The 59,530-nt window shown below is 41.9% G+C and overlaps 7 protein-coding genes across 7 annotated transcripts; all 7 read left to right on the forward strand.

Moving 5' to 3' along the window:
- Positions 1–2,481: 2,481 nt before the first annotated feature.
- On the forward strand, positions 2,482–3,423 carry LOC134496867 (olfactory receptor 4Q2-like). Its single transcript, XM_063302582.1, has one exon. The coding sequence runs from the start codon at positions 2,482–2,484 to the stop codon at positions 3,421–3,423; it is 942 nt and encodes a 313-aa protein (XP_063158652.1).
- An 11,943-nt stretch (positions 3,424–15,366) lies between these two features.
- LOC134496868 (olfactory receptor 4N2-like) lies at positions 15,367–16,296 on the forward strand. The gene has a single exon (XM_063302583.1). It carries the CDS (start codon positions 15,367–15,369, stop codon positions 16,294–16,296), a length of 930 nt encoding a protein of 309 aa, XP_063158653.1.
- A 6,968-nt stretch (positions 16,297–23,264) lies between these two features.
- Positions 23,265–24,194, forward strand: LOC134496869 (olfactory receptor 4N5-like). Its single transcript, XM_063302584.1, has one exon. It carries the CDS (start codon positions 23,265–23,267, stop codon positions 24,192–24,194), a length of 930 nt encoding a protein of 309 aa, XP_063158654.1.
- A 7,136-nt stretch (positions 24,195–31,330) lies between these two features.
- LOC134496870 (olfactory receptor 4N5-like) lies at positions 31,331–32,260 on the forward strand. The gene has a single exon (XM_063302585.1). It carries the CDS (start codon positions 31,331–31,333, stop codon positions 32,258–32,260), a length of 930 nt encoding a protein of 309 aa, XP_063158655.1.
- Positions 32,261–38,927: 6,667 nt separating this feature from the next.
- On the forward strand, positions 38,928–39,842 carry LOC134497435 (olfactory receptor 4N5-like). The gene has a single exon (XM_063303094.1). It carries the CDS (start codon positions 38,928–38,930, stop codon positions 39,840–39,842), a length of 915 nt encoding a protein of 304 aa, XP_063159164.1.
- Positions 39,843–43,920: 4,078 nt separating this feature from the next.
- On the forward strand, positions 43,921–44,847 carry LOC134497436 (olfactory receptor 4N5-like). The gene has a single exon (XM_063303095.1). It carries the CDS (start codon positions 43,921–43,923, stop codon positions 44,845–44,847), a length of 927 nt encoding a protein of 308 aa, XP_063159165.1.
- An 11,198-nt stretch (positions 44,848–56,045) lies between these two features.
- On the forward strand, positions 56,046–57,092 carry LOC134496871 (olfactory receptor 4K1-like). The gene has a single exon (XM_063302586.1). The coding sequence runs from the start codon at positions 56,046–56,048 to the stop codon at positions 57,090–57,092; it is 1,047 nt and encodes a 348-aa protein (XP_063158656.1).
- The last annotated feature ends 2,438 nt before the right edge of the window (positions 57,093–59,530 follow it).

A 59,530-nucleotide genomic window follows, 5' to 3' on the forward strand; every position in this document is an offset into this window, starting at 1 on the left:
GGTGAGTGTCATGCTTCCATTTGTTAAATTATCACACATGTATAGGATGTATTTTATTTTAGAAATTAAAAATGCTTTTTAAGGGTGACTTAACAGAGGGAGCTTTAGCACAGAATAAGGAAGAGTAAGACCTTTCCAAATCGCTCCTATGGACCTCCACCCACCCAGCTCAACAGTGGTTAGGCATTTGTAAAAGCTTCCATTGAGATCCTTGGGAACTTTTAATTTCTTTTTTGCTCTACAGATGTGATTTTTAGAGAGTCACAGCACATGGACAAAGATTTGCTCTTCCTTGCCCCACAATGACCTGAGAAAATTGTTTATTGCTTCATAGAATCATAATTGGTCTATATTACAGGGTGGGGAAAGGAAAGAGGTGGGACTGTCCGTATCTGCCTTTGGACCAGAAATTCCTCATGAAATTCCTTGTGTTCACCTTAGTATATTCCACTCCTGGAGAAGCCCACATTAATAGCTCTGTTGATGAAATAGGAAACATTGAACCATGTATAGGTGGAACAGAGACTGTCTATGTTTTTGCAATGAAGGTATATCAAAGGTGTTATCTACCTCGGCCCTCAAAGTCAGCAGGTCCAGGGAATTGTTACCCATGTCTTAAAAACATACAGCAGTGATATTTAAACTAATTGAGATGTGAGCCTTGATTAAGTGGGAAATCAAATAAAAAAGGAGAATGTGTGGATTTTCAGTTATTTATAACATTCTTCTTGAAGTTCAAGTATTTTTATTTATTTGCTTGCTTGTTTATTTTTTATTTACAGTCCATGACCAATATTTAAAAGAAAACAATAGAAGACAGGCACTCAGGGGTGTGAGTATCTTAATCTCTACTACACTGTATGCATGCACTTTACCTGTCTGTTTTGCATGTGTGACCCAAATTGGGCCATCTACGTCCTTCTTGTAAGTGTTTACTTCCCATTTCATAATATTATTTCCCAAAGTAACAGTGGTTGGGGTTGTTCTGAATGCTGGTTCTTAGGTTTAACATCTATGTTTTCAAACTCTACAACCATACTTGCCATTGAGTTTAATGCTACGATGGGACAACATGACAAGGTCCTATTTCAGCATTATAACATTATGTTCTTCTCATGAATCAATTTGTCTTCATGAAAATCTAAAGATGCCGGTTTTAATACAGGGGAATGCAGATTGGGGCAACTGACATTAAAACCTGACCTGCAGATCCTTCATATTTTAATTTATTTCTTTGTTTGTTAAAAGCAAGGTAACATAAAATGACTGCACAGAGTACAGAGTACAGAAATATTCTTGCACTATTGTTTTGTACAATACAAAGTCTGACATTATTATAGATATTTACAATCCAGACCACTGCTTACCAACTCTTAAACATTTATAAGTAATACATTTGTGAAGGTTTGTCACACAGAAGAAGGAATTGACTTATTCTCAATTGTCCTAGAGGGCAGAACCAGAACTGGTGGGTTAAAATTACAATGAAGTATTTTCAGGCCATACAAGCTATCAGCCAACTGCCAGATGAAATGAGTTCCCCTTCCCCTGTCTTCAAACAGAGGTTGGATAATCATTCAGCTCTGATTCTATGACTTTCCATTTCACAGTTTACCAACCAGGCAGTTCTTTGCCATTGTTTCTTTGGTTCAGCTTATTTAATTTTTAATATGTTGAATGACCAGCACATAATTCAATGTATTTAACTTCTAAAATTTGTTGAAAAATTTAACCCCCCAAACAGGTAATTACTTTTGATGTTTTAAGTATCCCAATCATAGAGATTATTTTCTCTCTATCTTTCAAACCCATTTTAAACTATAATAACATTTTGAAGAACTGATTGATGGATCTGATACCCTCTTAAAAATTAGTAGAGCTTCCTGAATTATTGCCATTATTTGTGGAGGTTCAGGGAAGATTGTGGCAATATTATACACCAAAAAACTGATTAGACTCCTTCCTACTTATATTCAAAGCTTTGATATGCTGATTATTTTTTTATAAAGTTTCCATTAATAATAGTGAACAATAATAGTGAAAGTGGGTAATCCTACTTAGTACCTCTAGTTATTAGAAAGAATTTTGAATTCCAAGAATTCAACTGAGAAGGAGCTGGAGGTTTACTCCATAACTGTTATATATTAACATGTTTTAACTCCCATTTGAGACTTTTCTATTGGTTTAAACAGACCTTGGATTTCAAATATGAATGCGAGTTTGATGTTCACAGAATTGAAGATAGCATAATTTGGTACATCAACGCTGATAGACATGCACATTTACAAGCCATGTTTTGTTCTTTACTGGTAGGGAGGGGCAGGGAGGGCAGGCAGAAGCTGTGGGGATGAGAAATATTATCATTATTATTATTATTGGCTTTCCTTTCTCTTGGAAGCAAATTATATCTGAAGAAAGAATGCTGCCTCATGGAATGAATCTGTTCTCTTCCCCCTCCCCACACCTCCATTTGCAGATAAAATGGATTTCCAGAAAAATAATGATTCAAGAGTCAATGAATTCCTGTTGGCAGCCATTTCTCCCACATGGCAATCCCAAATCGCTCTCTTTGTGATTTTTTTCCTTGTCTACGCAGCCACCCTCATAGGAAACACCCTCATTATGCTAACAGTGGGGACTGCTCCCCAACTACGCACTCCCATGTACTTCCTGCTAGGGAATCTCTCCTTCCTGGATCTTTGCTACTCCACTGTCACAGCTCCCAAGATGCTGATGGACTTTTTGGCTGAGAAGAGGAGCATCTCCTTTGATGCCTGCATGGTCCAGCTTTTTTTTCTCCACTTTGTGGGTGCTGCAGAGATGTTTCTCCTCACAGTCATGGCCTATGACAGGTATGTGGCCATTTGCAAGCCTTTGCATTATCCTAGTATCATGAATAGGCAGCTCTGTAGTTGGCTTGTGGCAGCTTCTTGGATGGGTGGTTTAATCCACTCTACAGTCCAGACCATCCTCACTGTGAGGCTGCCCTTCTGTGGGCCCAACTGGGTAGACAACTTCTTCTGTGATGTGCCACCGGTCATTAAACTGGCCTGTACCAACACTTATGTCATCGAGCTCCTCATGGTCTCCAATAGTGGCCTTATCTCCACTGGCTGTTTTGTCATCTTGGTGACCTCCTACACCACCATCCTGGTGAAGATACGTTCTCCTGATGGGCGCCGCAAAGCCCTCAGTGTCTGTGCCTCACACCTAACCGTGGTGACCTTGTTCTTTGGACCTTGCATCTTCATCTATGCTCGGCCTTTCTCCACTTTCTCAGTGGACAAACTGGTCTCACTCCTTTACAATATTATCACTCCCATGTTGAATCCCTTGATTTATACCTTGAGAAACAAAGATGTGAAGATGGCCATGAGGAAACTGAAAAGCAAGGAAATAACTGCCGACCATGATGGGAAATAGATGGAAATCCAAATAGCCATTCAGGGGAACAGTTGTCCGTCTAAGCTGTAACCCACTTCTCATTCATAACCACGACAATTTATTGTTTAGCTTCTGTTTCTTCTCAAACATTTGCTTTTTCTATATAGTTGACCATAGAGTCCCTCTTCTCGGGGGAGATGGGTGGTGGAACATTTTGAACAATTTGAAAAATAAATAAATAATAAAAAAGGAAAAAAAAACTGAACTTTATTTCAGTCTACAGCTGAGTTTAAATCTTTTTTCCCCACCTCTTTTCTTTGTTCCTCCATTTTTTCTATTAATAACAATAACAACATTTTTATTGAAATATAGGGGAAATGTTGGAGTATGCTCTTCAATAACCTTGATTATAGCAGATTGGAAATCTAAATTTCATTTTTTATTTTTTTTCTGGAAAGTTTATTTTGGGGTATTTATAGTCGTAAATGGATGTGGCAAAACCCTTTTTCCTTTCTTCATTTCTATGACTTCATGTTAATGGTAGTTTCTTTCACAATCTGGAATGTTAAGACATTAGCACCTCCTTCTGAGCATAGGGAAACCTTATCTAGATTTAGAAAAAGAGAACTGAAATTGCTTTCTTACAGGATAAGCAGTTTTTACAGAGCATTTGAGTGAAGGAGTTGTATGTAAGTGGTAATGTTTAATGAACAAAAGGTGATGAAATTTTGATTAGTACATTTTTCAAACTGATGACTAAAGAAGAAATAGGTGGAGAAGGTTGGGGTTTTTAAAAATTCTCCTTGTTAGACTAGAAATCAGGCTTTAAAAATGATTAGTGTACAAGGACCAGCTACAGTTCTTCAGAAATCCTTCAAGTCTTCTGATTATATCATACACACATTGTCATGCGCTGCCTACCTCCGAGTAACACACAGACACTGATTCCGTTGAAGCAGGCTCTGGTTTATTCGTAGTGTAGATACTGTGGTAGAAAAAAGCTGAGAGTGACAGGAGCGCGCCGGTGCGGGGTTTAAATACCCCGCGCCGGTCAGCGCCCCCTCACTCGCGGTTACGTCACCCCCCTTTGTCCAACATGCTGTCTTGCCGGTAGGTGAGGGGTTGCGAGGCCCCGCTGGCGCTCCGGGATCGCCCATCATCGGTTTCCCTATTCCTCCGGTGATTGCTGTCAGCTGGGCGATCTCCGTTGCGCTAGCGCTAACAGCTTGGGTGTGCCTCGCGATCCGCTTAGCCATTGTATCTTGTTCTTTAGTCTTTGTAAGTTGATGGCTACTTATCTTGAGCCCCTTCCCCTGTTTCCTTGTTATTGTCATGTGTGCCATTGCGCTGATGTCTTCAGCTCAACGGCACTCATGACACACATCCATGCAGCTTTCAGGGTGGTGGTACTTTTCATACATAACTATTTTGAGCATTTGAACATTGAGTCAGTGGGTCATATAATAGGAAATCTGAACCAAATTATAGATCTATTTTTAGACTGCAGTATCTCCCACCCAAATTATATTTTCAGATTTGCAATATTTTGCAGGATTATATGTGCAAATTTAGCATAGTAAACATTTGACATTCTTCTACCTCTTCAGAATATGAACAGATTTTCTTGAATTCTGTGCATAAAATCATTTTCATTTTAAATTTTCCTTTGGCATGTCAAGTTAAGGCATGAGAAATAATGTAACTATTTCAAGCCATGGTCTTCAAAATTAATTTACATAGATTATCAAAATAACCTTTAATTGTACCCTTGTTGAACAATTATTTTATTAATCAGATGAAAGTAACTGGAGATAGGTTTTTTCAATATGAACAAGGGCTCAATTTCATCATTGTCATTACTATAGCAAAAATATTTATTAGTTATACTACTGTGCACATTTTTCATAAAAATAAACAACCCCCCAATTAAAATTAATTTAAATTCTTAGAGGAGAAAGTTTGAAAATGCTTTATATTATATGCATTTCATATATCTCCTGAGTGATGTAATTCTTTCATCTCTGCTCAATATAAATCTAACAAGTTGTAATCTTATCATGCTAAACATAATAACATATTTTTACTGCATTGTACAATTTATGCTAAGAAAAAAAGGAAGTCTATTAAACTATTGACTTGTTATCATTAAAGGAATTAAGCAAACACTAGGGAAACAAAGACAAACTTCTGCTGTATGTAGATGATACATGACTTTTTATCAATCAGCCAGAAACTTCCATTCCTAATTTCATTTCATTAATAAATGAGTTCCATTCACTTTCTGGCTGCTAGGGGTTTCCATGGGGGGAGGTAAAAAAGTCAAGATGGTAGGGGCAGCCATGTGATCAAAGCCCCACCCCTTTCTTATATTTATTCCATATACATTTTTAAAAGGGCAGGGCTTTGATTGTGCAGTCACACCTACAGTCTTCACTTTTTTGATCCCTCGGTGGACAGCCCTGTTGGTTGCTTTACAGATTGGAGCAAATCAGAAAACCTGATTGGATCTTAGCAATAATTCTGACATGAATAGAGACTGGGAGTTTTAGTTGCAGTTTCTGATTCCTTTAGTTCAAGGGCTAAAATGATAATAAGTTACTAAACTTATTATGTGGCAGCAGTGGACCGGGTGGCGAGGTACGGTGAGCTCAGTTGGGCCCGGATGGGGCTGGCGGTGCAACGGCAGACCGGGTCGGTGACGAGGCAGTAGACTGGACCAGCGGCGCGACAGCGGACCGGAGTGGCGTCGCAGCAGGAGACCAAGTCGGCACCGCGGTGGGCAGCGCAGCAGCGCGGCAGACCGGGCCGGCAGCGCGGCAGCAGACCGGGCCGGCATCACGGCAGCAGACCGGGCCGGCAGTGCGGCGGCGGACTGGGCGGGCGGCGTGGAAGAAGACCAAGTTGGCACCGCGGTGGGCAGCGCAGCAGCACGGCAGACTGGGCTGGCCACGCGGCAGTGGACTGGGCCAGCGGCGTGGTAGGAGACCAGGCTGGCACCGCGGTGGACAGTGCAGCAGCAGACTGGGCCAGCAGCGCAGCAGCGGACCGGGCCAGCGGCGCAGTGGCAGACTGGGTCTGCGACGCAGCGGCAGACTGGGCTGGCAGCAAACTGGGCCGACGGTGCAGCAGTGGACTGGACTGGCAGTGTGGTGGACTCTGGAGGGCCTCACCTGTGCGGGGAGCCTTGGTGGAGCGACCTGGGGTGGTGTTGGTTGGTGGGCCTGGGGCTTTCTGGGACTATCTTTTGACCCCTTTCTGGCCGACAATGCAAACCCTGGTGGCGCGGGCCTTGGCTAGCCGTGGCAAGATGGAGGGGCTTCAGGCTGTACCAGAGAAGTGGACCAGTTGTTGGCCTTGGTATGGCAGACCGTGCTGGTGAGGAGTGGGGAGTTTAGTAATAAAAACTTACTCATCCCCCCCAACCACCCCTGAGGCAGCTGGAAGCTGTGAGGGCCCTCCAGAGTGAACGAGAGACTCTTCCCCAGGGTGAGAGACAAGAGGGGGAGTCTGGGAGTGTCTTTGTGTGAAAGGGCACTCAGCCCCTGAGTGAGAGACAGGGGGTGGGTGAAGAATGAATGAGTGCCCCCTGTTGAGCAGTGAGAGAGTTCAAGGGGGAGCATAGCGAATGGGGGGATGATGGTTGGGCTCTGACAGCACCGAAAGTGGAAGCTGGTGTGCTGGAGGGCCTACCATCGCCCAATGGGAGATTGACTGTAAGGATGTATGAATGGAAGGAGGGAGCCCTACTTAGAGCCAGAGACTAAGGTCCAGGAGTGGGGGCTACTGGATCAGGAGTCACTGGGGGCTGTAGGGTGGGGCATATTATTGAGGTGGTGACGGGTAGGGGAAGGCAGGCCATCTTCGGGGAAGATGCCTGTGGTGTTTGCTACCGGTGACGTGTTCTGGCCCTCTGCGCTCAGACCCAGGCCCTGGTCAGCAGATCCATAGGGGCCCTGGTTTCTTGCTGCTGCTTTTTAATGCCAGGTCAGTTAATAACAGCCCCCCCCCCTCATATGTGACTTGATCACTGAGGAGGGGGCAGACCTGGCATGTATTACCCAGACCTGGCTGGGCCCTGAAGGGGGGGTGCCCCTTTTGGAAATGTGCCCAGCTGGGTTTATGGTATGGCACCAGCCGAGATCCCAGGGCAGGGGAGGAGCGGTGGCTGTTGCCATCAGAGAGTCATTTGTGGCCTTCAGGGGCCCTGGTCCACAAGTGGCCAGCTGTGAGACCCTGTTCTTCAAGTTGGGCTCCCGAGAACAGCTGGGAGTATTGCTGCTGTACCAGCCTCCCTGCTGCATGGCAACCTCCCTGCCTGAGCTGCTCGAGGCCGTCTCGGGGCTGGCGGTGGAGTTCCCCAGGCTCATGGTTCTGGGGGACTTCAACCTGCCATCCCTGGGGTGTGCCTCGGAGGTGGCTTGGGAGTTCATGGCTACCATGGCAGCCATGGGCCTGTCTCAGATAATTCGGGACCTGACTCGAGACAGTGGCCTCACCCCGGACTTGGTTTTTTTGTCGGAGCAGTGGCAATGTGATCTGAGGGGAGAGTTACAGTTGTCCCCTTTGTCATGGTCAGACCACGCCCTGGTGGCCCTGAGATTCTCTTATGCCACCCCCCTCCACAGGGAGGCAGGACCCATTCGATTGGTCCGCCCCCAGCGACTGATGGACCCGGCAGGGTTTCAGAGGGAGCTGGGGGTTATATCTGGTGATCTGCTGCATGGTCCAGCAGAGGCCCTAGCTGCAACCTGGAATAGGGAGGCGGCTGGGGCCTTGGACAGGATCATGCCTGTGCGGCCTCTCTTGTCCCATCAAATCCGGCACTCCCCATGGTTTACGGAGGAGTTGAGGGTTCTGAAGAGGGTTAAGAGATGCCTAGAGCACCACTAGAGGAAGACAAAGACTGAATTCAACTGAACACAGGTAAGAGCTGTTATTAAGGCCAACCTTGTGGCGATAAAAGGGGCAAAACATCAATACTTCTCCGCTCTTATTGCGTCTGCAGAATACCACCCAACAGCCCTGTTTAAGATCACTCAATCCCTTTTGGGGAAGGTGGGCACAGTGACCCTCCTACAGGGCCATGCAGAGGAATTTGCTGAGCATCTGCAGGACAAAATCGCTCGGAACTGCTCCAAGTTGGACTCCAGGCGTGAGGCTTGGTCTGGAGAGATACCAGGGGAACAGGCTAACCCAGTTATCTGGGAGCAGTTTGATCCTGTTGGACCCGAGGAAGTGGACAGGATCCTACAGACAGTAAATGCCACCACATGCCATCTAGACTCGTGCCCCTCCTGGCTAGTAAAAGCAGCCCGGGAGGTAACATGTGGTTGGGTCCATGCGATGGTTAATACATCCTTGGGAGAGGGGGTGTTTCTGGCTACCTTTAAAGAGGCTTTGATGCACCCCTTCCTCAAGAAGCCATCGCTGGGCCCTACTGTTCTGGACAATTTTTGTCCAGTCTCCCACCTTCCTTTTTTGGGGAAGGTGGTTGAGAAAGTGGTGGCTTTGCAGCTCCAGAGGGTCCTGGAGGAAACAGATTATCTAGACCCCTTTCAGTCAGGTTTCAGGCCCGGTTATGGGATGGAAACGGCATTGGTTGCACTTATGGATGATCTCTGGCAGGAGCAGGATGGAGGCAGTGCATCCATCCTCGCTCTCCTTGATCTCTCAGCAGCTTTCGATACCATTGACCATGGTATCCTTTTGGGGCAGCTCAGAGAGTTGGGGGTGGGTGGCATAGTTTTCCGCTGGTTCAACTCCTTCCTCCAGGGCTGATCCCAGTCGGTGTTGATAGGGGAGGAGAGATCGGCCCCACAGCCCCTTCTCTGTGGGGTGCCACAGGGATCAGTACTCTCCCCTCTCCTTTTTAACATCTACATGAAACTGCTGGGCAAGATCATCTGTCACCATGGGATGAGGTATCATCAGTATGCTGATGATACTCAATTGTATATCTCCATCCGGGGTGAAGTAAGTGATGCCGTGACTACCCTCTCCGAGTCTCTCGGGGCTGTGGGGGCCTGGATAGGGAACAACAGGCTTCAACTGAACCCTGGTAAGACTGAGTGGCTGTGGGTTAATGGTTCTTCCGTATCCGGGACATTAACATCTCTGGTTCTGGATGGGGTTGCACTGCCCCAGACAGACCTGGTTCATAACTTGGGGGTCCTCCTGGACTCACGGCTACTGCTCGAAGAGTAGGTGGCAGCCATGGCCAGGAGAGCCTTTGTGCAGCTACGTGCTGTGCACCAGTTATGCCCCTTCCTGGATCAGGAGGCCCTTCGAACAGTCATTCATACCCTTGTTATCTCTCATATAGACTATTGCAATGCGCTCTACATGGGGCTACCCTTGAAAAGTATCTGGAAGCTCCAGCTGGTTCAGAATGCAGCTGCGCAAGCTGTTTTTGGTGCCCCCAGAAGGGCACATGTAACACCGCTGCTGCGCGAGCTGCATTGGGTACCAGTTTGCTTCCAGGTCCAATTCAAGGTGTTGGTTATTACCTTTAAAGCCCTACATGGCATGGGGCCAGGTTACCTGAGGGACTGCCTGTTCCCCATTACATCAACCTGTCCCACCTGATCATGCAGAGAGGGCATGCTGCGGACCCCGTCTGTAAGAGAATTCCATCTTGCGGGGTCCAGGAAGTAGGCCTTCTCCGCAGTAGCTCCCGCCCTGTGGAACATGCTGCCCCTGGAGGTGAGATTGGCCCTATCGCTCCTGGCCTTTCGGAGGAGTCTGAAGACCTTGTTCTGCCGCCTCGCTTGGGGTGGAGAGAGGAATAGATCTAGATGGGGATGGTTGCTATAGACCACTCCTCCCACACTTGGACTGTTTTAGATACTTTCGCCACCTGGATTCTTTGTTTTTACCTTTATTTATATTATTTATTATTGTATTTTTATACTGTGTTTTTTATGGTTGTTGTTTTTAATCGATTGTTGTAAACCGCCCAGAGTCCCCTGATGGGCAGAGATGGGCGGGGACAAATTAGATAGATAGATAGATAGATAGATAGATAGATAGATAGATAGATAGATAGATAGATAGATAGATAGATAGATAGATGTGCAAATTAGACCAATAATTTCTTTGGGACAGGGTTGGATAAGTACTAGATACTCCATTTACATTTAGTAATTACATTTCATCTATATATCACAAGGCTTCTCTAATTTTGTGGTATAGTAACCTCCTGCTGCAGCCTTCCATGGTTTGATAACACTCCCACATGGCCTGTGCAAATCTGATCAATTTTAAAAGCATTTTGTGACACTTCTGTAAGTTGACTGTGATTCCGAAGGGATCATGAATCAGAGTCCAAAAACTTGTGTTGTACTTGGTGTAAAGATTCCTAGGAACCCTTTCTTAGCTGGTAAATTTGAACTTATGTCTGATTTAGACACAAAAGAAAGAAGAAATAGAAAATGGACCATGTTCCTTTGAGTATTTGAGGATGATAAATATGATCAAGATGAATTTACCTTTGAGGTTGATTTATATTTTAAGAATTTTTCCTATTGTTATTCCTTTATACTCTTTCAAGTGACTTGATACGACACTAACCAATTTTGTCTGCTAGGAGTAGCCCTCAAGATTTTCCTTGTGTGACTGCAAATGACCTGTTAGAAAAGTTTTAACTGTCCACACTTTCAGATTCAAAGATTTCAACCATAGATTTCAGTGATTCTACTCTTCACTCATCATGTTAAACCATAATGTACTTCGTTTGGTTTGGACTTAGCATACTTGTGAATCCAGCCACCCTGGCTTGTAATCATGGTGAAAATTTAGTAGGTTACAAAAACCCAGCCAATTTTGGCTTATTCTATAAAATATGGCCAAAAAAAGGTCTAAGGATGGTTGACCCATGATCCAACCCTAGATAGTGCTATAAATCTAGCTTCATGTTCTACAGACATGTACAGCTTCCATGGGCTCAAAGGCAGATGGATAGATAGTGGGTCAGACAAATGGATCGATGGATGGGTAGATAGATATATACTCACACATGGAATAAAGCAATTTTGACCTAGCAGTTTCCTTAAGGAAATACTCAGCAAGGCAATCCTGCCATCCCCCATCTGAAGTGGCCCAGTTTATTTCCTAATCTATTGCAACACACAGTGCAAGTACTGATTCAACTACATCTATATTTACAACCTTATCATCTAACTCCTGGACCAACACATCCATACAAAATTGAAGCCGTTTTTCATGTATTATCTCAAGATTGTGATTCCCCCTCCCCCATCCAGAACTTCGATTAAGAATGATTAAGGCCTGAAGACAGTGAGCTGAAGCTCTTGAATATCTATGGACAACCAGATGCCTCCAGAGGCAGCTCAGCACTAGTGTGCTACTCCCAGCAATCCATATGTCATTGTCTCCAGCATCAGAGACAGGACCATAAGGAACTCTTACATTAATCAGTGAGGAAAGAAATCGTTCTGTTATAATGAGCCTATGTCTTGTGGGTCTGGTGTCTCAGGCAGTTGTGGGCTGCATGCAGACAAACAAGCTGTTGCTATGTCCCCATAAATTGGACACATCATGTGTGACAGTTTTCTGGGCAGGAAATTACAAAAGTGGCCAGTTTTAGGTAAGGTAGTTTTCCTCCCGAGCTGAGCCACTGGGGCTTATGGACTGATGCAGTAATTGACTACATGAGAAATTGCATATTGGACTAATTCAGAAGATACAACTGGAGCAGAACATAGCAACCATAGAAGTGACTCACATGCCTTAGTCTGCAATTCTTAGTCCTGTGCTCAACTTCTGGCTGCCAGAACCAAGAAGCTTATATCAGTCAAAATGTACAGTATTTTTCAATGCTTATAGATAAAATCAGTGAAAAGATAAAGAAAGTATCCTAGTGGCTTTATAGATACATTTGTATCTTTTATTGGTAAAAAGAGTTTTCCCCTCCACATTCAACTGATGTGTTTTTATTTAGGAAAACTGATTTTGTTTATGTGTTTGGACTTGTTTTAGCGAGTCACTCACATCAGTTGCTAACACTGTACCAGATGGTGTTATTATTTGATAGTACAATATTGTCACAAAGAATGTCACAGCTGCAATAGGAGAAAGAGCATCTAGATGAACAAGTGTAAACTGGAATCCATCTTAGTGGAACAGGATGTGAGAAACAAGATTTGTGCTGGCTTTTCATTTTTTTCAATAAAGACCTGGGCAACAAAAGCAACACTCTACATCCTGCTGCAGTGTTGGTCTTGCACAAACCCCACTGAGAAGTTGTATAATCAATGGATTAAGAACACTTAGATCAACCAGAAGAGTTATGAGCAATTCTGGAGCAGGAGAACAAATGGTAAGTTCTTAATTTATTTCTGGTCATCAACTCCCCATAGCTTTTGTTTTTCTTTGGTAGGATTCTTCCTCTTGGCTCCTCCATGCAATCCCCCTTCTCCACTTGCTATTCAGAGGAGAAAGGAAGGACATCATTTGAGAAGGGCAAAACAGGTCCTCTTTTCCAGGCAAAGGGTTTTTTTCTTCACCCTCATTCCCTTTCTTTGGGTTGCCATCAAATCATTCATACATATCTTCTGAATCATTTCAGTAAGTTAGACCGTTTCTCTCCAAAGCTAGGTTTGCTACACAGATTTGATGGCCAGAATAAGAAACTGCAAGATTTAAAAAAAAAATCATTACATTTTTGCATATAGCAGCCACATTCATCATTGCTAAACGATGGAAACGTGGATAATATTTCATTGGATAGATCGAATGATAAGATCTGGTCTATGGCTTTTCTTGAAAAAGTATCTGATCAAATCCCTTGCATCCCAGCCAAAGTAGTGAATTGTTGTTTTACAAAGAATGATGGAATTTCAGTGTTTATATAAAAGATAAGGATCCTGGAAACGGCTTGTAGTGAACATTATGGGCATGTTAAAATGGACGAGTACTTTGTCAATTTTTAAAATTCAAATTAAAAATAAATAAATAAACTCTTCCATGGTGCACTGTTAGAGTTCAGAACTAGGACTGTAAAGATCCAGCTTTGAGTCCACCCTTTGTCATGAAGGCTCACTGACTTCGGATCAGCCACTTCCTTTCTCTCTCTTCCTCATCTCTCTTTCTCTCTCTTTCTCTCAATCACTCACTCTCTTGCAATGTACCTATCTGAGAAGCTTGGGGAGTGGAAGGAGGAAATATTATGTATGCCCCTTCCAGCTCCTGGAAGAAAGTCGGGGTATAAATCATCATCATCATCAAATATATTTCACAACCAAATTAAGAGGAAAAATAAGCCCACAGTATTGCAAATGATTAAGGAAAATCCTAAAGTTTTACCTAAATGGTGAAAATACAGTCAGAGCCACCAACTATGACCAATACCAATAATTTGATATACTGCAGGAATATCAGATTGGATTCAGATGAACCTTGACCAGGAAACCAGAAAATTGATGACTATCAATAATGTTCTACATCTTGTACTGATGTTGATAGATTATACCATCCAAAGAAGACTGAGGGGGAGGACTTTTACAGGTAAAACAAACTGTAGAGGAGGAGAATCAAGGGTTTAATGATTACAGGAAGGGAATTAAAGACACTTTACTGAAAGCATCTCACAAAGCCGGGCTGTTTACAGAAAAGGAATCTAAAAATGACTCTAGAATGCAACAGCTTGCAATGAGATTATAAAAATGGAAAACAACACTTGTAGTAATTCCCACTCGCTATACTGTAATAATGTTCCTAATTTAGGAAGGGAGGAGTGGGTACAGGTTGTGACAGTACTACAAGTGGAACAGAGGATTAGCATATCAACAGTCAAAAAGGGCAAGGCATAGCAGATAGCTAAACACTCATGTGAAGAAGCAAGAGAAAAAGAGTGTAATGGAAGAAGGAATGACCTTGAGGGGCAGGAAGAAGAGCCACTGCCAAGAACATGGTCACATGAAAGAAACCTGAGTCTGGGGCAGAACAGTAACTTGAGAAAATGCATCAGACAAGACCTTCCCTAGTTCTCACAAAGATAAAAGGGGGGGAGGGGGAAGTGCATTCAGACTTGCAAGATTCTGTTACTATAACTTTGTAATAAAAGTAGGATTGGCCTGCATGATTTTGGTTTCCTAGTCTGGTCTACCTTGATGGGTTGATACAAAGAGACAAAGAAACCTCAAGCAGTCCCTCCTGCAGAACAGTATGATCACATTTGTATATTAAGCCAGGGATGCAAATCTTCGGCAGATATTAAAGAGCCCTTAATAGAATCTTCACAGGAAACAAAGACTTTAAGATACTGTTTAATTATTTCTTTCATCAAGTTTGTGTTCTGCATCAAGAATTTCTAATGAAGCTGTCTCCAGCCCTCTAAAGATAGTGGATTTCAGAGCCAATAATATCCCCAAATTTGTCCAAAGTCCATACTGGTTGAGAATTATGGGTTCAGGTTCATCAGACCTGAGGGGCACCTGGTTGAAGAAAGCTGAACTAGTTTAAGGGAGCCATGGAAGGAGATGGTAGGGGAAAATGTTAAATTATCTGGCCCTCTTAAAATTGGTAATGGGGTGTCTACCCATCTCAAGATGGTAGAGGCCAGTGTAGCTACCTGAAACAAAGAATTGAAATAATTAGTATTAGTTATTAATAATAAGGGCAAACTGTAGAAGTCTAGCTATCTTGTAAAGTAGCTTTAGTTGTGCTAGTGGGGAATCCTAGGGGTTGAAGTCCATTATAACTCAAGGGATGCAGACTGGGAAATGCTATTTTAAGGGATCATCTAAAATTAGACTTCCTCCCAAAGAAATATTTAGTCATCAGTTTCCTAGAACACAGGTGGTCCAGATAGACTCTAACCTTGATACCCAACTGGAATTTTAAAAATCTCCTGTATCTAGGTCTCATGTATTGATTGCTGTGGTATATTTGAAGTTACTTGAATCTTAAATGGAAAAGATTAGCACTGATTGCCTCTGTTATTCTTCTCCTACAGGTCTAAGGATGGAAAATGGAAGTCATTCAGTAGTAACGGAATTTGTCCTCCAAGGATCATCACAGGTTTTGGGGTTACAGCTATTCCTTTCTGTTCTTTTGCTGCTGTTCTATTTCATCATCTTCCCTGGGAATATCTGCATAATTGTGACAATTCTGAAGAATCCCTCTCTGAAATCACCCATGTTTTTCTTCTTGGCCAACCTGGCCTTGCTGGATATATTCTACAGTTGTGTCACCCCTCCAAAGCTCATTCTCAACATTGTCTCTGGTTGCAGGACAATCTCCTATTTAGGTTGTATCACTCAGATATTTTTCATTCATTTTCTAGGAGGAGCTGAAATGTGCGTGCTCATTGCCATGGCTATTGACCGGTATGTTGCCATCTGCCATCCATTGCACTATGCCATAGTGGTAACCAGAGTCACTTGCTGCACTATGGTAGTAGCTTCATGGCTTGGAGGATTCATACATTCCATCATCCAGGTCATCCGCATAATTCCACTTCCATTCTGTGGCCCGAACAAGTTGGATAACTTTTTTTGTGATATCACCCAGATCATCAGATTGGCTTGCACCAACACCTACACTCTAGAATTCCTCATGTTTGCTAATAGTGGCCTAATGAGCATTGTATGTTTCATCTTACTCCTCATGTTCTATGGGGCCCTGCTGTTGAAAATAAGAATAGGCTCCATCATAGGGAAGAGCAAAGCCTCCTCTACCTGCATCACCCACATCATCATTGTCTTCATCATGTTTGGTCCAGCCATCTATATCTACTGCCACCCTTTCCAAGACTACCCTTTTGACAAGGTGGTGGCCTTTTTCCACACAATGATCTTCCCTTTGTTGAATCCCATGATCTACACCTTGAGGAACAAGGAGATCAAAATTGCAATATGGAGACTGTTCAAGAATATTGAATGTAGACATTAATGAATGAATTTCAAGAGAGAGTAAAGGAATATGTGGTTCGATGTTACATTTTTATTATTAATTCTTATTAATTACAGTTAACTTGGCTTTGTCCTGGAAAAGATCAATTATGTAGGAAACCGTGAAATTGGTGGCATATTAAGGGTAGATAACCATTATAATGCCCCCTAATTATTTTTTTGCAGAAAATTTGGCAGTGTGTTTTTTGACTTGGTAGACTGTGATTCTAGCAGCCCACTACGATCTGCAAGGCTTTTGTGCAGTCTTGACAAAACATTTGCATTACTAATCACATAAAGCATGTTGGACGGACATAATGGAATTCCACATCCAACTTATCTGAATTCCACATGGTTTGGAAAGGCTTATATATCTATGTGCCTAATCATAAAGCATGAAATAAATATGCATATTCTTGAATAAAGCAAAATCTCCTCTGAATCAATCTCAGCTTGTGACCACTCCATGTAGATCTATATGTTTGTTCATATAGAAGTAGCTTGTCGTTGTCTTTGGGGGGGGGGGGCGGTGTTGGGGGCTATCCTAAAACCCGGAGATTTCCTGATAGCCTCCCATTCCAGTAATTATGAGTTTCACCATATTTCAGATTGGTCAACATCAGCTAGGTGGCAGGTCCTCAGTGATACAGTAGACAAACTTCCAAACTGTTTTAGTTCGGAAGCAAGCTACGATTAATTCTATACCAATCAAAACAAAGTAAAGGATTCCTCAGATGGGCAAACAAAGTCAAACAGCCCTCTTTGAATCCAACAGGCCTTCTCTGACAAGATTTGCCATAAGAGTTTCCCATTGTTTGAGCTGGGGAAAAAGTACAGTTGTCGTATTGTAAGTACTGACATAGACAACCATATCTCTCTACCCAAATCCGGGAGCAGGTGGGGACCTGAAAGTCCTGATTTCTTCTATCTGTGTAACATAATGACTAACTTGTCCTACCTTTGCTGTGCTCCATTCATCAAAAAGCTATCAGTGTTAAATGCCCAACCCTGATTCAGAACAGAATGAGATTTTCTGAATATCATGGCCATTGTTTATCTATGAATTTTCCTCACAACTTTTCCCATTACTGCATGGCATCTCCCTCCTCATCCCATCCTCATGTTCCTCATGTAATAGCCAATAAGGTGATTTAGAGACAGAGAAACCCTGGCTGTAATGAGAGCTGAAGGCAGAAGAGATCTGAAAGACGTCATGTTGGAATCTCTTCAGGTTTGTACGTGGTGATTCACTATGTGAAACACAGTGTAATTCTACACTAGCTTTCCCTAGATCAGAACTGTAAATGGAAGATGGGAGGGAAGTGTGCAGAACAATCATTTTGGTTGTGTTGGAAAATGACCAGCAGCAACTTTACTTCAGACTAACTGGAGGGAATGTGAACCAGTCAAAATCTTTCAAGCCTCTTCCAGAAGTCTTGAAGACAAAATGGATCAGGAATAATGATGCATCAGGAATTCCTCCATGGAAAGGCAGAGCTGAGGTAGACCTGAGGGACTGCCTCTTCCCTGTTAGGTCAACCTGTCCCAACTAATAATGCAGAGAGGGCATGCTGCGGACGCTGTCAGTAAGAGAATTCCATCTGGCAGGGTCCAGGAGGCGGGCCTTCACTGCAGTAGCTCCCGCCCTCTGGACCATCTTGCCCCTGGAGGGGAGGCTAGCCCCATCACTCCTGGACTTCCGGAGGAATCTGAAGACCTGGCTCTGCCACCGGGCTTGGGGCAGGGAGGGGAGTCATCACGTTTGGGGATGGCTAGTGCCCTAGAGTGCTTGTCGCATACAAGGACTGACTTATCATCTGCCATTTGGTTTCTACTTTTATCTATAATTATTGTTTACCTGTAACTGTATTTTTATATATTGTATTTTTATATATTGTGTTTTTATTATATATTTATTGTTTTATTGATAATTGTTGTAAACCCCCCAGAGTCCCTCTGGCGGGAGGAGATGGGTAGTGACAAATTTGATTGATAAATAAATAAATACATATCCAAAGAAACACGTATCACTGAAGAGATTGGTATACAAAATAATCATCCTGTCAGTCTTACAACAGTTTGGTGCAATGGTTTTGGCTTAGTGTGAACAAGCAGGCTATTGGGGCCTAAAAGTATAGGGGAACCCAGTTCCAAAATTTGCACTGAGGCAGCTTTTCCTCCTAGCTTACAGGGCAGAAAAAGATCTAACTGGGGATGTCAGAATTAAATTGTAGGAACAGGGGCTGTTTTGGGAGAATTCCAAGAGGCGAAGTCCAACCAACAAGGAAAACAGGAGTTTGGAGAAAGGTTGGAGCATCATATGCTATAGTCAATATCCCTGAAACAACAGAAAAAGAGAAGTTATACCTTGATGCTATCTTCTAAAAACCCAACTGCAGAATATGCTGGTGGTCGCTATTAGTTTTCTCAAAACAGTTTTAAAATGTATACTTTCATGGAAGAACATATTGATGGAGTTGGCTGTGGGGCTGTGGAGGAATTTATCTCCGACCTTGAGAAATGAAGGGGGGGCGGCGGGACGGAGAGAGAGCGAAAATGGTGACTCTGGCCTGGGAAAGTAAAAAGCCTGAGAAAGAGCCTCAGAACAGCACAGCCTCGATGTCCTTGTCTTCAGAACAGGGTGGTGAAGGTTTTGGAGAGCCTTTCAAGATTTTGTTAACATTCTCCACAACGATAAAGTAGGATTCCTGGAATCCCTATTGTTTCATGGCCGGTCATACCCCAAAGGGCTGGCAGGAGTCAAGATCCCTATGTACCACCAGTGGAGATCATGTTGCTTCTTGTTCTAGCAATACAAGAAAATATTCTCTGAGTACAGTTGTGAGAAAGAAGCAGGACAACTTATAAAATTATGGCCCACTCAAAGGATACCATGATTTGGAGAACTTAGGTCTACTGAATGTATCTAAGGCAGCACTGATTTTTTTTTTTTTACTTTTTTTACTGGTTGTAGCTTTATAATAAGGACCTTGGAGACTAGTGGAAGGAACTGTACACCAGGGATCAGTCTGTACAGAAAAACACACAAACTTTTTGGTCTCTTATAGCAGAAAATGATAGACCCATAGAAATGAATGGCTGCCAGATCTTAAGGCAGAGATGGGAAACTAACACATTGTCCATCTTTTCTTTTCCTCCTTTCTATCTGCCTAATTTGCTCGCTATGCTCTTTATTGGTGTCAGGATGAAATCAGAGCAAGAGGATGACTGAGCTTCAAGGACTGAATTCAGGTCTTATAAAAAGTTTCCAACAGTGCACCCAGCGTGGTCCTCAAAAGGATCTGTTTTCCTTTCTTTACTCTCCCAGTTCCCATCAAAGCAAAATGTATTTGTTCATCTGACCACCTTTAGCTGACTTGTAGTTTATAAGGAAGCATTTGATAATCTCTACTTCACATACAGGTTTCTGAGACAAGAAAGACCAAATACATGTCCCAGAAATGTGGCATGTTAGATGTTTCTCCATCTTCTGCAGACACGGCATGGGGGGGGAGGGCATGAAATTGGTTTTAGATTCAGGATACAGTATATTTTTTTCCTAAAGGTTACATAGCTAGTGGGAGAAAATAGATACTGCTAAATCTAGCAACCAAGAACAGGTTCTGTGCTCTACCTTTTCCAAAAATGCACCCCTCTCTCCCAGCTAACTCTACCTAAAATCACAAGCTTCCATTGCAAAGGAAGTCACATTTTGTCATCAGTTCCCACTGATGACAACTGAGAGATTGTCCTGCATTGCAAGCAATCCACTGGTTTAATTCTGCAGGTAGTGCAACTGCACCTGTTTGTAACCCTAGTGTCCAACTCCTGGATCAATACAACCATGTTTTCTTCATCTTTCTATTGTGCAATTCCATAGACAGGGCTGTTTTCCCTGCAGTGAGATAGTTAATCCCCCAGCAAAAGTGATGTCAAGCAAAGAGCTGAAGATCTTGAATATCTATGGACAGCTAGATACTTCCAGAGGCAGTGTGCTGTTTCTAAAAATCCATGTGTCATTATCTCCAGTGTCAGAGTCCACAAGGAATATACATCAATGAGGAAAGAAATTGTTTATTCTGAATTCATGCCTCATGGGCTGGTGTTTCATGCAATCATAGGCTGGATGCAGACCAAGAAGCTGAGATTAAAACCCCATAAGATGGAGATGTCATGCATGAGAGTTTCCTGGGCTGGAAGTTACAAAAACTGTCAATTCTAGATGACATGGTTCTCCTCCCAAGATCAGCCACTGTGATTTGTGGAGTGATTGTCTCAAAACTGGGCTACTCCAACATATTTTATATGGAACTGCCATTTGGAATGATTCATAAGATACAGCTGGTGCAAGAATGAGTGACCATGTTAGTCACTCAGAGGCCGTAGTCTACAACTGTTGTGCCCAGCGATCTGCACTAGCTACCAATCTATCAGGATCAAGAAGTTCATTTTCATAGAAAGGTAAGTAAAGTCTTTTTTGAGTCAGGCTTCATTCCTGGTCACTTCATAGACATGTTCTTATGGTTTCCTTTGAGTTAAACCAGGCAGAAGGGTTGATGTGCCTATAGTATTTTAGAAGAACTAATGTTTTTATAGGGACCTTTTTAGTTGCTAACTTACATTCATAGCTATCATTGTGCCTGGTAGTTTTATTATTCGATAGTATTTATCACAAACAATGTCAGGATCATACAAAAGAGAAGGAGCGTGGAAGCGAGGTTACTTAAATGGGACAGTGAGTGATCAAAATTAGTTAAGCAGGATATGGAGAGCAAGGTTTGAGTTGCCTTTCTAAAGGCCTTTTAACTCACTCTTTCTTTGTGCCACTGCCACACACAGACACCCACATATACAAACATGTGTTCAGGAATCAGTCAGGGGGATGTTTTGAGTCCCCTCTCCAGGGGAATCACATACAGTCCATGTGCTACCATCTGTGATATAGGAATGGTCTTATCCTTAAAGCAGCTTATACGATACCTTGTTCCTTTGCCCACCCGCTCCCACATCAGAAGCAATGAATCTACCACTGAGAGATCTAAAAAGCCAAGCTGAAGACAGATCATTCTGGAGAGGATCTATCCATCTGGTCCCTAAGAACAAACACTGACTTGATAACACTTAATCAACCAGAGATTGTGTGATCAAGTGCTGGGATCTAGAAGTAGTTAACTATTCTAGTTTCTGAGACTTTCACAACTGACAGTATGGGTCAAGGAGAAGATTTTTTTCAGCAGGGAGGATGTTTCTTTCCTTCCTGTGTAGAGAAAGGATTTCTTGCTGTAATTCCTACTCACCACAGTATTATTCCTAGTGTGGGACTGGAAGGATGGGCAATGGTTGTGATAGTAATAAAAATGAAGGAAAGGGACAGCATAATAAGAGTCAGAAAAGACAAAGAATAGTAGATAACTAAACTTGCACATAGAGAGAGGGAGAGAGAGAGAGAGAGAGAAACAAAGAGAAACCTCAAGCCATTCCTTTTTCCATAAGAATCTTCCTCAAGAATCTTCAGTTCCCTTTCTGAAGAAAAATCTCCTTTGAGATGCTTTCATTGGGAAGAGTCTCTTCAAACATACTGGCTACCTGATTGCTTGGGAAAAAAATATTTCAAATGACATGACAGCAAGCTTGAAGCCCCTCTGCCAAGCTGAGCATATTCTTCAAAGGATCCATACAATAGTTGGACAGGTAGGTGCCATCACTTTAACCCATCATTACATAATTACTCAAGGAAGGTCTACAGTCAGCCCATGTTCTTCTGTAAGTGCTCAGGTATGATGCACTTGCTTTCCTAATCAGTGCTACAGATGGTTTCTGGTTTTAAATTCAGATTGATTGATTGATTGATTGATTGATTGATTGATTCAGTGTTAACTCTTAGCAACCACATGGATAGATTTTCTCCATGACAATCTGTCTCTAACATGGTCCTTCAGGTTTTCCAACCATGCACCCATCACCACTGTAAATGAGTCCATCCATGTTCTTGCTGGCTGTCCTCTTCTTCTCTTTCCTTCCAGCATTACAGCCTTCTCCACAAAACTAGGTCTTTGCATGGTGTGTCTGAAGTAGGATAATTTGAGCCTGGTCACTTGTGCTTTGAGTGAGAACACTGGGTTAATTTATTTGATGATCTATTTGTTTGTTTTCTTGGCAGTCCACAGTCTCAGGAGTCTTCTCCAACACCAAATTTCAAAAGCATCAATGCTCTTTCTATCCTGCTTTTTCAAAACCCAACCTTCACTTCACAGAGTGTCACAGGGAATACCATTGTTTGCACTATTCTGGTCTTTGTAGGTATAGACACAACATGGCATCTGAATATCTTTTCCTAGGCCTTCATGGCTGCTCTACCGAGTGCTAGTCTGTATCATATTTCTTGACTGCTTATCCCTTCACTGTTGATGGTTGATCCTAAAAGGCAGAAGCTATCTACCACTTCAATATTTTCCCTGTCAGTTCTGAGGCTGGGTGTTGTACCTGTTGTCATTAGTTTGGTCTACTTTATATTAAATTTTTGCCCCATTCTTTCACTATGCCATTTGACTAGAGCTTTCAGATCCTTTGCATTTTCAGCTATCAAAGTAGTGTCATCAGCGCAGCACAGGTTATTGATATTTCTTCTTCCAAAATATACTAAGCTTCCCTTAATATATATTCAGCTTATAGGTTGAACCAATAAGGGGAGAGTATACAGCCTTGTCACACTTCTTTGTCAGCCTGGAACCAGTCTGTTTCACCATGTTCTTTCTGTACTATATATTCCTATATAGGTTTCAGATGAGGACAATGACATTAGTTCTCTGGAAAGCAGATGGCCCAGACAAACTCTAACTCTGGGATTAAAAAACTACTATCTCCAGGAATCACTGAACTATTGCTGTGTTATATTTGGAGTGATCTGAATGTTAAATGGAAATGATTAGCACTGATTGCCTCTGTTATTCTTCTTCTACAGCTCTAAGGATGGAAAACAGAAGTCATTCAGCAGTACCTGAATTTGTCCTCCAGGGATTATCACAAAGCTGGGAGATACAGCTATTCTTTTCTGTTGTCCTGCTGCTTTTTTATATCATCCTCCTCCCTGGGAATATTCTTATAATTGTGACAATTCTGAAGAATCCCTCTCTGGAATCTCCCATGTTTTTCTTTTTGGCCAACCTGGCCTTTCTGGACATCATCTACAGCTTTGTCACGCATCCAAAGCTCATTTTCAACATTTTCTCTGGCTGCAGGACAATCTCCTATTCAGGCTGTATCAGTCAAATATTTTTCATTCATTTCCTAGGAGGAGCTGAGATGTTCCTCCTCATTGCTATGGCTGTTGACCGGTATGTTGCCATCTGCTATCCATTGCACTATGCCACAGTGGTAACCAGAGTCACTTGCTGGGCTATGATAGTAGCTTCATGGCTTGGAGGATTCATACATTCCATCATCCAGGTCATTCTCATAATTCCACTTCCATTCTGTGGCCCCAATGAGTTGGATAATTTCTTTTGTGATATCACCCAGATCATCAGATTGGCTTGCACCAACACCTACACTCTAGAATTCCTCACGTTTGCTAGTAGTGGCCTAATGAGCATTGCATGTTTCATCTTCCTCCTCATGTCCTATGGGGCCCTGCTGTTGAAAGTGAGGACGGGCTCCACCATAGGGAAGAGCAAAGCCTCCTCTACCTGCATCACCCACATCATCATCGTCTTCATCATGTTTGGTCCAGCCATCTATATCTACTGCCACCCTTTCCAAGAATACTCTTTTGACAAGGTGGTGGCCTTTTTCCACACTGTGGTCTTCCCCTTGATGAACCCTGTTATCTATACCTTAAGAAACAAGGAGATCCAAGCTGCCATGTGGAGACTGCTCAAGAATATTAAATTTATCGATTAAATGAATGAATTTCAAGGCAGAGTAAAGGAAAGTATGGCTCAGTGTTGCATTTTTGCTTACTAATTACTGGTTTGGGACTTTGCCCTTGGATAGTAGAAAAGCATTAATTTTGTAATACACTGACAAATGTGTGACAGACTAGGGATAGCATAAAATAATTTATCACCCTCAATTTCTTCTTATCAGCAAATTTGACAGTCTATTCTATGACTTGGTGGATCATGATTCGAGCAGCTCACTAAGATCTGTAAGCTTTTGTGCTGTTCTGACAGATCCAATGCATTTATTTTTTTTTAACTCAGAGAGTAAAAAAAAAAATTGATCTGAATGCTATGTGATTATATACCTCTGTGCCTAATAATAGTGATGGAAATAATGCACATATTCTTGAATAAAGTAAAATCTCCTTTGAGTCCTGTTCAGCTTATGGTGACTCCATGCACATCTATGTATAGAACATCTACATCTCCCACATAGTCTTTTGTTATTGTCCTTATACAAGTGTGTATTATACAGTGTTATACGACTGTCTTTCAGACAGTTACTCATGCCCTGGTCACCTGACAATTGGATAATTGCTTTTCTGCAGAAACTTTATTAAAGATTTTAAAAAAGGAAAATAAAAACTTTGATTTCTTTCTTTCTTTTTTCTTTTCTTTTTTCTTACTTTATATTAGTTTGTATTCATTTTGTAGATTTTTCCTTTTTAAAATCTTTAACCTCACAATTGGATCATTGCAATGCACTCTACATGGGGCTGCCCTTGAAGACCACCCAGAAGCTACAAATGGTTCAAAATGCAGAGGTGCAAGATTGGAAGTCACGTCTTTATATACCGTATTTCTTTTCTTTTTCTTTATCTTACTTTCTTTTTTCTTTTTTTCTTAGCACTTTTTCTTTCTTTCTTTCTTTCTTTCTTTCTTTCTTTCTTTCTTTCTTTCTTTCTTTCTTTCTTTCTTTTCTCCTTCTTTCTCTGAGTCTAGTTTGTATTTGATTTTACTATTGTAATTAAAATCTTCAATAAAAATTCTTTTTAAAAAATGCAGCAGTGTGAGCAATAATGGGCACCTTTCAGGATGCCCATTTCTCACCACTGCCATGTGAGCTGCATTGGCTGCCAGTTGGCTCCCAAGTGCAATTCAAGGTGCTGGTTGTTACCTGTACAGCCCTGAATGGCATAAGGCCTGGATACCTGAGGGACCACTTATCTCTAATTGTTTCTGCCCACCTGGTATGTTCCAGCAGAGTGGGTGTGCTCCAGGTCCCCTCCATTAAATATTGCCATCTTGTAGGACCTAGAAAGCCTGCCTCCTCTGTCACAGGCCCCACCCTCTGGAACAGCATCACCCCGGGGATAAGGATGGCAACCTCTCTCCTAAGGTTCTAGAAAGCCTTGAAAACCTGGTTTTGGCCCCAGGCCTGCAGTTGACATGTTATTGTTTATGTAGGGCCCTTGTTTCATTTGATTTGTGTTGTTTATAAGATTGTCTTAGGGCTGTTAATTTGGTCTGATGCTTTATCTGTTTTTATGGACTTTCCAGTTTTGTATGCCGCCCAGAGTCCATTGGAGTTGGGCAGCTAATAAATTCAAATGAAATAAAATAAATCAATAATATATGGGATTTGGCAGTAGGCCTGGGGTTTTCTGATGGTCTCCCTTCCAAGTCGGTACCAGGTCCAATGCTGGTAACCTTTTTGGGATTGGCCAAGGTCAGATCAGTGCTGTCACCTAATGGGACTGTTTGTGAACATTAAAGTAAATAAACTTCCAATCTGTTCTATAATCTGTTTTGGTGTTTAAAGGGAAGTTTGGAAGCAATCTATCAACAATTCTTATACTAAATAGAACAGAGGAAACTATCTGTTTCAGTTCTATTTGTTTAGCCAGAAGTGGACAAGCCAAATCTCATAAGCTTCTTTGTGCCCAGAAATTCCTCCCTGGAAAAAAAATGGCTGTAAATTAGTGACAGAGTTTTCTACTATCTGATCTGAGAATGAAATGTAATTGTCTTATTGTAGACCCTAAAATATATATTAAAGTCTTATTAAGAGCATAGCCGCTTTAATAACTTGCAGTGTTTTTATTGTGCCATTGAAGTGATATAAATCCTGTCCTCATTACTGCTATTTTGGCATAACAATGGTTGGATGACTCTAGAAGATCCTATAAATTGATTATATGAATGAAGTTTTAAAAATGCCTCCTAACATCTCCTGGTTCTACCTATCTGAACAACAACATGACTGACCTCTCCTATCCCTCCTATGCTTCATCCTCCAAAAAGCAAACAGTGTTAAATGCTCAACCCTGATTTAGAAGTAAATTAGATTTTCTGAATATCTTAACCATTATTTTTCCATGTTCTTTCCCCACAACCTTTCCTAATACTGCACAGCATCTCCTTACTCATCCCTCCTTGTGTTCCTCATGTAATGGCCAATGAAGTGATTTAAAGTCTGAGAAACCCAGACTGTGATGAGAGCAGAAGCTAGAACCTTCTAAAGAACATCGTGCTGGGATCTCCTGGAGGAACATTGCAGTTAGTTCTGGAAAACTGGTATAATTTTACATTAGTTTACTGAGTTCAGAACTGTAAATGGAAGATGGGAACCTGTATCTTCAAAACAATAGTGTTGCATTTTAGTCAGCTGTTCAGGCCAAAAAGATTTGGCTGTATGGGAAAATGACCAGCAGCAACTTTAGTCCAAATGAATTGGAAAACATTTGAGCCAGTCGCAATCTCTCAGCCTCTTCCAGTTCAATGCAATTATTCTGAAAACAAATGGGGTAGAAATATGATGATGCCAACAAGAATTCCACAGTGGAACAACAGGGCAAGAGAACATAAAAGAAATGCATATCATGGTTCAACAACTATATGTGGGCCATCTTTCCCATATAACAATCCTCCAGAGTATCCCCAAATCTTTTGGTACCAATGGCAACTCTGATGTGAGTTTCAGAGAGGTGGATCTACAAAGTTCATAGCTAGTTTCTTTGACAAGGGTATTCATACAGGAATAATCAGCTTTTAAAGTAATTATCATGTTTGAAGATCTACCTTGAAATCAGGAAGGCAGGCAGTCCAACCCTTTAGATGGAAATCATTCACATGTAAACATTTGTTGCAGCTGAATTAAACATATTTAGTGCATAGTTCCATACCTCCGCAACCAGAAGTAGAACCTATTGATTTCTATGCATTGTACCTCTGAAGAGGCGTTTATATGACCATCCTGTTAGTCTTATTACAGTTCTGTGAATTAATTTTGACATAGTGTGAACTGACAATGGGTTAACTCCAAAGTGAGTGGGATCCAGTTCCAGACTTTGAAAGAAGGCAGGTCTTCCTCCTACCTTACAGTCCAGAGAAAGACCTATTTGGACAAGTCAGAATTAACCTGCTGTCTCAGATCATGTCGTCAGGGCATTCTAAGAGCTGTAACCCAACACACATGGAGAAAAAGAGGCTGGCAAATAACTGGATTGTCATATCCTGATATTCAGTATCCTCCATCATCATCATCATGGCATGTTGAAGCTAGTGTCCTCTTGATTGATTGGACTATCATTCCCATCATCCCTGTGCACTGATGAGGACTGTAATTTAACACTCTGAAGAGTACCAACTTGGAAAAATCAGGTCTAATGAATAAACTTAATGCAGAACAGATTTTCAAAAATGTTTGCCTGGTATTTGTTTTTTTTAATAAGGACCTTGGAGACCAGTGAATCATACGCGAGGGCTCAGTTTGTCCAGGGAAATGCAGAATTTTCTGGTTCTCTGATAGCACACCTTTGTAGAAATGCATGAGTGCCAGATCTTAAGTGGAAGGGATGAAGGACATAGCTACTCAACCTTCCCTTTCCTTCGTCTCCCTGTAATTCACCCATCACCCATCACATAACCTTCTTAGTAAGCCTTGGAAGAAAAGTGAATGAGAAGTTAATGGAAGACTAGAGCAAAGGTTTGAAGGGCTGCATTCACTGCTTCTAAAAACCTTTAATTATGGACTGAATGCTGTGCTTCAATTTAGGTTTTGTTTTGAATTTTTCCCCTAGCTCCCATCATAGCAACATACATATGTTCATCAGAACTACTTTAACTTCTTTGAAGTTTACAAAGAAATATGTGCTATTTTCTACTTTGCATATATTTTTATGAGACAGGAATACAAAGGACAGAGAACAACTTACAGTTACTCTACATGTTAAGAAATCCCACCAATATTCTGATTTTTTACAGAGAGATTTACTCCATTTTTCCCAGTCCTCATATAAATAGATAGATGGGATGCATGGATATTTTCACAGGGTAGAAGCATGAATCTGGTTTGCATTCAGTATATATGTTTTAGTGAAAGATATGCAAATAGTGGAAGAAAACAGGCATTGCTAAATGAGAACAATTTCTGAACTTCTTTCATTTCTGAGAACGTTCCCTCATTCATCTTGCCATCAGTCTTTACTGATGTTTAAGTGTCCAAGATTGCCAGCCAGCTGTAACTGAGAGAGAGCAAACCAACAACCTTCTATTATTGCAATATCTTTTGGAAATACAAGTCAGAGAAAGTAATAGTTGAACTATGTGATTTGCAACCTTATTGCCCAACTTCTGATCCAATTTATTGCACAGTTCAATATGCAAAACTGCTTTTTATGGATTACCTACAGATTAACATCCTTCCTGCCAGAAAGTGCAGTTTCAAAGACTGATTTCAGGTAAGAAGGCACTGAGCTGAGATTTGAGTCTCCATGAACAGCCAGATACTACCAGTGGTAACCCAGAGCTAGTATGTTATTTCTAGAAGTCCATGTGTTTTTCTCCCCAGTATCAGAGGCTGAATCCTCATAAAATGGAGTCACCATATGTGAGGGTTTCCTGGGCTGTAAATTACAAAAGCCACCAAGTTTAGAGGTGGCTGTTTTTCTCCTGAGCAAAACCACCAGGACTGACGGACTGATTTGCTAAGTCACTCTATGAGCAGTTGCTTTTTGGAATAGTTCAGGATTTGTAGAAAGGTAGGTAAAATCTCCTTTAACTCCTGGTGGCTTCACAGATAGGTTTATATCATTTTCTTGGTGATAGGAGATCTCGCCTCCACATTTAAAAGAGGCAGAAGTGCTGACAAGTCTAAAGTATTTTAAAAGAATTGATGTTTTTACTGGGATTTCATTAGCTGCTAATTCTCATCCGTAACTACCACTGTTCCAGAGTTTTATTATTTGATAGTACAAAGAGAGTCATGAGCACAGGTCCAGATGAATAAACATAAAATAGAAGTGTGAATAATCAAACTAGTGGAAAGGGACAGAAGACATAAGGTTTATGCTGCCTTTTTTATTCAGTAAGGCCGTTGGAAAGTAAAGCAAAGCAATACATCTCACTGTGGTGTTTGTCTTGAACAAACCTCACTCAGACGTTGTACGGTTAATGAACTGAGAACACTTCAGTCAGCCAGAAAGGCTACCAGAAACTTTAGGAGAGGAGAACAAATGGCAAGTCCTTAATTTATTCCTGGCCATCAACTCCATCCCAATATCTTTTGTTTTCAGTTCTTGCATTCTTCCTCCAGGCTCTTCCATGTAAACCACCTTTGCCACTTCTATTCAGAGAAGAAGGCAAGGATTCATTTGATAGAACATAATTTTTTTTTTCCAACAAAATATTTCTTTTCTTTTCTTTTCCTTGGGTTGCCATCAGATCTTTTTTTTTTCTTCTGAGCCATTAACATCTGTTAAATCCTCTGTGGTGTAGTAGATAGGTTGTGGAACTAGGATTCTGGAGATCCAGGTTTTACCATGGAAGATCGCTGAGTGACTTTGGATCAGCCACTTTCTCTCTGTCCCTCTCTCAACATACCTTACTGAGAAGTTGCAGGGAGTAGAAGAAAGGAATATTATGTATACCCCTTGCAGCTCCTAGAAGAAAGTCAGATAGTAATAGTAATAGTAATAATATCTGAGGTTGGGGAGTTACATGGGTAGGCTGAGAATTCAGAATCTGTTATACTTTCTCAACAGCTGAGTGCCAATTCCTTCTGACATAGTTCCTTTGCAGCCAGTGAGCGACCCTCACCTCACCCCAAATCCATTCAGACTCTCTATGGTACAAGTAAGAGGGTCCATTTGATCTCAGTTGAAAGCATAATGAATAATGAGCTGCTGATCTTAAAACAGAATGATGTTAGGCAATTTTTGTGGTGAAAGGTTGCTCCACTGATGACTACTGGTCTATTTTTTAAAACTCTCTCTCGGTGTTACTGCCTCATGTAGAAACACATGAACAGAAATTCAAACTTGCTTTTGGGGGTAATTGGGGGGGGCATGTTTAAAGACATCTCCTCTTGTGATTATCAATCAGGCCACTTTTCATCAACGGGCTACCCTCCTGTGATCTAGACCTAAATGGATGCTTCACAGGGACTAAAGGTATTATTTTATTAATTTATTTAATCCATTAGTATACCATATTCAACATCAAGAATTTCTGATGCAGCTGTCACCAATCCTGGACCCTACAAATACATTGAATCAGAATTCCAGGCTGTGGGTTGTGGTTTGTCAGTTATGGAGAGCAACAGGTTGGGAAAGGTTGAGATTGAGTTTTTTCTGGACAGTGAGAAGTGCTGGAAATGTTAAGGGATCATGCTTTCTTAAAACTGACAATGTCAACTTTTGTCTATGCAGCTAAAGATGGTAGCAGTAACAGGACAGCACAGTAAAGGTGGGAACTGAAAATCCATGTGATCAATAAGAGTAAACAGTAGACGCCTAGTTGTCTTGTAAGGCAGGATTTAGCCTTGCTGGTTGGGCATTTTAAACATTGAAATCCATACTATCTGGAAGGATCCAGACTGGTGAGGGCTATTTCAGATTGATACAGCCTAAATAGGAGATTGTCCTGCAGCCAGAGATGATGTTGAGAATGAGCTTTGGAGGGGTGTTAATATTAATCAACATTTTCCAGGAATGCAGATGGTCTAGACAGACACTGATATCCAACTGGGATTAAAATCTACTGGCCCCAGGACTCATCAACCCATTGCTTTGATCTATTTGGAATTACATAAAGGTTAAATTGAAAAGACTAGCATTGATTCCCTATAACTTATATTCCTCTACAGGTATCAGGATGGAAAATGAAACTCATTCATCAGTGACTGAATTTGTCCTCCAGGGATTATCACAAATCTTGGAATTTCAGACATTCCTTTGTGTTCTTCTGCTGCTCTTCTACATCATCATTTTTCCTGGGAATATCCTCATAATTGTGACAATTCTAAAGAATCCCTCTCTGGAATCTCCCATGTTTTTCTTCTTGGCCAATCTGGCCTTGGTTGATATCTTTTACAGCTGCGTCACCCCTCCAAAGCTCATTTTCAACATTTTCTCTGGTTGCAGGACAATCTCTTATTCAGGCTGTATCACTCAGATATTTTTCATTCATTTTCTAGGAGGAGCTGAGATGTTCCTCCTCTTTGCTATGGCTATTGACCGGTATGTTGCCATCTGCCATCCATTGCACTATGCCACAGTGGTAACCAGAGTCGCCTGCTGCACAATGGTAGTAGCTTCATGGCTTGGAGGATTCATACATTCCATCATCCAGGTCGTTCTCATCATTTTACTTCCATTCTGTGGCCCCAACGAGCTGGACAATTTCTTTTGTGATATCACCCAGATCATCAGATTGGCTTGTGCCAACATCTATACTCTAGAAATTGCCATGTTTTTTAGCAGTGGTATACCAAGCATTGTATGCTTCATTCTCCTCTTTATGTCCTATTTGGCACTGCTGATGAGAGTGAGGATGGGCTCCACCATAGGGAAGAGCAAAGCCTCCTCTACCTGCATCACCCACATCATTATCATCTTCATCATGTTTGGTCCAGCCATCTATATCTACTGCCACCCTTTCCAAGACTACCCTTTTGACAAGGTGGTGGCCTTTTTCCATGCTATGGTCTTCCCCTTGATGAACCCTGTTATCTATACCTTGAGGAACAAGGAGATCCAAGTTGCCATGTGGAGACTCCTCATGAATATTAAATTTAGCAGATAAATGACAAGATTAGATAGGAATATGAGCTCAGTGTTACATTTCTGCTAATTAATTCTAGTTTCCTGGGATAGTACTGTGTGCTGAAACAGCAAAATTAAATTAACCATGTGAAGTGGGACAGTAAATTTAAATTAATATGTAATAAATTGTGAAATCTGGGGCATATGAGTGATAGAGCACTGTAATAGTCCATTCTAAAATTTTTCTTGGTAGCAAATCAGGCAGCCTGTTCTATAATTTGGTGGACTGTAATTCCAGTAGTCATTTAAGATCTGTGAAACTGTATAGTCTGAGCAAGAGAATGACATTTCAGACTCAAAAAGACGTAAAAGCACAATGGATGGAGATTATGGGATCTGAATTCCAATTCACCTGAATGCCACAGATAAAAAAGTAATTGTAATAATACTTTGATTCCTAAATAAAATAAGCCTCCTCTGGGTCAAGCTCCATTTCTGGAGACCACATAATACATCCATGTCATTCTTCTTGAGAGCAACACAGAACTGGTTTATTACTGCCTTCTTTGGGGGTGTTTGATTAACTTTCCAATGTACTGTAGGTCTTCGATTTCTTGCTGAATCTCCCATCAAGGTATTAACTAGATTCACCACTGCTTACTTTTTTGAGATTGGCCAATTGGAACTTTGTGACTATGTACAGATTTCTGTGGACTAAATGCAGTATCAATATTGAATAAATACCCCGTACCGTTAATCAAAGACATGTTAGCACATCTGGCGAAGGGGAAAATATTCTCCAAGTTAGATCTGAGGGAGGCATATTTCCGAATTCGCATACGGGAGGGGGATGAATGGAAAACTGCTTTCAATTGCCCTCTGGGCTCTTTCCAGTATAAAGTGTTACCTTTTGGGTTGGCGGGAGCGCCTGGGGTCTTTATGCAACTGATCAATGAGGTCTTGCATGACCATTTGTTCAAAGGGGTCTTGGTGTATTTGGATGATGTGTTGATTTATACTGAAACCAGGGAGGAACATGAAAAACTGGTGAGACAAGTGCTCAGCAAGCTGAGGAAGGCTCAACTGTATGCTAAGCTATCCAAATGTGCATTTCATAAGTCTCAAATTGACTATCTGGGTTACAGAATTTCTGACAAGGGTATTGAGATGGATCCAGCTAAGATTCAAGCCATCCTGGAATGGGAGCGGCCATGTACGCGTAGGCAGCTCCAGAGTTTCCTGGGGTTCGCTAACTATTATCAGCAATTTATCCAGGGGTTTGCTGAGATAGCATTGCCCCTCACTGAGTTACTCAAAACAAAAGGGTTGGGTGATACCCAAAGGGTAAAAAACCCTGGGGCGTTGCTTAAATGGACGCCTGCATGCCAGGTGGCTTTTGACAAACTTAAACAGCTATTCACTGCTGAACCCATTCTGCAACATCCCGATCCAACCAAACCTTTTGTGGTTCAAGTGGATGCCTCTGACTTTTCCACTGGAGCACTCCTGCTGCAGGCAGATGAGTCGGGGTGTCTCAAGCCCTGTGCTTACCTATCCCATAAATTTTCTGAGACAGAAAGGCAGTGGCATGTTTGGGAGAAAGAAGCTTTTGCAATTAAGGCTGCTTTAGACACTTGGCACCACTTATTGGAAGGGGCTACACACCCTTTTGAGGTTTGGACTGATCACAAGAACCTTGAAGCGCTCAGTGCACTGCGGAAGCTCAGCCCAAAGCAAATCAGGTGGGCTCAATTCTTCAGTCGTTTTGATTTCAAGCTAAAGTTTATTCCGGGAAAGAAAAACTTCCTAGCTGATGCCCTGTCCTGCTTGCCCCAGGATTCAAGCTCTGTGCCTGACGTGGTGGGCACAGTGTGGACTGAACCCCAATTGGGTATGGCAGCGGTGACTCGCAGCCAGACTCATGCACAGCAGCCCGTTTCACTTTCACCCCATGCAAGAAGTTTGCCAATTCCCTCTGACTTGCAACAACAGTTTCTCTCCAAATTGAAATCTGACACTTGGTTGCAAGCGAATATGAACAATGTTACTTTTGACCAGGGCTTTGCTTGGAAGCACGACCGTCTCTATGTCCCTGATGATTTGCGCAAGGACATTTTGCTCCGTTCCCATGATGATAAAGTGGCTGGTCACTTTGGGTTTGTGAAAACACTCCATTTGGTGCGGCGCCAGTTCTGGTGGCCCACACTCAGGCGTGATGTCAAAGACTACGCCGCCTCCTGCCCAGTGTGCGCCAGGTCCAAAAGGAAGGTTGGTAAGCCCCAAGGGTTGTTGCAACCAGTGGCCAGTCCCTCTCACCCCTGGGAGGAAATTTCTATGGATTTTATCGTGGATTTGCCTCCGAGCCAGAGGAAAACTGTGATTTGGGTTGTAAAAGACTATTTCTCAAAACAAGCCCATTTCATTCCGTGTGCTTCTATTCCCTCCGCTCAACAGCTGGCCCGCCTCTTCCTTGTACACGTGTACAGGCTCCACGGGAGCCCCGCCTGTTTGGTGACTGACAGAGGCACACAATTTACTTCCCAGTTTTGGTGGGCTTTCATGAAATTGGTGGGCACTAAACAAGCATTGTCCACTGCGTCGCATCCTGAGACTGACGGATCTACAGAGGCACTTAATTCCACACTGGAGCAATATTTGCGTGCTTTTGTTAATTATCAGCAGGACAATTGGGTCGATCTCCTACCCTTTGCTGAGGTCGCCTACAACAACGTGGTACATCAAAGCACTGGGCAAGTCCCTTTCCATACCGTATTTGGCTGGGATTTTGTTCCCATTCCTGAGCTGTCTCGACCAACGTCTCCTCCCTCGTCCCCTACGGATTGGGCAGCACATTTGGGGGACTCCTGGCCCAAAATCCAACAGGCTCTTGTAGATGCCCAGGCTGCCTATAAATGCCACACAGATGCCAAGCGGGCGCCACAGCCAACTTTCAAAGTCGGGGATAAAGTCTATCTTTCCACCAAGTTTATCAAATCCCCACAGCCCTCTAAGAAGTTGGCACCCAAGTTTGTGGGTCCTTTCCCCATTGTGGACCAAATTAATCCCGTTACCTTCAAGTTGGATTTGCCACATAATCTTAAACATTTGCACCCCGTTTTTCATTGCAGCCTACTCAAGCCTTTCCACCAGTTGGATTGCTGGCATCCACACCCTGCACCTCCTGCGCCCATTATGATTGATGGTCAGCAGCACTTTGAAGTCAAGGAAATTCTTGATTCACAGCGGCTTCGTTATATACTGCAGTATCTCGTCCGTTGGAAACATTTCCCTCATCCTGAGTGGGTTGCTGCTCGCGATGTTCACTCCCCTCTTTTAACTGCCCATTTTCATACTGCTTATCCTGCTAAGCCTGCTCCGTAGTTTGGTTTGTTTCGTTTGTTTAAGGGGGGTGGTATGTCATGTTCATCGTTCCAATGGTCTGGATACATTGTAACATTTTGCATGTCAATTTCCTGATCCGTGTCTGTCATTTGCTGGGAGAGGAATTTCAGCCGGGCTGTACTCTCCTTCATGTTGCTGAGGAATGTATGTTTGGGTTATGGCATGTGTTCAAGGTTACTTTCCCAGGCCGATCTGTACGGTTACCAACACCTGGGAGGGGGTGGTTGCTATGGTGGGGCAAGGGGCGGGATCGGGTTTGAAGCGAGGGTTTTTAGTTTGTATTTGGCGCGCTTTTGGTCATTCTCAGCTTTCTTTGTATTTGCATACTATTCTTTCAACAAATCAGTTTTCATTAAGAATCTGCTTGTGAGGCTGAGTATGTCAGAATAGGCAACCATTACAACCACACAAATTTGGAGAGGGACTCATAGCCACAACATGAGTGTGGTCATATCAGACACCTAGGTGGATTTAGCTTTGGAGTTTTTCTTCATTCTATACCATGAATATAACTATTTTAGGGCTTACACAGTTTTCACATATTCCCTAGGTCCTACCTCAAAATGGTTGAAACTAGTGTCAGTTTCAACAATCCTGGTGAGGAGGAGCCCCTGATTCTGCAAAACCAGCTGCTGGATCAGGCACACAGCTGAATGATAGCAGTTGCAACCAGGAGATCCTGTCTGTCTCCTTGACATTTCAATAACTACATCATGCATAGTGTCTCCATCATCACGTTTTCTTCTCCCACCTAGTCCTTCCTTCCATTTTGATATACCTGTTTGCTGTGGGGAGGGGAAAGTGGGAATCGGGCATTGGTTAGTAATAGGAATCATAAAAAATGGAAATCAAATCCATGAATCAAACAAGTCAAGAAATAAAGATTGTTTGGCTTTGTCCTCAAGTGGGGACATCACCTTTTAGGGTCTGCCCAATTCTTCCCCCAGCTTAAAAATAGGGCATCTTAAAAAGAAGTATCCATATTGCTTCTTGTACTAGCAATATGAGAAAAGTCCCTGACAACTGTTTTGAGAAACAGGGCTCCTGATGGAAATAGGTAGACTTTCTGAAGCCAGCACCCTCTTGATTGGTTGGACTAAAAATCCCCATCATCTCCCCTCTGCATGAAGAGATGAGCCCTGTAATTTAAGACACCTGGAGACTATCTGCTTGGGAAAATCCTGTCTAATGAATAAACTTAATGCAGAATTGATTTTCAAAAAAAGTTTGCCTGGTGTGAGCTTTTTAATAAGGTCCTTGGAGACCTGTAGAAGGAATCATACACTAGGGCCCAGTTTATCCAGGGACACCCATAGTCTTCTGGCTTTCTTAAAGAAGTAATATACTTGTGGATATCAATGGTTACTTGATACTTAGAGCAGGAGCAGAAGCGGTAATGGCCATCTTACCCATCCTTCCCTTTCCTCTCTTCCCCCAATGCATCCAACTGCCCGCCTCACCCACAATTGCTACTAGCCCTAGGAAGAAATGTGAGCAAGAGGCAATAGGGCAAGAGTTTCAGGGGCTGAATTCATTCCTATAATTAGCCCCCAATAGTGGCCCAACTCTGCCTTCTGACCTTTAATACTTTCTTTTCTTGTATTTCTCTTCTTTCTCCCATTACAGAAGAATGGATTGCTTTATTGAAACTACTTCCAATTTCCTATTTAAGTTCACATAGAAACATTCATTCCTTTCAACCTTGTTGATGGGGGATTTAAGATGACATAGATTTTCATGAGACAGAAATGCAATGGACAGAAAGCACCTCATAGAACCTGGGCATGTTTAACACTGGATTAACGATTTTTGATCTCCACATTCAGGAAAGAATACCCAATGCTTTGGTTTTTGTAAAATAGGTTTACTAGTTTTTGTCTGTCTCCATATGAATAGAGAGATAGATACTTAGATGTTTCTGGAGCTTCTGCTATTACAGTGTTGAAATAGAAAATTGATTTTGAGTTCAGAATTTTTTTTGCTGAAATAGATGCAACTAATGGGAGAAAACAGGCACTGCTAAAGCAGGCAGTCAAGAACAATATCTAAAATTCTACCCCACCCAAGAATGTATACTCACTCCCAGCTAACATCACAAATCTCCCATTCCAAATTCCATGTTTGCATCTCAGCCTTTCACTTCAGTTCCACTGCAAATCTCATTCTAACGGAAGGATGGATGGATGGATGGATGGATGGATGGATGGATGGATGGAAGGGAGGGAGGGAGGGAGGGAGACTCCCAACTATGAAGAGGATATATTTTGTTCTCAGTCCTACTGATGACTGTTGAAACATGGTCCAGGATCGCTAGCAAATTTAACAGAGAAATGACGAACCAATAATCATAATATAATTCCTACTAGAGGTTGCATTGTAGGAAACAAACAAAGTGAAAAAGAGAAGGTCAGGAGCAACATCTGAAAAGAGTTAAAGTAAGGCTTGATGTACTACTATTTTTAACAATGGTTTTATCTGCTGATGTGATTCTATTTGCTATTTCCATGTGCACTGCTGTTGTTTGGTAGTTTAGTTTGTGTTTCAAAGGTTGCTCTAATTCACTTAATGAGTAGGGTAGCTTTTTATTTATAGGGGTGGCCTGAAAAGCAGGCAACACATTTATTCAGTGAAGGAATGAATATATTTTATATAAAACTGAGAATGTCCATAGGGCACAATGGCTTTGAAAGATCTCTTCCTCCAGATAAATCCTGTGTGTAGACCCTCAAAAGATGTGTTGGATATTAGGTGCCTCCCTCTTTCAGAACTTGTAAACTCACTTTCAACTCTTCGTTTTGAAGAGTAAATGAACCATGACTCTTTATTGTAGGCAAAAAGAAAACCTTCCCAAGTTGGGGCTTTGCTATAAACAATGAGCCAATTCAAAGTCTTTCACCACAACAAACATTGGGTCCAACCTGTCCTGTTCAGAAGTCTCCTTGTTACAATAAGCTAGTTTTGAAATGAATCTGACATCACCTCCAGGAAATCTGAAACATCAGCTGGCCCAGACAGAGGAAAAATAAACGTCTTAGGTAGACCAGTGGCCACTTGTTTTCCAACCAGCTATTTTAAAGGCTGCATGTATGACCATATATAGAAATAGAAAACAAAGGACTTGTAGCACAATCATACATGGGCTGCAAACTGCAAGAAAAAAATGAACAGTAAAGAAATATTAACTTTTCCTGCCATCTAGTGATTGTCTAGATTTTTGCATACAAGATAGGGAAGACTTCATTGTTACAAATTTCCTCCTATTTAACATTCCCATCATTATTCCACTACAGGGATACACTATAAGGATGGACTCAGGCAACCATACAGAGTTTTTTCTTCAGGGATTATCAGAGACCTGGGAACTGCAAGTCTTATTCTGTGTTCTCCTCTTGATCTTCTATGTCATCATTCTTCCTGGGAATATCCTCATCATTGTGACTATTTTGAAAGACCCCCAATTGGGATCCCCCATGTTTTTCTTCTTGGCCAACCTGGCTTTGATGGACATTTGCTACAGCTGTGTCACCCCTCCAAAGATGATAGCCAACCTCTTCTCTGGATACAAAACCATCTCTTTCAAAGGTTGCCTGACACAGCTTTTTTTCATCCACTTTCTAGGTGGAGCTGAAATCAATCTCCTTATTTCCATGGCACTGGATCGGTATGTGGCTATCTGTCACCCATTACATTATGTGACTGTAATTACCAAGCCAGCTTTCTGGGTTTTAGTGGTGGTTTCATGGGCTGGAGGATTCATACATTCCATAATTCAGGTCATTCTCATCTTCCCACTCCCTTTCTGTGGTCCCAATAAACTAGATAACTTCTTCTGTGATATCACCCAAATAATCAGGTTAGCTTGTACCAATACCTACACTCTAGAATTTGTAATGTTTATCAACAGTGGCCTTGTAACCATTGGATGCTTCATCCTTCTTCTCATATCCTATGGTGTACTGCTGATCAAAGTAAGGACGAGTGCCAGCCAAGGGAAGAGCAAAGCATCTTCTACTTGCATCACTCACATTATCATCATTTTCATCATGTTTGTTCCAGCCATTTACATCTACTGTCATCCCTTCCATGACTTTCCCTTTGACAAAATGGTGGCCTTTCTCCACACCGTGGTTTTCCCTTTGATGAACCCTATGATTTACACACTGAGGAATAAGGAAGTCAAAGTTGCCATGTGGAGACTGCTGAAGAACTATAGCATTTAGTGGGAGAAGTAAAAGCAATTTATTTTTACTGGTATATTGTTTAATCTCCTTGTATTGGACTACATAGCAATTCAGTAGTATCTACAAAGTAACTGTCAACTTCTGAGATAATGTCTAACACTGACATGTAATTCTATTTTTTTAAAATAAATAAAAGTCAAATACTGCCTTCTTTGATAATGTGATTTTCTGGTATGAACATTTATTGCAAACTCCCACATTCATTTACTGTTTTTTATATGCCTGGTTACTCATACCAGCTCATTTGATCATGTACCTAATACCAACACAGTATGTAAACAGATACTCTCATAATTTTCAGCCTCATCAACAAAGAGAAACCCAATTTTGGATTATTAGACCATGTATTGATTGCCATAAGTCTAAGGCAATAGTTTCCCAGCCTGGACAACTCCCAGGACTTTAGTTGCCACCATTCTCAAAAATCACCATGCTGGCTAGACAATTATGGAAACTGAAGTTCACATATTGAGAAGCTGCCCAGGCCAAAAACTACTGACCTAATGTAACACCTGCAAAAACAGCTCTTTAAAAAAATTCTGATGCAATACAAATGGAATAATTTTCCAATATTCAAGGGATACTTTGTTGGGGTTTTGTATGGAAGACAGAGCTGTACAAATGTACACAAAACATCCCTACTAGGGTTACAGGTATATGTGTGAACTATACCATGGTTTGCAAAAAGTGGATTTGATTTAGGCATTTGGCTTTGTATCATATTACTCTGTTACACACTAGAGGCTAACGAGCCATGCAAATTTTAATATGGAATTATTTTTCAGCAAATTAAACATATACCCAGATTTACAAATGTGTTGAAACACAGATCTGTTGAAATGTGTTCCAAATCACCAATCCTTAGCAAATGTTCATTTGAATCATCATAATACTTCTCACTCATTGGCCAGAGCCAATGAATATTAGTACTCCTTTTTTGTTGTTATCTGATGAAATCAGAGGCTCAATATGTGGTAATGAGGAATTCCCAGAATTGTGAAATCACATTGGAATTTTATTTTGATACATTAGAGTTACAGCCTTGGATGAAAAGTATCCATCCAACTGTTCATTTCCAAAACTGAACCATGATTTGAGTGGTCTACTGATAGGTGGGGCTTGGGATATTTGTCCCCACTACTTCCCTAAAAAGACACTGATCCTTCTGGATAATTTTCTAAAGTTTTGAATTTTTTTCTCTTGAGAAAGTCAGTCCTCTTAATTTGTTGGCTGGAACCAGAGATTCAACAAGAAAGAAGAGCTGGATTGCTCTTAACAGCAATTAGAATATTAATTTGGTCCAATATACTGCAACTTTGAAATTCATGGGTTGGGGGTTCCTGGCTTCATACAGAGAATAACCACAAAGACTGCAGGACCCAATCAGTTGAGGACAATCCTTGTCTTTGAGACCAATTGGAAGGGCTCCCAACAAAGATCATCCCTGTTACGGAAGCATCCATGATCTTTTGGACCTGGATGGATATTTACCAACTGCGCGAATAACCACATATATGTCAACGAATATTTGTTTTTGTACCCCAGCCATGTTTTGCTCCACATAACCACCAGTTGCCACTTAGAGCAGCTCCCATTAACTATCACAATGAAATTAAAATAGAATCAAAGCAGAATTAAAATTATATTTTAATAAAGCCAGTCAAAACAATGAAGATGACAAAGAGAAATCTAAGTTAGACTAACCAAGGGAAAGGAGAGAAGGTCCCATAATTTTCTAGCAGCCTCAGAACTGTCATCTTAAGGCATCTGGACAACGTCATATTGAAGAAAGCTGATAAAGAGGTAATCTTGCTCTCTCTATCAAAAACATGATCAGATGCCTCCTAGGAAATTCCAAACGGGGGCATATTAGAAGTCACCATGCATTGCTGGTTTTTCTTCTATCTACAAAAGGTGGAATCAGACAGGAAGAAAATGTTGAGAGTGCCAAATATGCAACTTATTATGAGTACTTTGTTCAGAATACTTGGGGCTGCAGACTTGAAAGTAAGAAATGAGATGACAGATGCAAAGCAGATTACCTATCATACATTTTTTATTCACGCCCTTGAAGGAGCTCTATATTGAAAAAAAATGTGGGGCTAACCTTTTAATTCAGCCCTGGGGTAGGAGGAGCAATGGAAAGGGTTATACTGCAAGGTGTACTTTCTCACCTCTTCACCTCTCATTCTCTTAGGAGCGAAGCAATATAGGGATGAAAAGCCTTCCGCTGCCCCAAGGGCTTCCCAACCTTTGAAGGGGAGAAGGGTAAATAGCAGCTACATCACAGACTTTCAGCTTCTCTCTCTCTCTCTCTCTCTCTCTCTCTCTCTCTCTCTCTCTCTTGCTCATCACTTTCCTCCTGGCTCCCTTGTACAAAAGAAGAAGGTTGCCCAAGAAGACTGGTGTAAGGACGGAATGGAATTAATGCTGGTTGGATTCACATTCCTAAACTTGTACTTTGATAGAAGAATCAATCGTCTCAAGGCAAGACTGCCTGCCTGCCTGCCTGCCTTCTCAAAATATACATTTTTATCTGAATGGTTGAGTATTCACTACTTTTACCCTACTGTATTTTATTGTATTTTATCTCACCATAGTATATTTTATCTAATCTTACTGTATTTTAGCTGTTTTATGGTATCATATTTTATATTTTATATCTTATAGTGGCTGATGCCCAACTTTCTGATATGGCCATTTGACTAATCAATAAAGTTAGTCATTCATTCACTACTTTTAACAAACCGAAAGATAAATTAACATCTTTATACGTTTCAGTGGGGGGGGGGGGTTCTGCACCTTGCCTGATGTTGCTTAATCTAAAAAGAAGGACCATCTGGTTATGTGTGTAGGCATTTCTGTAATGGAGGAAATCTGTAAAAAGGAATGCATTTAATGACGGAAGCCAATTGTCTATATATGTCTATATGTCTATATGTCTCTCTCTCTCTCTCTATATATATATATATATATATTCTATGTAATTCTGACCTTTGTTTTCTGGGAAAGCTCTAGTTTTGCAGCTTGCTAATTCTGTTTCACTGCCCTATGCTTATGGGCATCTGTGTTTGTATACTGGAATATTTGATTCAACTGATTGTGCAATCACTGTGTGCATCCATGGAAATTAAAACAGTTAATAGAAGCAAGCAAGGACCTCTATAGCAGACATCAAACAATCAGAGGACATTTGTCACCTCATTATTCCAGGTACGGCCTGGCTCTAGGTGGGTCACTCATTCAGATGAGCATTTTCAGACCTCATGAGACCCCCATTGCAAATTACTAATGAGAAAATGTTTTGCAGCTATGAAGAGATTTCTTACTGTGACTAATAGCAAGAAATCATCCTGAGCTATTAGTCAACTGACTCCTTAACAGTAGACTTGAGAAAACAATAATAATTTATTTTGTAGACTGGTCAGAATGGGAATAGAAAATAAGTAAAGACATAAGAAGAAAAGGGAAAATAAGATTTAATACAGTAGATTTAAAATTAAAGGATGCTACTTAAAAATTATTTTTTACTACGTTTAAAAAAATCACAAGCAAGTTTTGGCTGAGTAAATATGCAGAAATTCAAAACTGTCCTGTGCACAGCTTTCAAAATGTCACTGCTTGGAAGCCCATTTCTTAATGATTTTGGTAGATGAAACAAGTTGTGTTACAATCAATAAAACTTGTTAAATTAGTCAATCATTCTGAGGAACTGGGATGTCTTCCCATAGGTTAAATAGTTTTAAAACACAGGTTTGCAGCTGAACTTCATTCATGAGGGAGAGCAATCTGTCCTGTTATTCTGACAAAGGTATATGCCTGTTATACTTCTTTTCAAATATGGTTTAAATTTGGTTACTGACTTCCAAAAAATAGCAATTAGTCCTGATACCCTTAAACGCTGCATCGTAGTGGGAAATTCAACCCACCTTTCTTGTTACAAGGCATGCAACTGACTCAGTGAAAAAAGAAGCTGCATAAAAAGTGATTTTGAGAAAGGTACTACATTGTTTAATGTTCCTTAAATTATTCCACTGCAGGGAAAAGAATTGTAATGATGGAACTAAGCAATCATACTACAGTGACTGAATTTCTTCTTCAGGGATTATCGGAGATCTGGGAACTACAATTGTTCCTTTGTATCCTTCTCCTGCTCTTCTATCTTATCATCCTACCTGGGAACATTCTCATCATTGTGACAATTTGCAGTGACTCTCATCTGGGATCCCCCATGTTCTTCTTCTTAGCCAATCTAGCTTTGATGGACATCTGCTACAGCTGCATCACGCCTCCAAAGATCATAGTCAATTTCATTTCTAGCAGCAAAACCATCTCCTTCCAAGGTTGCATGGCTCAGATCTTTTTCATTCATCTTCTCGGTGCAGCTGAGATGATCCTTCTTATTGCCATGAGCTTTGATAGGTATGTAGCCATCTGCCACCCTTTGCACTACGTCACTGTTATGACCAGGGAACTTTGCTGGGTCTTTGTGTTAGGTTCATGGGCAGGAGGTTTCATACACACTATGATCCAAGTCATCCTAATTAATCCATTGCCTTTCTGTGGTCCCAATGAATTGGAAAACTTCTTCTGTGATATCACTCATATCATTAAACTGGCTTGCATCAATACTGACACTTTAGAGTTCATCATGTTTGTCAACAGTGGCCTTTTAACCACTGGATGCTTCATCCTCCTCCTCATCTCCTACTGGGTACTACTGATCAAGGTGAGGATGGGCTCCAGCATAGGAAAGAGCAAAGCTTCCTCTACCTGCATCACCCACATCATCATCATTTTCATCATGTTTGGCCCAGCTATTTACATCTACTGCCGTCCCTTACAGAATGGTCTCTTTGACAAGATGGTGGCCTTTTATCATACTGTGGTTTTTCCTTTGATGAATCCCATTATCTATACACTGAGGAACAAAGAGATTAAAGCTGCCATCCACAGACTGCTTGCGAGATACAACATTTTTTGAGGAAAAGGAAGAAAATCAGGACATTTTAGTACACAATAACTACCTGTAGAGATGCCACACAGTAAGGCTGTGCAGTGCTTTGGATTCAGATCTGAAAATGTGCCTTGGGGCATGTGGAGGCCCTAACATAGTACCTGCCTGCAACTCTTTAAAGGGGCCTCTACTTTTCATGGCACCTTTTGCAGAAGCTCCAAAGTACTTTTTTGGAATTGAAGATGAAGTACGACATAGTCATTTATAGAGTAATTGTGTATGTTTTATGGGATTTCATGGATGAGAGCTGGTTTAGCATAGTGGTTAAGGTACTGGATTAGGAGTGGGGAGACCCAAGTTCTAGTCTTCCCTTAGGCATGGAAGCCAGCTGAGTGACTTTGGGCCAGTCCTTCTCTTTCAGCCCTAAACAACATCAAGCTCTGTGACAAACTGGCTGAATAACAAAGTGTTTGATGCATCGTGCATTCTTAGCCTTGCTGTGAGATCTCGGCAGTCCAGTACAAACGAACAGACCTTGTACCATGCAGACAAGTGGAAAGGAGAAGAAGAAAAAGACTGACTATATTAACAGATTTATACAGTATATATCAAAGAGGGGGGGGGGGTTGGCACTTTGCACGAAGTTGCTTGTCTTGAAAGGGAATAGCATGATGGAGATGGATGGATGGATGGATGGATGGATACTTTTCAACAATTTCAGTGAGACTGAACCTGTTCAGGAAAGGGAAGAGCTAAATCTGGTTACTGGAAGGACCACACCTGTCTACTAGTGGACTCAACTAGAGTCAGCCCAACCAGTGCAGAAAAAAAGAAAAAGAAGAGAACAGAAAGAGAAAAAGGAATAACTTCCGACTCCTTTTACAACAGATATGTAAAACTTACATTAAACTCTTACTCTAAGGTTACAACATAACATCAGTTTTTTCCATTGTCAACTCATATCATTAATCATCAAATCCGTATATCATAATTTCATTCTTTTCTGTTTCATGAAAAAAGTCCAAAAGGGGCTTCCAAAAAAATTAGTTAATGTCTTTTCTCTAATCAAAGCTGTCAGTTTTGCCAATTTTACCATCCATTCTTCCATTGTATTCTAATATCGAGTTCCACCTTTGAGCATATAAAAGTCTTGCTGCGGTTATCATACAGTATATAAAAACAAAGTTCCATATGATTTTTTCCAATTGTTTTTCCATCAGTCCCAAAAGAAGGTCTCTGGTTTTGATTGTATATTAATCTTTAAAATCTTCTGGATTAATATATGTATTTGTGTCCAAAATTTTTTAGTTTTTTACATGTCCACTAAAGATGATAAAAAGTCCCTTCTTGTTGTTTACATTTCCAACAAATATTTGAAGTCCCATTATACATTTTTGACAATCTTTCCAGTGATAAATACCACCAACACATCATTTTATAAACATTATCTTTAAGGTATATAATAATGGTAATAATTAAGGTATATAATAATGTAAATTTCAGCCCTCTCATCCACGTTTTCCCATTGTTCCATTTATATATTATACCCAACACTTTTAGCCCACTTTGTCATACAATCTTTAACTTGTTCATCCTCAGTTTCAAATCTCAACAAAAACTTATACTTTTTAGCAATAAGACGTTCATCATTAGTGTACAACTTGATTTCAAATTCAGTTTTATCACGTTCAAAACCAAAAAAAGGTTTTGAAATCAGAGCTTTTCTGAATGTCTGATGCCAGGATTTTTTTGGTTTTTTATTTATATATTAATAACCTTTTTATATCATTATGTTTTGCTTGTTATTATGAGTAGCTGAGAGTCTGTTCTGATTGCAGCAGGATATAAATGTAATAGATAAACAGACAGACAGACAGACAAATAAGCACTTCTAGCAAAGGACATAACTTGGGTTTCTAGTGGACCTGTGTGGCTGAGAAATAGCAAAAGAGCAAAATCCTCTGGAGTCAGGGAAGGTTTTTCAAGAATGGGTGGACCACTGCCTTCTTGAAAGGTGCCCAAGCACTCCCTTGGGCAAAGATGCATTCACTTTCCACTGGATCCACCTAGTCAATACTTTCTTCCATATAGTGACAATACAGATCACCCTATATTTTGATTTTCTTTTTCTGGGAACATACGGGAACACACATGCTCTGGGTACCTCTTTCGTGCACCCCCAAACATGTAGCAAGGCAAGCTCCAGCTTCATCCTACCCCAACAGTGCTGGGAAGAGCTAGCTCTTCAAGGACTTTCAGAAGGCAAGGAGTGTGTGGGGCTGCCAGATCTCAGGAGGGAAAGGTTTTCCACAGGGCACGGGCAGGACAGCCCCATGTACTGTATTGCAGTAGTCAGGAAGTGGGCAAGGCCTCTCGATCCAGGAATAGCCACAAATGGAACATGAGATGGATCTGTACAAAGGCCTCCTAGCCACAGCTTCCACCTGCTTCTTGAGCAGGAGCCACAAGTCCAGAAGGACCTCCAAATTGCACACCAGCTCTATCCAGGGAACAAAGATGATATATCACTGGTGCAATCTGATCTAAGGCCCTAGTTGCATAGTCATTCCAAGCTGTACCCAAGTTCTCGGCCAAACCATGCTCCAGAGCCTCTGGAAAAACCCAAGCTTCTTCTGAAACTCAATTGGGTCCATCAGTTGCCTGAGGCAGGCTAATCAAAAAGGCCCCAACTCCCTGCAGTGGGGGTTGCTTGGAGAACTCCAGAGCCAAGGGAGCATGACCTGACTATGGCAAGGGGCTGATGTTAACATCCCCCAATCCCTGATCACTATGCCACTGTCTTGAGACAAACACCAGATCTAGCATATGACCTCCATTGTGGGTTGGCCCTCAATAAGTTGGTTCAGTTCCATGTTTGCCATGGTAGCCATGAACTCCTGAGCCATCTTTGACCCCTGGCCCAAAGAATGCAGGTTGAATTCCCCCAGGATCATAAGCCCGTGCAACTCCACTGCCAACTTGGTGTAACAGTATGTGGGAAAGACCTTGGGAGATGGAGGGAAGAGATGCTGGCTAGGGAACAATCAGATAAGAGAAGGCGTAGCCCACAGCTGCATAATGGGAAGAGAAAGAGACTCAGAAAGGACCCTCCCTAACTTCTCAGACTGTAAAAGAGATGGCAGGAGATTTGTACTTTCAGATGTGCAAGTTTCTGTTAATGTAGCCTTACAATAAAGTAGTATTAGCTCATCTGGTTTTGTTTCCTGTCTGGTCTGCCTGGGAAGGCTGACACTTGGCAACGGAGTCAAGGAGCTTGGGCAGCGATGCTGCTACACTGCAGGGAGGGAGGTAAGTGAGCAAAGTCCCAACTGATCTCTGTTGTTCAACTTCACAAAGAGTGTCTCACATCTGGCCATGTCTGGGGCAGGGCCCCTGAAGGCTATCAGTAGCTCCCAGATAACAATGGCCATGTCCCCACCTCTGGCCCAGAGTTGTGGCTAGGGCCACACTCGAAAAACAGGAGGGCATATTTCAGAAAGGAGAAGCCCTCCCTCTGTACCCAAACAGGTTTCAGTGATGCAAGTCAGGGTGGCTCTCTCATCCACAATCAAGTTGTGGATGGGAGAGACTTTACTGAAGGCTGATCTGGCATTAACTAGCAGCAGGGTCCAGAGACCAGGTCCTGGGACTGAGTACAAGGGGCCAGAATAAGGTATCAGTCTTAAACAGCAAGGCTGTCTTCCCTGAGAGTGGCCAGCCCCTTCTCCCACCATACCTCCCCATGTCCATCACCATCACAATGTCTACCCTTGCCATCCCCCCAAAAAACAGGTCTTCTCTGAGGATGAAATACTGTAAAGCATTATTCCATGCCCCAGTTCCCAACTCTGATTTGGACCCAGTGGCCAAGTTCAGTTTATCTACAGCACACAGTGACTGCAGTTGATGATCAGTGTCTAGCTACGAATAAAAAATGTACAAACATCATATTTCTGATTCTCCATGTGCATAAATTGTTACCAGTCTGTGAGCTAGATCAAAGTTTGCTGTTTCTCTTTTTCCTCATCTGACCCCAGAGGTTGTCTGAACCATCTCTGACATTCAGTGCTAATGTTTTAATAAGGTCCCTTGAGAAGTCTGGTGCTTCCATCTTGGTCTCTGGAGCTGCTACCAAAGACTTGTTCTCTGGAGTTGCAAGAGAGAAAACAAAGTATTCATTCAGCTCTTTTCTCTGGTCCTCTTCCCCTGAAAAAGGAAAATGAGATGTGATTAGATGTCCTTCCTTCCTTCCTTCCTTCCTTCCTTCCTTCCTTCCTTCCTTCCTTCCTTCCTTCCTTCCTTCCTTCCTTCCTTCCTTCCTTCCTTCCTTCCTGTTTGGTTTCTATCCCACATTTCATTGAGGAGCTCAAAAGTGTTCCCTCCTCTTTTCCCCCACAAGAGTCCTGTATGGTAGGTTGGGCTGAAAGAGGATAACTGGCCCAAAGTCACTTAGCTCACTTCCATACTTAAAGGTCTCCCCACTCCTAGTCCAACACCTTTAACTATTACACCACACTGACTCATTTCCTGACTCTTACATGTCCAGGGAGGACTTGCACATCTGCTTTTCCCATCTGTTTTACTCTCCTGCCATTTTCCACCATCATCATCCCCCTACAAACACACAAACATACACACACAATCAAAAGAGAAACCCAACCTTGAGAATACCTTGAGTACTTTTGAGAACAGTTACACCATACTTTCCTTGGTGGCCAAGATATTTTTTTAACTAACTCCCTTGGAGGAGATAAAACACCAAGGAATGGCTGTCTGCTTCTGCTTCCAGAATTATTAGCAGTTCTTTTTTGATTCTGTTCCCTCCTGATTTGCTATTCCTCAATTCATTCTGCTGCTGTGCAGGTATCTCATTTATTCTCACACTTAAAGAGAAGGGTTTTGAGCAGTTCCATCTGGGCTAAGCAGAGCTTTAGGTGAAGTTGCTACAGCAATTCTCAAAGAACTTCTGTTGGTGTTTGCAGGTGGGTAAAAATTTGGAATGAGCTGAAGGGACCGTTCCACTTCCAGCAAAAGACAAGCATGAGACTATCTTGTGTGCCCACAACATCTTCCTTGAACCTGTGAGATTCATGTAATATTTAGACTCGCTCACTGAGGATTTTGGTTTTCCTGTTCTTCCTTCATTCTCCTTTATTTTTTGGGTCAGGCCTTTTCTGATATAACCTAAGAAGAAGGACAATCATTTTTTATTGATCTGTAAGCTATTCTGGATGTCCTTCTGGGTGGAGTGCAAGGTACTATAAATGCTTGAAATAACCTAACATAATGAATATATCTAAACTCTCTAGAGATAGAAAGAAGTGGAGATGAAGAAAGAGATACAAAAACAGATGGACAAAGAAAAAAAATTAAGTAGTTTCTGGATTCCAGAAAAATTAATCGATAATCATTAATTTGCCTTCTACTTTTACAATAGCACTGATATGAACATAATATACAACCTCTGGGCTTGTGTGAAGTATTGCAATCGACCCAATATTACCCTCAAGCCTCAGTTATCTACCTTTTTGTAGCAGCTTTTTCAAGAGTAGCCAGGACTCAGTTAAGCTGTTCACATGTAATTTCTATCTGGAAGAAGTCTAGCACAATTGTAAACTGCTGGCTCTGCATGTCTGTGTGGGAACATGTGTCTCCCTTCAAGTGATGGGAAATAATAGGGTGAGGGGTGATGTACTATGTGGGAACTGAGCTGAGAAGAATATGTAACCCTACAGGGAAAAGATTTGTAGCCTATGACATCCATTTCCAACCTGTTGCATTGCAGGCAACTGACTTATCCATGGAGTTTCTGGCACAGGGTAATCATTGCTCTTTGATAGTGTAGAGTTATTTCTCTGCCCTTGGAAGACAATCATGCCCTCCAGAGGTTATGGGTTCTGCTCCCATCAATCTCTAAGAGTCCTGAAAGGGGAAACCTGTAAACAAAAATTTAACTTAAAATCCTTGGTAATGGGGACAATGAAGAAGAGATGGCCCACAGCCCCAAGGTGAAAGCTACTCTGGAATATATACCCAGTTTAGCCCCTATTGTTGCAGGAGTGAGAAGGCGGGAAACCCTTCTAAGAAAACATGAATACTTGTGGTTGGTTGATTCAAAGTGTGCTTTAAAGGGCCAGATGGTTCTTGTCATCATCATCATCATCATCAGGAATTCTTTTAACCCTGAGCCTAGAAAACCAAATATGTAACTCTGTTTCATATAGAGGAGCAGGAGAAGAGGAATAGTTGAGAAAACCTGGCTAAAGCCACAATAGGAGCTAGGAAGAATATGTAACCCTTCAGGGAAAAGATGTGTAGACAACCTTATCTCCAGGTTTTTTCGAGCTCCTGTGTTAATTCAATTATATCAGTATTCTGTCCAAGGTCAAAGAATTTTAAAATGATTGGGGGATTTTTGTGATGGGGACATCCCATATTATTCCTCTTGGCAACTAGCGTGCAAGTGAGATTGAGAAAGGGATAGATTCACGCTACCCTCTCCAATCAGCATCACGGCTGAGCAAGGATTTGAAGTAGACTTCCGCTCTGATAGACAGAAGGCTACTTTCTCCCTCTGTGAAACTACCCTTTCAAGGACTTCCAGCCTATGACATCCCAGAAGGGTAGTCAATCAGGGAGCCCTTCAAATGTCTTCCCAGGACTGTCCCAATCCAACAACAGCAAGAGGGACAAGAATCAGCAGTGGCATGAATGAAGTTCAGGTCTCCCTTCAACTAATGGAAAATAATAGGGTGAGGGCTGATGTAATGTGTGGGAACAAGTAGCCAGAAAAAGCCTTCCCTGCTTGGTATTCATCGGTTTGATCCTCATCTTGCCAGCTGCTTCTTGAATCTTATTTCAAGAAAGTGGAGGAAGTAAGGAAACGGTTAGCTAAAGGAAAAATCTCCTTTGAGTGGAGCTGAGCTTTGGATATATACTCATGACTTTATGGATATATCTTTAGTTTGCTTGGTAACAGTGAAGAAGTGGTTTGCAAATGCCTTTTTCCAGAATGTTTTTCCAACTTTCTGGTCCAGTCTACATACAATCCTGGGGTCCTGCTGGTGTCTTCTCCAAGGACTACCTGAGTTCAACCCTGCTTGCTGTTTTAGATCGGCCAAGACTGACTAGGTGCCCCTAACTAGCTAGGTGAGGAATGGGTTGCAAGGAGGAAAGGAAGAACGGCTCTCAAGCCTCGTTGTTGTTTATTCGTTTAGTCGCTTCCGACTCTTCGTGACTTCATGGACCAGCCCACGCCAGAGCTTCCTGTCGGTCGTCAACACCCCCAGCTCCCCCAGGGACAAGTCCGTCACCTCTAGAATATCATCCATCCATCTTGCCCTTGGTCGGCCCCTCTTCCTTTTGCCTTCCACTCTCCCTAGCATCAGCATCTTCTCCAGGGTGTCCTGTCTTCTCATTATGTGGCCAAAGTACTTCAGTTTTGCCTTTAATATCATTCCCTCAAATGAGCAGCCTGCCTTTATTTCCTGGAGGATGGACTGGTTTGATCTTCTTGCAGTCCAAGGCACTCTCAGGATTTTCCTCCAGTACCACAGTTCAAAAGCATCAATCTTCCTTCGCTCAGCCTTCCTTATGGTCCAGCTCTCACAGTCATATGTTACTACGGGGAACACCATTGCTTTAACTATGTGGACCTTTGTTGTCAGTATGATGTCTCTGCTCTTGGCTATTTTATCGAGATTTGTCATTGCTCTTCTCCCAAGGATTAAGCGTCTTCTGATTTCCTGACTGCAGTCAGCATCTGCAGTAATCTTCGCACCTAGAAATACAAAGTCTTTCACTGCTTCTACATTTTCTCCCTCTATTTGCCAGTTATCAATCAAGCTGGTTGCCATAATCTTGGTTTTTTTGAGGTTTAGCTGCAAGCCAGCTTTTGCACTTTCTTCTTTCACCTTCATCATAAGGCTCCTCAGTTCCTCTTTGCTTTCAGCCATCAAAGTGGTATCATCTGCATATCTGAGATTGTTAATGTTTCCTCCAGCGCTTTTAACTCCAGCCTTGGATTCCTCAAGCCCAGCATGTCGCATGATGTGTTCTGCGTACAAGTTGAATAGGTAGGGTGAGAGTATACAGCCCTGCTGTACTCCTTTCCCAATCTTAAACCAGTCCATTGTTCCGTGGTCTGTTCTTACTGTTGCTACTTGGTCGTTATACAGATTCCTCAGGAGGCAGACAAGATGACTTGGTATCTCCATACCGCTAAGAACTTGCCACAATTTGTTATGGTCCACACAGTCAAAGGCTTTAGAATAGTCAATAAAACAGAAATAGATGTTTTTCTGAAACTCCCTGGCTTTTTCCATTATCCAGTGAATATTGGCAATTTGGTCCCTAGTTCCCCTGCCTTTTCTAAACTCAGCTTGTACATCTGGCAATTCTCGCTCCATGAATTGCTGAAGTCTGCCTTGCAGGATCTTGAGCATTACCGTACTGGCATGCGAAATGAGTGCCACTGTTTGATAGTTTGAACATTCTTTTTTGTTTCCCTTTTTTGGTATGGGGATATAAGTTGATTTTTTCCAATCTGATGGCCATTCTTGTGTTTTCCAAATTTGCTGGCATATAGCATGCATTACCTTGACAGCATCATCTTGCAAGATTTTGAACAGTTCAGCTGGGATGCCGTCGTCTCCTGCTGCCTTGTTATTAGCAATGCTTCTTAAGGCCCATTCAACCTCACTCTTCAGGATGTCTGGCTCTAGCTCACTGACCACACTGTCAAAGCTATCCCCGATATTGTTATCCTTCCTATACAGGTCTTCTGTATATTCTTGCCACCTTTTCTTGATCTCTTCTTCTTCTGTTAGGTCCTTGCCATCTTTGTTTTCAATCATGCCCATTTTTGCCTGGAATTTACCTCCGATGTTTCTAATTTTCTGGAAGAGGTCTCTTGTCCTTCCTCTTCTATTGTCTTCTTCCACTTCCGCGCATTGCTTGTTTAAAAATAATTCCTTATCTCTTCTGGCTAACCTCTGGAATTTTGCATTTGATTGGGCATATCTCCCCCTATCACTGTTGCCTTTTGCTTTCCTTCTTTCTTGGGCTACTTCTAGTGTCTCAGCAGACAGCCATTTTGCCTTCTTGGTTTTCTCTTTCTTTGGGATGTATTTTGTTGCCGCCTCCTGAACAATGCTGCCAACTTCTGTCCAGAGTTCTTCTGGGACCCTCTCTACTAAGTCCAGTCCCTTAAATCGATTCTTCACCTCCACTGCATATTCCTTAGGAATATTAGTGAGCTCATATCTAGCTGATCTGTGGGTCTTCCCTAATCTCTTTAGTCTGATCCTAAATTGTGCAAGAAGAAGTTTGTGATCTGAACTACAGTCAGCTCCAGGTCTTGTTTTTACCGACTGTACAGATGTCCACTACCTTTAGCTGCAAAGGATGTAGTCAATCTGATTTCAGTGTTGTCCATCTGGTGAAGTCCATGTATAAAGCCATCTCTTAGGTTGCTGGAAGAGAGTGTTTGTTATGCAGAGTGAATTGTCTTGGCAAAATTCTATCAGCCTATGTCCTGCTTCGTTTTGTTCTCCCAGGCCATGCTTACCTGTAATTCCAGGTGTCATTTGACTGCCCACCTTAGCATTCCAGTCTCCTGTGATGAAAAGAACGTCTCTTTTAGGTGTGTTGTCCAGTAGGTGCTGCAGATCCTCATAGAACTGCTCTACTTCAGCTTCTTCAGCATCTGTGGTTGGGGCATATATTTGGATCACTGTGATGTTAGCTGGCTTGCCCTGAATTCAAATTGAGATCATTCTATCGTTTTTTGGATTGTAAGCACTGGTTTAGCCACTTTACTATTAATTATGAAGGCTACTCCATTTCTTCTGTGGTCCTCTTGTCCACAGTAGTAGATCTGGTGGTCGTTTGATGTGAAGTGGCCCATTCCAGTCCATTTCAGTTCACTGATGCCCAAAAGGTCTATTTTTAATCTTGACATCTCACCAATAACCACATCCAATTTGCCCTGGCTCATAGATCTTACATTCCAGGTTCCAATGGTGTGTTGATCCTTAGAACATCGGATTCGCCGTTCACCACCAGCACTGTCGGCCGCTAGCTGTCCTTTCGGCTTTGAGCTAGCTGCGTCATCACGTCTGGGGCTAGTTGAACTCATCCTCTGTTCCTCCCCAGTAGCATTTTGACCATCTTCCGACCTGGGGGTCTCATCTTCCGATGGTATACCGACATATCTCTGGTTGTACTGATCCATTTAGTTTTCACGGCAAGAATACTGGGGTGGGTTGCCATTACCTTCCCCAGGGATCGCATTTAGTCTGACCTCTCTGTCATGACCTTCCCGTCTTGGGTGGCCCTTCACGGTTTAGCTCGTGGCATCATTGAGGTGCTCAAGCTCCAGCACCACGACAAGGTAACGATCCTTTGCTGAAGTCTCAAGCCTTAGTTATCATTTTTTTAGTAGCTTTTTCAAGAGTAGTCAGGACTCAGTTATGCTGTTCACATGTAAATTTCCATCTGGAGGAAGTGTAGCCCAGTTGTAAACCACTGGCTTTGCATGTCATGTGCCCCAATTAAAGCATCTCTACTTAAAATGAGCAGGGACAAGATAAGGGAACATATTCTGAGGAGCAGTAGCATGTGTGAATACAAAGATCTGAGTTCTGTGGATAAATAGAGACCCAGTGGTAAAAGCATCAGGCTAGAACCAGGGAGACCCTGAGCTCCAGTCCTGCCTCAGGCACAAAGCCAGCTGGGTGATCTTGGGCTAGTCACCCTCTCTCAGTCCTAGGAAGAAGAAGGCAATGACAACCCCTTCGGAAATGAGTTTATATATTAAAGAGATAATTATATATAAATACCCTGTGAACAAGTCATGAGTTAGCTTCAGTATATACCACAGTATGATGGAACATAGTATAACTATGAGTTGTATAATTTCTGCTTACTCTCTTCAGTTCCTGTACAGAAAGGGTTAGAAAGTTTTTTCTGAATAGACAAAGACTAAATAATACAGGTTTTGGAGAATGGCCTGTTTCCCCATGTACACAAACCTATGAGCAGAAGTGCACAATCCACCTTGTGTTGAATGGAACTGAGAGGATGTGTAATGTCTGGATCACTAGGACAGATAAGAAGGCAGCTGATCCACAAATCAACTTTGACTTGACTTCATCTGTGTTGGAAGTAGCTCATTCATGGTCTGTTTTCCCCTCCCAATTTTCTCACTGATAGGTAAGAAGTGGATGGCATGGAGAAACAAGACTACAGTGACCGAATTTGTTTTGCTGGGCCTCTCTCCATCTTGGGAAATGCAGCTGTTCTTGTTTACCTTCTTCCTCCTCCTTTATGCAGTAACGCTCTTCAGCAACATCTTCATCGTCTTGGTGATTTCAAAGAACCACCACCTTTTTAACTCGCCCATGTTCTTTCTGTTGAGTCATCTGGCTTTCCTAGATATCTGCTTGGCCTCCTTTGCAACCCCCAGGGCTCTCCTTGGTTTCCTTACCCAGTGTCAAACTATCTCCTTCCAGAGCTGCATGACACAAATCTTCTTCCTTCACTTCTTTGGAGGCACCGAGATGTTTTTGCTAATAGTTATGGCCTATGATCGATACATGGCCATCTGTCACCCTCTCCACTATGCCTCAGTCATGAGCCGGCACCACTGCATGGGATTTGTGCTAGCCTCTTGGGCTGGTGGACTTCTCCACACCAGTGTGCAGTTGGGCTTCACCATAAGTGCGCCATTCTGTGGACCCAATCAGGTAGACAACTTCTTCTGCGATATCCCCTTGATCATCAAGTTAGCCTGTGTGGACCCCTACCCCTTAGAGGTCATGATGGTGACCAACAGTGGCATCTTATCATTGGTGTGCTTTGTGGCATTGCTTGTCTCCTATGGACTCATACTCTCCACAGTTCATTCCAGACACCACTCTGAGGGGTCCTCTAAGGCTTTCTCCACATGTACCTCACATCTCATGGTGCTCATCATGTACTTTGGGCCTTGCATATTCATTTACGTGCGTCCACATACCCGTTTCATGTTTGACAAAGTGATTTCTGTCTTCTATACAACAGTTACCCCTTTTCTCAATCCTGCAATCTATGCTCTGAAGAATAAGGAGATGACAGCTGCCATGGGGAAGTTGGTGGCAAGACATTCAGGACAGGTCTCTGCACAAGTTCGTGCTAATCCAGCAGGAAGACTTTCCTGGTGGAGACACACGAGGAGGTGGTGTCCACGCAGGACAGTGTTGAACTCTGTGTCATTGTTACAAATGGTATAATCTATGGATTCTTGAATTAAAGGACTGATTGAAATATTCAAAACAATAAAATGGTACAAGAGTTACCATGAATCCAATTTTATTTAGGGACATTAATAACTTTATGTATTTTTACCTTTATGAAATATAGAATAAAGTTCTCACTTTTAAACCCCCCTTTGCCAGGTATTGTGACACTTGCCTTCATAGGTGAGATATTATGACAACCAAAGATGTCTTTCAGATACCCAGTCTGCCCTACAGCCCTGCAATTTCCCCATAATCCCCCATTCCTGCTTAGCTTCTTAATATCAGCCAAGAACAACTGGGTGCTATCACTTATCTGGGCAATGCCTTTGAGATGAGCTTAATATTGGAAACTGTTTCCATGCCATTTTCTTGCCAATGTCATGGAAGTGGTGCCGTTGGTTTCTTCTAGGATTTTTGACTTCTCATCCTAGCAGATAGCACTGGGATTCTGAGACCGTCCCCCATCCAGGCTTGGACTGGGCCTGACCCTTTTTATCTTCTGGGCTCAGAAAAAATAAAGGGAGGAATGGCCTTATATTATGCTAGCCTTATATTGATACAAGTGATTCATTCAAGAGTAACAATCTTTAGAGAAGATTTCCAAAATGGCTTGTTAATTCAGTGTGTTCTTTACAGGTCCCACATGCTTATAGAGCTTGTGTGCTAAAAGTGGACTTTGGGGATAATGCTTGCACTTAAATAAATGTGCTGAAATCAATGGAAGTTCAGTGAGCCACAACTCACTTGAGCTTGCTTGCTTTCATTGGGAGCAACCTTCAGCCTTAATGACTTACATAACAGCTGTAATGAGGAGGGGATATGCCCAATTTTTAAATACATTGATTCAAATGTTTAAACGAATTTGGGTATGATAAAAGGGTAGGTGCGAAATCAATGAAGAGTTACTATTTCACATGGTGCCCTGGGTAAAATCCTCATCATGTGGCAGTTAACAATTTCAAATAATCAGTTTGTTTAAATATGGTAGCTGTTAGATTTTGCTAACTTTTTTACTATGAAAACCAATGCAAGGTCATCTAAAATGCTCAAAACTTACAAAATAAAACAAGCCGTACTGCCCTGCAAAACCCGCAAGGGAAGGCGTGAGATTTCTCTCTCTGTTCACGCAGCCCAGCACTGCTCCACAAAGCATCTGAAGCGATGATCTCCATACTGAAAGCATTAAGTAGGTAGAATTCATCTTCAGTTGTTGTTGTTACTGGTGTTTTAAAAGCTTCCTACATATACAGTGGCCCAACTGGAGGAAATTAGGCTATGCCTTCACCGTTCAACTGCAGGATGGTTCGGAAAGTGCTGGACCATGCTCTGCTTTGTTGGTAGAGATGGAGAAGTTTGCTTGACTGGCAAAGCTCCCCAAAGAGGCCAGCTTTTACTCGGATTTCTTGTGTTCTGTAAAGCAAACTTCCTTTTTTTCCCCTATAAATCAAAAAGAAAGAGAAGGAGGAAAAAGCAGCAAAGAGCATCCTGCCTAGGAACATTGAAGCAAGGAACCCAGACAAGAGGAGCTACACTTCAGTGTTCGGTCATTTCTGTTCTACTGAACTAAACTTGGTCAGGCTCGGACATGCAATGGTAAGCTATAGTAGACTCTGGAGTCAGGTAAAGATTATTGAAACCTTTGTCTCACGCCGATACGCTCGACCTCTCAGTTCATCCAATCTCTGTTAGGTCTGAGATTAATCATGGTCTGCTCTGACTTTCAGGACCATCATAGAGAGCACTGAATCGCTCCTATTCAACATCAGCAATCATCAGAACTCTCTGCAATGTAGTTTAGCCTTTTCCAGTCATCATCAGAATAGATCGGCGTCACCGTCTCAATCCACATAATCACTGGGGCCGAACTATCATAACCTTTGATCCAGGGTTTCTCAACCAGGGTTCCATCAAAACCCAGGGTTCCGGGAGATGTCACTAGGGGTTCCCTGGGAGATCATGAGTTATTAAAAAAATTATTTCAAATTCAGGCAACTTCACATTAAGGTGGTAAGTTTCATTTCTTTATTTTTTGTTTTAGAACACTGCTAATGCATCTATACTGGCCTACGCATGAAATGAATATAATAATTTTGTAACGTCTGGCCTATATTTGAGCCGGAATGTGCAGGGGTTCCCCGAGGCCTGAAAAATATTTCAAGGGGTCCTCCAGAGTCAAAAAGTTGAGAAAGGCCGCTTGGATCCCTCACTATGCAAGACTCACAGCCTGCAGGGCTGAAAACCCCCATCACTCACCATCCTGCACCATGGCAGAACCGAAGTTCTCTTCTGCCTTACCTGTTAAATTTGCAGATTGTGCTGAAGGGAGGAAGTGCAGACTCTGCCCCACATCGATTCTCCTGAAAGTCACCAAGGACTTGACAGGAGGCTGGGTACCAGTGTTGGTGAATGAATCCTCGACAGAAAGTGCG

The sequence above is a fragment of the Candoia aspera genome, chromosome 4, assembly GCF_035149785.1.
Source record: "Candoia aspera isolate rCanAsp1 chromosome 4, rCanAsp1.hap2, whole genome shotgun sequence".
In the NCBI taxonomy this organism is placed as follows: domain Eukaryota; kingdom Metazoa; phylum Chordata; class Lepidosauria; order Squamata; family Boidae; genus Candoia; species Candoia aspera.

Coding starts and splice junctions, on each gene's coding strand:
- LOC134496867 (XM_063302582.1), top strand. CDS start 2,482: ATGGATTTCCAGAAAAATAATGATTCAAGAGTCAATGAATTCCTGTTG.
- LOC134496868 (XM_063302583.1), top strand. CDS start 15,367: ATGGAAAATGGAAGTCATTCAGTAGTAACGGAATTTGTCCTCCAAGGA.
- LOC134496869 (XM_063302584.1), top strand. CDS start 23,265: ATGGAAAACAGAAGTCATTCAGCAGTACCTGAATTTGTCCTCCAGGGA.
- LOC134496870 (XM_063302585.1), top strand. CDS start 31,331: ATGGAAAATGAAACTCATTCATCAGTGACTGAATTTGTCCTCCAGGGA.
- LOC134497435 (XM_063303094.1), top strand. CDS start 38,928: ATGGACTCAGGCAACCATACAGAGTTTTTTCTTCAGGGATTATCAGAG.
- LOC134497436 (XM_063303095.1), top strand. CDS start 43,921: ATGGAACTAAGCAATCATACTACAGTGACTGAATTTCTTCTTCAGGGA.
- LOC134496871 (XM_063302586.1), top strand. CDS start 56,046: ATGGCATGGAGAAACAAGACTACAGTGACCGAATTTGTTTTGCTGGGC.